This window comes from Sorex araneus, chromosome 6, assembly GCF_027595985.1.
Source record: "Sorex araneus isolate mSorAra2 chromosome 6, mSorAra2.pri, whole genome shotgun sequence".
Classification (NCBI taxonomy): Eukaryota; Metazoa; Chordata; class Mammalia; order Eulipotyphla; family Soricidae; genus Sorex; species Sorex araneus.
This window is the reverse complement of record NC_073307.1, coordinates 156,524,307-156,596,395: the sequence shown is the minus strand read 5'-3', so window position 1 is coordinate 156,596,395 and position 72,089 is coordinate 156,524,307. Positions and strand designations below refer to the sequence as shown.

The 72,089-nt window shown below is 39.7% G+C and overlaps 3 protein-coding genes and 1 non-coding gene across 4 annotated transcripts; 3 read left to right on the top strand and 1 right to left on the bottom strand.

Annotated features, from left to right (window-relative positions):
• The first annotated feature begins 18,550 nt into the window (after positions 1 to 18,550).
• On the top strand, positions 18,551 to 18,722 carry LOC129406395 (U1 spliceosomal RNA). The gene has a single exon (XR_008630988.1). It is a non-coding gene; the product is annotated as a U1 spliceosomal RNA (small nuclear RNA).
• Positions 18,723 to 19,361: 639 nt separating this feature from the next.
• On the top strand, positions 19,362 to 19,943 carry LOC129406033 (olfactory receptor 5A1-like). The gene has a single exon (XM_055143775.1). It carries the CDS (start codon positions 19,362 to 19,364, stop codon positions 19,941 to 19,943), a length of 582 nt encoding a protein of 193 aa, XP_054999750.1.
• Positions 19,944 to 50,038: 30,095 nt separating this feature from the next.
• LOC129406032 (olfactory receptor 5A1-like) lies at positions 50,039 to 51,004 on the bottom strand. The gene has a single exon (XM_055143774.1). It carries the CDS (start codon positions 51,002 to 51,004, stop codon positions 50,039 to 50,041), a length of 966 nt encoding a protein of 321 aa, XP_054999749.1.
• A 19,790-nt stretch (positions 51,005 to 70,794) lies between these two features.
• Positions 70,795 to 71,757, top strand: LOC101555856 (olfactory receptor 5A1-like). Its single transcript, XM_004620486.2, has one exon. It carries the CDS (start codon positions 70,795 to 70,797, stop codon positions 71,755 to 71,757), a length of 963 nt encoding a protein of 320 aa, XP_004620543.2.
• The last annotated feature ends 332 nt before the right edge of the window (positions 71,758 to 72,089 follow it).

The following is a 72,089-nucleotide window of genomic DNA, read 5'->3' as shown; positions in this document are numbered from 1 at the left end:
AACGAAGTGGAAACAGAGATCAACAAATGGGACTACATTAAACTGAAAAGCTTCTGCACCGCAAAAGATACAATGACCAGAATACAAAGACAATCTACAGAATGGGAAAGGATATTTACACAATACCCATCAGATAAGGGGTTGATATCAATGGCATATAAAGCACTGGTTCAACTCTACAAGAAGAAAACATCCAACCCCATCGGAAAATGGGGCAAAGAAATGAACAGAAACTTTACCAAGGAAGAAATACGAATGGTCAAAAGGCACATGAAAAAGTGCTCTACATCACTAATCATCAGAGAGATGCAGATCAAAACAACCACGAGATACCACCTCACACCACAGAGACTAGCACACATCCAAAAGAACAAAAGCAACCGCTGTTGGAGAGGATGTGGGGAGAAAGGGGCCATTCTACACTGCTGGTGGGAATGCCGACTGGTTCAGCCCTTCTGGAAAACAATATGGACGATTACCAAAAAATTAGATATTGAGCTCCCATTTGACCCAGCAATACCACTGCTGGGAATATTTCCCAGAGAGGCAAAAAAGTATAATCGAAACAACATCTGCACATGTATGTTCATCGCAGCACTGTTTACAATAGCCAGAATCTGGAAAAAACCCGAGTGCCCTAGAACATATAACTGGTTGAAGAAACTTTGGTACATCTATACAATGGAATACTATGCAGCTGTTAGAAAAAATGAGGTCATGAAGTTTGCATATAAGTGGATGAACATGGAAAGTATCATGCTAAGTGAAATGAGTCAGAAAGAGAGAGACAGACATAGAAAGATTGCACTCATCTGTGGAATATAGAATAACAGAGTAGGAGACTAACACCCAAGAATGGTAGAAATAAGTACCAGGAGGTTGGCTCCATGGCTTGGAGGCTGGCCTCATATTCTGGTTAGAGGGCAACTCAGAGAAGGGAACACCAAGTAAAATATGGTCGGAGGCCATGTGGTCAAAGGGTGATGCGTGCCGAATGTAGACTAGAGGCCGAACACAATGGCCATTCAACACCTTTATTGCAAACCACAACACCTAATTAGAGAGACAGAACAAAAGGGAATACCCTGCCACAGTGGCAGGGTGGGGTGGGGGGAGATGGGACTGGGGAGGTGGGAGGGATGCTGGGTTTACTGGTGGTGGAGAATGGGCACTGCTGAAGGGATGGGTTCTCAAACTTTGTATGAGGGAAACATGAGCACAAAAATGTATAAATCTGTACCTGTACCCTCATGGTGATTCACTAATTAAAAATAAATAAATTTTTTAAAAATTTAAAAAAATATTTAGAGCGTGACAATACATTTTAGCTTAAAATGTATTGGGGACTAGAAGTAGTCAGACCCATAAAAAGACAGGATATAGAACCAGAAAAAAGTTACTTGGGTGGGGTGGTGGGAAGGTGAGGATGGGTGGAGAAGGAGTGCTCCCACACGGTGCTCAGGAATTCTGGGTGTCCACTGGTCATTTCTGGCCCAAGAGCCAAGGATGCAATGCTGCTTTGGGTACTGTAGTGAAAGGGTACCTGAATTACCCCTAAAGTGTTTGGGTCCTCCAAGACCTCACCGGGTAGTACTCAGAGGTCTCCATGGAAGCTCAGTGCAAGGAATCGAACCCAGGTTGGTTTGAAAATAGTACAGAAGCCACTGTACTATCTCCTGAGCCCATGGTATCATGGTATTTTTTTTTTTTGGTTTTGGGATCATACCCGGCAATGCACAGGGGTTATTCCTGGCTCATGCACTCAGGAATTACTCCTGGCAGTGCTCAGGGGAACATATGGGATGCTGGGATTTGAACCCAGTTCGGTCGTGTGCAAAGCAAACGCCCTACCCGCTGTGCTATTGCTCCAGCCCCACCCCATGTTATTTTAGATTAATTATTCTTCTTAGGGACTGGAGTGATAGCACAGCGGTAGGGCATTTGCCATGCACACGGCTGACTCGGGTTTGATTCCTCGGTCCCTCTCTGAGAGCCTGGCAAGCTACCGAGACTATCCCATTCGTATGGCAGAGCCTGTCAAGCTACCTGTGGCATATTCGATGTGCCAAAAAAATAGTAACAACTAGTCTCACAATGGAGATGTTACTGGTGCTCGCTCAAGCAAATTGATGAACAATGGAACGACAGTGCTGCAGTGCATACTTAGAGTAGGGGAAAACAAAAAGCACCTTTTTCAAACTTAAGGTAGAACAAGAAGTAATGAGTTCTATTACACAGTTATAGTTGAGCAGTTTCACAAGATTCGGAGAGGTCATGAAGGTCCTTCATGTTCAATGCATTTTTAATAACTTGCCAGCTTCTAGAGAAAGCGATAAATTTCAATCATAGTAACAGTTATTGAACAGTAACATCTGTTCAAAGTAATCCTCTTCAAATTGTTCCTGATTAAAAAAAAAGCTCCTCAGATTATTTTGTACTTTCCAAGACTATGTAAATACCAGGTACAAAAACAGATGAAATAACTTAATAAAACAATGCATGTAAATGGGGTTACTCTTTCCTTCTTTCTTTTTCCCTTTCTTTCTTGCTCTTGTTTTTGATTCTTTGGGCCACAACTTTGAGTCATAAGTAACACCAACTTTTGAATCATCCACACAAAGCACATCACCATTATGCCCAAGGACATCCAGCTGGTATCTGAGGAGAAAAGGCATAAAGATTATGACGCTAAAATCTCAGGGCCGGGACAACTGGAGACGCTACTGGAGCCTGTTTGTGCAAATCGATGATTAACGAGATGACAGTTCTACAGTGCTACAGTGCTACATCTTAGCTTGGTCTGTTCTATACACCAGACAAACTAAATCATCTGTTATTTTAATACACAAACTTCCATCTGAGTGCCTATATTTGAGAACTACAAGGACCTTCATCAGTTTCAAGTGATGGTGTTTCTTTGCCTGGCAATGAAACTCTTTCCAGATCTGGTACTGTGTCATGGTGGTCAACAGCAGGACAGAAGTGGGTGGCAAGGCCAGTACCCCAAGCAGTATGACCCATCCCAAATACCTCCCTACCTCCCTCGATTCTTAATTAGTATTTCAATTAAACTCTTCTAATTCCTCCTCATTCAGCTTTGAGAGATTACTTCACTCTAAGAATCTATTCATTTCTTCTAAATTCTCCAGCTTAAAAGCATAAAGTTGTTCACAGTAACCTCATTATACATTGTAATTTTTCCCCTTTCAGCCCTTATGTGATTTATTTGAATGGTTTCTCTTTTTTTCTAAGGAGTATAGCTAAAGGTTTATCTATCTTGTTCATTTCTTCAAAGAGCCAGATCCTGTTTTCATTGATTCTTTGAAATGCTTTATTTAGTAGTTCTATGATATTGATTTCTGCTCAAGTTTTTATTACTTCCCTCCTTCTGCTACTTTTTTGATTTGCTTGTTGTTGAAGAGGTTTTCTCCAAATTTTGAGATTTTATTTTTTTTAGGTTGTTGATTTGGGCTTTTTCTTCTTTCTTAGGGTAGGCCTGCATTGCTATGGATTTTCCCCTTCATTGAACTTGTGTTGTATCTCATAGGTTCTGGTAGCTTGCGTCTTCATTCTCATTAGGTTCAAGGCATTTATTTCTTCTTTGATTCCTCATTGATCCAATTATTGTTTAGCAATGTTTTGTTCAATTTCCAAGCGTTAGAAGTTTTCCCATGTTCAACTATGGTTAATTTCTACTTTCATGCAGTGTGGTCTGAGAAGGTAGTTTGCAGAATTTCCTTGTGAATTTTTATATATTTGAGTTGTGCTCTAGTATGTGATCTATCCTGGATAATTTTCCATGAACATTAGAGAAGAATGTGGATTCTCATTTGGGGGATGGAGAGCCCTTTATGTGTCCAACAATCCAATTCTTTAAGCTATAAAAAACTAAAGCTCGCCGAGGGGCGAGTGCACTCGCGGGCTCTCTGGGAGGCTGTGTCTCACCCCCTATGTTCGGTGCTCTGGATTTGCGGTGTATGGGCTGGATCGGGAAGGCCTTTGGCCAAGGACGGGCAAAGGAAGAACGAGGACCAAGCTGGTTGCTGATTAGTTAGCATTTATTCAATCTTCCATCTTTCTCATCTCCTGCACTCCCAGCTCCATCTTCTCTCTGGATCAACTGCCGCCCCCCTCTCCATCTCTCTCCTCCCTTTTTCCTCTCTTGCCATTGCCCCTAGGCTACACTACACCCAGCCAGGTAGCAAAATCAACATAAGAAAGCCCTTCCTGAGGGCAGGGCATTCCAAAGCCCTTCCTGACTCTTAAGGTTTTTTTTCTTTTCCTTAGTCCAAACACTTATTAACATCTTAATACTAGTTATTTTTGTATGGACATAGCAAGAGATACATTGAGGTTTGCAAGGCAGCTCTCCTGGCAACATCTTGCCACAAGCTCAGACCACAGCACTCAGGCCAGATTAATCATTCCTCACCCTAGCAGGGTCCAAATCTAGTTAGCACTGTTTGGATCATGACAACATTTGTCCATGACCAAGCTCTTAACTTATAGTTAAGCATTAGGCACTTTGGCCAGGCCCATCTCGATGCCAGGGTAGCACACAACTCACCGCTTGCCCTGGGTCCGTCTCGTCCCTCGTCGGGACCCTGCTTTGGGGATGTTAGGAAGTTAAGGGCAACTGAGGCTTAGGTCAAGAGAACAGATGCCCTGGAGGAAAATATCATGTAGAGTCAAATGACTCCCAGTTTACAAAAGCATAACATTTGTTAAGTCTTCCTGTGTCCATACAAAAAGGACTTGCTCTGAATAAACTATGCAAAGGACTCAAGGAGAAGAGAAAAACATTATTTACAAGTCAACAGAACCTAAGAAAGAAGCTACAAATAAACACAGAGGAGTGGGAGCACTGTAACAGGAGTAACCCAATAAACCTAAACTACCTGAGGCTATGTTATCCTACAGTTTGCACAATTTCCTTGTGAATTTTTATATATTTGAGTTGTGCTCTAGTATGTGATCTATCCTGGATAAAGTTCCATGAACATTAGAGAAGAATGTGGATTCTCGTTTGGGGGATGGAGAGCCCTTTATGTGTCCAACAATCCAGTTCTTTAAGCTCATTTAGCGTTTTTTGTCTCTTTTCTGATACTCTGTCTTATTGATCTGTCTAGTGGGGAAAGTGGTGTGCTGAAGTCTCCCACTACTATTTTGTTTCTGTAAATGTGTTTGTTTAGGGTTGTGAGCAGAAGCTTTATGAGCTTTGCTGAGCCTTCATTTGGTGTTTAAATATTAATGACAGCATTTCTTGATCTATTGTTCCATTGACCAATAAGTAGTGTTCACCATGGTCTCTACTTACTTTTTATATTGAACGGAATTTGATCTGATATAAGTATGGCTGTATCAGCTTTTTTTCTTTCATCAACCTGTACGTTATTATTATTATTATTATTTTTTTTTGCTTTTTGGTTCACACCCAGTGATGCTCAGGGTTACTCCTGGCTCTGCACTCAGGAATTACTTCTGGCGGTGCTCAGAGGACCATATGGAATGCTGAGAATCGAACCCAGGTTGGTGTGTGCAAGGCAAACGTCCTAGCAGCTGTGCTATTGCTCCAGCCCCATGATTTTTTTTTAATTATTCACTTTAAGTCTATAATTATTCTGAGAGTTTAGGTGTGTTTCCAGTAGGCAGTAAATGAATATATTTTTCTCTCCTGATCCATCCAATTATTCCCAGTGTGTCTCTGAGAGGGCTGGAGCAGTAGCACAGTGGGTAGGGTGTTTGCCTTGCATGCAGCCAACCGGGGTTCGATTCCTCCATTCCTCTCAGAGAGCCTGGCAAGCTACCAAGAGTATCTTGCCCACAGGGCAGAGCCTGGCAAGCTACCCGTGGTGTATTCTATATGCCAAAAACAGTAACAATAAGTCTCACAATGAGAGACATTACTGGTGCCCGCTCGAGCAAATCTATGAGCAATGGGATGACAGTGACAGTGACAGTGATCCATCCAACTACTGTATTCCTTTTTAGGGGAGTTTAGTCCATTGAGATTAAGATACATTACTAGCAATAAGGACTGTGTTGCTCCTGTGTCTTTGTGTGTATGTGTGTGTGTGTGTGTGTGTGTGTGTGTGATCCAGTTGTATTTGGAAGAGTCTATTTTTTTCTTTAATAAGTGGTCTTTCAGTAATTCTTGGAGGATTGATTTTGTTGCTGCAAATACTGCCAGCTTCTGTTTGTCTGAAAAGTTTCTTATCCCTCCCTCAAATCTAAATGACAGATTAGTAGGGTAGTGGACTCTAGGCTGGAAGATTTTTTTTTCAGTTTATACTCTTTTTTTTCAAGAATATTTCATTCCACTCTTTCCTGGGTTTTAGGGATGTCAAATGGAAAGAGTGCTGCTATTCTCAAGTTTTTTTCCCTTTTATCTGAGATTTCTTCTCCTGCTGCTTCAAGTAGTCTTTTTCTTTTGATTTTACAGCTTGTAATACTATATGTCTAGGAGTTCTTTTGTTTCAGTCTTTTGTTTGGAATTCTTTGGACTTTTTGAATCTGTGTAGGGGCCTCTCTCAAAATATCAAGATATGAAGGAAAGTTCTGCTACTTTACCTTTGACCAGACTTCTTCTGCTTTACCTTTATCTTCTCCTGGTATTTTTATGATTCAAAGATTACTTCTTTTGCTATTATCTACCAAGAATCTTACATTCTCCTCCATTTATTTACTTTTCTCTTTTTTTTCACTTCATTATTGGTGATGGCTAATATATTGTCTTCAATATCACCAGAACTCTGTCTGTTGAATTCTGTTGCTATGACTAGCTATTGTATTTTTTAATTCCTTCAATTCCATTTGTATGGACTCTTTGATATCTTGAATCGGTTTATCTTTAATTTGGTTGAATTTTTCTTACAGTGACTGTCCTAGCTCCGTGGGCATTTTATGAAGCATTGATTTGAGGTCCTCAACAACGAGACTTGAGGGTTTATTTGAGCTCAGTGACTTGCCAGGAAATCTGTTCCTGTCTGTCAGAGAAGGGGAAATATTTTGACTATTGCTCCTCAAGATTTGTATGTTATATGATTTGAGTTTAATACACCAGAAATATGAAGACTTATCTAAATTTGTTATTTTTTGGTTATTTTTCAGCAAGCAGTACTGTTTATAATCTGTTATCTAATGATGTCTGTGTCCTTAGGATATTACTTGACTGGTCATGCAGTTCAGTGTGTTTGTATAGAAATGGATTTTTATATCCATTTGTACATAAAATTGACATAATTGATGAAATATATAATACCCCCAAGCCCTTGAAATTGGTGAAGATAAAAGGGGGGTGTTGTTGTCATGCTAATGTGTTAGTGTCTGTGCGATTTTGCTTGTGAGAGGGGTTTGGGAGGAACTTCCTAGGTTTGGGGAGGAACTTCCTACATCTGGGGGATTTTTTGACTTGAAAATTTTTTTTTATATCAGTGATTATTAGTTTTCCTTTATTCTGCCTTCATCAAATGAGTAAACACTATCTTTACCAACAGGAAATATTTAAACTTTTAGACATTTAATTTATAACATCTTCAGGCAAGAATTAAGTAAGTTTAGAGGCACATTTGTATAATATGCAGTACACAAAAGACTGCTCCAAGCATTCGTATAAATTTGGGTAGAGAATGTACATGTGAAAATTGAAATACTTTTCCTTGTCACTATTTTATATTCATTGTCTCCTAAACCTGCAGCCATGAGCTCCTCTTTTTATTATTTATTTATTTATTTATTTATTATTATTTTTTTTACTTTTTTTTCTTTTTTTTTTAATTTTAAATTTTTTATTGAGTCACCATGTGGAAAGTTACAAAGTTTTCAGGTTTAAATCTCAGTTATACAATGCTCGAATACCCATCCCTTCACCAGTGCACATATTCCACCACGAAGAATCCCAGTATAGCTCCACCCCGCACCCCCACACCCCTAACCCCCCCACGCCCCTAGCCCCCCCACCCTTAGCCCCCTCGCCTCTGTAACTAATAAATTTCACTTTACTTTCACTTTGATTGCATTCAATTTTTCATCAAAACTCACTATTATTGTTTGGAGAGTCTCTCCCCTAAAGTCAGACCTGCTGAAAAGGAAGCATTAGATAATTTGTTTTCCATTGCTGAGGATGAAGAGGTATGAGGTCGAGTGACCACACTTAGCGGCCTCTCCGTTTCGGGTTTCTGTATTTTAGTATTTTAGTAACTAAGTCCAGAGAGATATCTGTCAGAAGTTGCATCAGTGCCAACTTGTACTGCTCAGTTACATTATATTCCACATATGAGTGCAATCTTTCTATGTCTGTCTCTTTCTTTCTCGACTCATTTCACTCAACATGATACTTTCCATGTTGATCCATTTATATGCAAATTTCATGACTTCATGTTTTCTGACAGCTACATAGTATTCCATTGTGTAGATGAACCAGAGTTTCTTTAACCAGTCATCTGTTTTGGGGCACTCTGGTTTTTTCCAGATTCTGGCTATTGTAAACAGTGCTGCAATGAACATAGAAATACAGATGTCATCTCTACTATACCTTTTTGCCTCTCCGGGATATATTCCTAGGAGTGGTATTGCTGGGTCAAATGGAAGCTCAATTTCTAATTTTTTGAGAATTGTCCATATTGTTTTCCAAAAGGGCTGAACCAGTCGGCATTCCCACCAACAGTGAAGAAGAGTCCCTTTCTCCCCGCATCCACGCCAACACCGGTTGTTTTTGTTTTTGGGGATGTGGGCCAGTCTCTGTGGTGTGAGATGATATCTCATGGTTGTTTTGATCTGCATTTCCCTGATGATTAGTGATGTTGAACATTTTCTCATGTGCCTCTGAGCCATTCGGATTTCTTCTTTAGGAAAATTTCTGTTCATTTCATCACCCCATTTTTTTTTTTGCTTTTTGGGTCACACCCAGCGATGCTCAGGGGTTACTCCTGGCTTTGCACTCAGGAACTACTCCTGGCGGTGCTTGGGGGACCATATGGGATGCCGGGGATCGAACCCGGGTCGGCCACGTGCAAGGCAAACGCCCTAACCGCTGTGCTATCGCTCCGGCCCCACCCCATTTTTTGATCGGGTTGGCAGTTTTCTTCTTGTGGAGTTCAACCAGTGCATTGTATATCCTTGTTATCAACCCTTTATCGGATGGGTACTGCGTAAATATCCTTTCCCACTCTGTAGATTGTCTTTGTACTTTGGTCACTTTCTTTTGAGGTGCAGAAGCTTCTTAGTTTGAGATAGTCCCATTTATTTATCTCTGTTTTCACTTGCTTGGCCAGTGGTGTGTCAGCTTTAAAGATACCAGTGTCTTCAATTTCATGGAGGGTTTTGCTGACCTTGTCTTCAATGTACCTTAGGAATTCTGGTCTGATGTTGAGGTCTTTAATCCATTTTGATCTGACTTTTGTACATGGTAATAGGTGGAGGTCTAAGCCCATTTTTTTGCATGTAGCTGTCCAGTTTTGCCAGCACAATTTGTTAAACATGCTTTCCTTGCTCCACTTCACATTTCTTGCTTCCTTATTAAAGATCGGATGGTCATATATTTGGAGGGGTGTGTCAGAGTATTCAACCCTGTTCCATTGGTCTGCCACTCTGCCTTTCTTCCACTACCAAGATGTTTTAATGACTACCGCTTTGTAGTAGAGTTGGAAGTTGGGGAGGTTGCTTCCTCTCATTTTCTTTTTCCCAAGAATTGCTTTAGCTATTCCTGGGGGCTTATTTTTCCATATGAAGTTCAGGAGTACTTGCTCCATTTCCTTGAAGAATGACAAGGGTATCCCTATAGGGAATCGCATTGAATTTGTTCAATGCTTTGGGGAGTATTGCCATTTTGACAATATTAATTCTTCCAATCCATGAGCAGGGGATATTTTTCCATTTGCTCTGTCTTCTTTTGGAAACTATCATGTTAAGTGAAATGAGTCAGAAAGAGATAGACAGACATAGAAAGATTGCACTCATTTGTGTAATTACAGAAAGGGAGACTAACACCCAAGAACAGTAGCGATAAGCACCAGGAAGCTTGCTCCATGGCTTGGAAGTCAGCCTCTCATGCTGGGGGAAAAGGAAGTTCAGATAGATAAGGGACCACCAAGTAAAGGGTGCTTGGAGGGCCCGCTTGCAATGGGAAATGCGTTCTGAAAATAGACTATAGTCTGAACACGATGACCATTCAATACCTCTATTGCAAACCACAACACCCAAAAGGGGAAAGAGAGAAAAAGTATATGCCCTGCCACAGAAGTGGGATGGGGCAGGAGGGATGAAGTTGGGGGGAGGATGCACTGCGATCATTGATGGTAGAGAATGGGCACTGGTGGAGGGATGGGTGATGAGCACTGTATGACTGAAACATAACCACGAAAGTTTGTAAGTATGTAACTGCACCTCACGGGGATCCAATACAAAAAATAAAAAAAGTAAAGATAAAAAATAAAGATAAGAATATACAAAAAAAGTGAAAAAATAACTGTACTTATGTTTGGACAAGTTCTTGTAGATAGGTAAATTGGACATACATGATAGCCGTTCAGTGTCTGTATTGCAAACCATAATGCCTGAAAGGGGGGGAAGAGAGAGAGAGAGAGAGAGAGAGAGAAAGAAAGAGAGAGAGATAGAGTGAGACTGTCTGCTATGGGGTAGAGAGGAAAACTGGGGACATTGGTGGTGAGAAATGTGTACTAGTGAAGGGATGGATGCTGGAACATTATATTGACTGTAATCTAATTATGAACAATGATGTAACTGTATCTCACTGATTCAATATAAGTTTTTTTAAAAAATTATTTACTTTTAACCCTATTACTTTATGTTATTGATCTATTACTATAATACATATAAGGAAGTGACATAGAACCGCAGCACTGTCATCCCATTGTTCATTGATTTGCTTGAGCAGGCACCAGTAACGTCTCCATTGTGAGACTTGTTGTTAATGCTTTTGGCATATCGAATGCACCACGGGTAGCTTGCCAGGCTCTGCCCTGCAGGCAGGATACTCTCAGTAGCTTATGAGGCTATCCAAAAGAGACGGAAAAATGGAACCCAGGTAGGCCATGTGCAAGGCAAATGCCCTACCCACTCCAGTCCAAGGGAGTGACATGCTTTTAAAATTGATTTTTTAAATTTATTTTAGTTTAGATAGTTAAATAGTGCTAAAGTTTATGGTATCAATATTCTATGTTTCTATACCCCCTCCACATCTTAACAAAGTGCCATAACTCTCCACCACTGCCTCTATGTCTTCTGTAGCCTGTTCTTTTCTACCCTCAGTGTTAGTAATTGTTTTCATGTTTTGTTTTTTATTTCTGGACCACACCTAGCTATGCTCAGGGCTTACTCCTGGATCTTTATTCAAAGATCCTGAGCAATATGGGGGGCCATATTGGTGCTGGAGATTAAAGCTGATAGGTTGCAAAAAAAGAAAAGGCAAATGCCATGCCCACTGTACTATCTCTCAGGTCCCAGGTAATTGGTTTTATATCTGATTATTGTCTTTTCTCTTATTAAGACTTTTTGCATTTCACAATCGAGTGAGATGAAAAGTTAATCATGCAGCATGATATTCTGGTAAGTTTTTCAACCTAGACACAGAAATTATGTCTACTATTAATAGAAGACATATGGTACTACATAGGCTGAAAAGTGTTTCTTAATCATTATTAGATTTCATTCTATGGAAAGCAACTATGTGAAGTATCTGCTACTAATAAGCCCTTTTCATGAGTGATAAGACACTGGCTTAGAGAAGAAAGTTTGCTCAAGATCACACGCTTAGCAAGTAGAGGAGTCAGATTTCAGACACGTTGGCTGATACCGACTGTGTTGTTTTTTTTTACCATGATAAATAATAACATTTTAATAAATTTATTTAATTTTACCTATTACCTCAATTTTCTTAAGCATTTTAAATCAATGTATCTCTAATTTGAAGCTGTTGTGAAGATTGATATAGGTTAGGTAGTAGAAAAATACATTTATATATTTATTTTATATATTTACAGTCAAAGAAATTCATAAACAAGGCAATGTATGTATATCTTATAAATTGTCTTTTGCAACTTACTGTTATAGTTTGGGCAAATCTCTTGATATTGTTGGCTACAAATCTTCACCTGGGAATTCACAGTCTGACCTTTCCACACTCGAGGTCAAAGTCAGCCAGCATTTGTGCCGCTTGGCTAATGTTTGGTGTCATTAGAACGATGTCATCAGCGAAGCAGAGGTGGTGTAGTTGCTGACCATCTATCTTCACTCCCACTCCTTCCCTTCCAGTCATTGCATGATGTTCTTGAAGGTGGTCCTGAAGAGTTTCGCTGAAATGGTATCACCCTGCCAAACCCCTGTCTTTACGTCAATGATCACTTCCTTGTAGAATGGTGAGATCCTGGTGGTAAATCCATAATCCAGCTGTCAGAGAATCTTGATGTACTGAGTTTGAACGCCCTGTTTAGCTGTGGCTTCGATGACCACTTCAGACTCAACAGAATCAAAGGCCTTCTTTAAATTGATGAACATTAGACAGAGCAGCATCTTGAACTCTCGTGAAACTTGAGAGCTTGGTCATGTGTGGATATGGTCTATCGTGCTGAATCCTTTTCAGAACCTGGCTTGCTCACATGGTTGTCCTTCATCTAGTGTTCTGCCTATTCTATTCAGGATGACTCGAGTGAACAACTTGTAGACGACAGACAACAGGCAGATTGGGTGATAGTTGCCGATGTTATGGATGTCTCCCTTCTTGTAAAACAGAATAGTCCTGCTGGTTTTCAATTGGGATGGAACCTTGCATTCAGACAGGTAGCATGTGACGAGCCGAGCCAGTGTATTGATGAGTGCTGGTGGCAGATTCTTCAGGTGTTTGAGTCTGATCTTGTCTGGACCGGATTCTGTACTTGTCTTTATTGACAAAATGGCGTATTGGATATCGGAAGGGAGAACATTGAGAATGACATATCTATTCTCCGGAATTTGGTATGTGGGCAGGTGGATATGGTTGTCAAAGAGATCTGAGTAGAAGTCATGAATAGTCCTCTCCATTGCCCTTCTGGAAGATGTGATAGATCCATCAGGACATCGGAAGGCAGTCATCTTGGACTTGTAGTTGTTGAAGGACAGGCGAGCATTGTGAATACTTTTTCTGGCTTCTGCCACATCAGCCAACACTGCTGCTCTTCTTCTCCTTTTACCTATGTTTCATTAGAGCTTTTTTTGAAAGGGGGGTGAGCAATGGTACAGTGGATAATGCTGCATTTGGGCTACCAGACTTCAATTCCTGGCACCCCCTATGGTCGGAATAATCCCTGAGCAATGAGCCTGGAGTAAGACTGAGCATGACCAGGGATAGCCCCCCTCAAAAAACTTTTTTAAGGATATTGAGGATACATAAAGTATTTGGGGTCTAACTCCTTGAACGATTTTTGAAGCCTCACCACATTAACACGTTTAAGTAAAATTAGTAAAATGAGCATAAAAAATTCAGAAGGTAATGAAATAAAGAACTGGTTCTTCAAAGTTTCAAGTTCAGAATAAAAAGTATTACTAAAAACTATGAACATGTATAATTTGATGTATTATAAAAAAGACTATTATCTTCAAAGATAGCATTATCTTCATAGATTAGGGCTTATGATTATGCACAGAAGGTATGGAATTATTACATGGTGATTGACATTGTATGTCGGCTGTATGTCTAAAAACAATTATATTTGTTCAAGATTACATTTATTTTCTTACCTCTAAAACTATCTAAACAATGACCAGTCATATAATTAACTTATTTTAATTTTTATTAGAATAATTATATATATTGATCTATTAAATAAAAAATTAACTATTTACTCACATCAATTCTTCCAAGAAAGAATATTGGTTGACGTGTAAATAAAAAATGGAACCTTGCTAAAAACTAATAAAATTCTTATGAATGAGGAAAAAATATAAGCTTGTTTTTCCCAAAAAAAATTTTTTGGCAATTATTTAAAGTATATTTTAATAAAAATTTAATAATAAACTAGATATAGGAAAATATTGCATCCAAGACTATAAATTAAACATCCCAATAAGAGAAGACATATATGTATTATATATTTAGAACTACTTCATAAAACTTAGAAAATTTGAATCTCTGTCCAGCACTTGTTTCTCTGAAGCAACACTGCTACTGCCCATCACATTCACAATTAATTAATAATAATTCTACCTGAATTTGCTTAACTGCACTTTTAAAGAAGGATAGTTTGTGCTCATCAGAAAAATCATCAAATGAAATCAGATTTCATCCAAGACCGAGAGAGTCTACTGTCCCTGATGGTCATTCACTAAGATAGTTGTCTACCTGTCTCAAATATGTTGTATTGCACTACATTCTTCATGAATGTTCACACGATAAATGAAAAATGATGCCAAGACCATCTCACAGAGCTATTATTTGTGATGATTGATTTGGAGCAAGAGGCGGAGTTTAAGTCTGTCTGAACATAAAATAAGGATAAACTAAAATAAAAGTAAACAAGGCAATGTCCATTCTCTTAGCTAATTTGTCATTAAACTCTTTACCAGCTAGATGTTTGATATTGCACAAACCACTCACGTATCGTGTCTGCTGTGAGTTTTTCACTAGGAAGATAAAGGTAATGATGGGACTTTCTCCAAGTCCATTCCACCTTTACTGGGTTCAAGTTTGCTAAAGAAAATCTTTAGCCATGGTGTAATGATTGGACTGTGGGGATATGAATAATGGATCCAGAGGGGACAAGGAAAAATCACAGGTTTGTGATAAAGCCTCTATAGCAACCAGCACTCCAGAGAGCCAGTACCTGGAGAGTCTCCTCCATTTAATTGTCTTTTCTTTGTCCACTTCTGCTCTTATTAACACCATTTAGAGATACCCCAGCTACAGACACCTCTCTTGCTGTGAGTGGAGTTTGTTTCATGGCTAACCGCTTCCAGTTGAGAATTAATCAAACCCATTCTGGAAACCTTGGGGGGTACGATATAGACAATTTCAACCTTCAGCAAGAATTCTTTCTTCCTGGGTCAACTTAGTCAAGGTGAGAGTTCAAGATATAGAGAAAATAGTGGTCTATGGTTTCCTCATTAGACCTATGTGGAAAAAGGTTTATGGTTCTTAAATACATTCTTTACTACTTATCACCCATTCCTTCAATCTCTACTTGTTCTTATTCTACCTAAACTTTCTCAAGCTCTCTGACCAGGAGGGAATAGCACTTCTGGAATCTAAACCATCAGGCATAACTCTGAGCTGTGAACTGGATATTGATTTTCTCAAGCAATTTCCTGAGAATATAATTTTTGGACTGTGGTACTTGGTGGTATTTAATCTATGAGAATAATATGATCAACAAAGGTTAACAAGGAAATGCCTATAAAGCATAACATATTATCACAGCCAATCAAACTATGAGTTAAAACAATTACTGACTTTCAGAATTTCTTAAGATCTATTATGTTCATCCCTGGTCTCCAAATTTATCCATATGTAGGAAACTTTCCATTTTTTTCAATGAGTATCCTTCTTTAAAATAAAAATGTCAATTTTATAATATGTATGATATAATTTCTATATAACAAGAGATATTTGGCACTAAGTTAAGATATTAAACCTCAAAAGCAATAGCATAGACCACCTGATATACTTAAAATATATCTCCAATGTCATCTTTGGAGATTTTGAGTCTCAAGATATTACATTAGGTAATACAGAATAACAGAGAGAATCTCCTCAGCAACACACAGTGTTAATCTCCTGTCTGATTCACTTTTCTAAATTATATTGCTGTTCTTCATTCAATGGTATCCTGGCATTTTAAAACTTATTTTATCCTAAACAACTATGTAATAAGTATATCAGAATTGAAAAGGGTTTTAATTCATACAGTGGCGTATTTGGTGTACCAAAAACAGTAATAACAAGTCTCACAATGGAGATGTTACTGGTGTCAACTAGAGTAAAGCAATGAACAATAGAATGACAGTGATGACAGTGACAGTGATGGTAATAATATAGTGACTTGCTCTCCCAGATTCGTGGTCCCTGAGTGAATTAACCCCCATCACTAAGAATACTTCTCTTGACAACAAACATCCTTACCTCTTTAAAAATTTTTTTTACAGTTTCTTACTTTCCTTCTGTCAGTGATAACAGTTTCTAAAGTTCTTTCTCCAAATTCAGACTATTCTTGTGCTGACCAAAAGCATTATTACTTAAAGCCTTCAGAGAAAAGGTATTTCTGTTGCTTTGTCTATTTTTATGTTCAGATTGTGCTGCTAGCCTCATAGGCATTGCATAGATAAACACATTTTGAATAAACACTGCTCCTAAGCAAAAACTTTTCCTAAATAGAAAACCAGTGTCTCAAAATTTCAGACTTCAAAATCCCAAAGTGACTTTGAAGAGTGTGTTCTTGACTTGGGCTCAGCTGGTGAGGAGGTTCTTACACTCCGGGATACATGGGGTGTCAGCAACGCTGAGGAGACCTCCTTGTATTGCAGCGTTATATACTAAATGAGCTACTTTTGCTGTGGTTTGGTTTTAAAATTTAATTTTTTAAATGAATGATCTTGAGATACATAGTCACAAAGTTGTTCACGACTTATTTTCAATCATACAATATCCTAACACCTATCCTACACCAGTAAGTTTTTCCTACAACCAATATCTCCAGTTTCCTTCCTGTACCCAGCTCAACCTTGCAACCTACCTCGATGGCAACCCCTTCTCTTCCCTTCTTTCTATTCCCTCTCTCTTTTTTCCTTTTAGGCACTGGGATTTAAAATGCTGTTATTGAAAGGGTATCATGCACATCACATTACCTCCTTTTAGTACCCATCTCATGTCCAGAGTTATCATTTCCCAATAGCATTGTACTTTAATCAAAATAAAATTAGTAAAAATAAAAATAAAATCAGGAAAGAAACACAGTTATTTTTTTATCACTCTGGAGAAAGTGGTAAAGACCATGTTATTGAATTGGAGGTTTTTTTGTTCATAAGAAAACGTGCTCGCCTCCTTGCTTGCATCTCATTTCTTTTATAATAGAAAAGAATAATATATATTTTGAAGTATATATTATTGTAACACTGTAGCATTGTTATCTTCTTGTTCATTGATTTGCTCGAGCAGGCACCAGTAACATCTCCATTGTGAGACTTGTTGTTACTCTTTTTGGTATATCAAATATGCCATGGGTAGCTTGCCAGGCTCTGCCGTGCGGGCAGGATACTCTCGATTAGTATAATATAATTTTTAAAGTCAAGTAAGTTGGCATTCAGAAATGTTTAAACTTTGCACATGGATAATATGGCAGACTTGAGACTCTTTTCTTATGAGAATCTGTATTTTTCTATTCTATTTTAGCTTAAGGATGTTTGTGTAATAATTGTTTCCACATTGTCTCTTAAAGTGGAAAGTGACTCCACCTACATTTTTTGAAGTTTAAATCTGCTGAGTGAAGGTGTGTTTGCTTTGGTACAGATGGCCTAAGGACCGTCAGAGAAAATAACAACTTGTTTTACCAAATGAGGCTGTGGAAAACTTCTTTGTGTTATTTACCATTTGACTTGAAGATTTAGTGCTTATCTTTCCTGGATTGAGTTCACTGAAAAAGACAGAGAGGATTCAGTTCTGCTTTGGTTTTCAAATACCCTCTTGTATTGCCTCAGTGACATGAGATAAGTCACTGCTTTCTGTAGGAGAATCCTTACGCTTGGAATCATGAAGAGTCTCCAATAGTCTCAAGGATAATTAAACATACCACAAACTGTATGCAAAGGTGACAAGTGGTTGCAATTGTGTCTTGGCAGTCCTGGAGTTTACCAAAATATTAGAGAAGTAAACTAACTCAGAAAACTAACTCAAGTATAATCAAGAACCAGATGTTAGATAATTAAAGTGGAAAGTCTTTTGTTGAGGGGGACGTTTGGAGGTTTGTGCGGCGGCCACACCGGAAACTGCTCAGGGCTTACTCTTGGCTGTGAACTAGAGGATCCATCCCAGGCCAGACAAGTACCTTACTCACTATCTCTCCAGTCCCAATAACTCTTTATGATTTGAGGTAGAACAATATATGCCTGCAAGGAAGGTACAGTAAATCTCCCTCAACTTTGTCTTCTGTCGAAGGAGGGATCTTCCTAGAGTCAATGAACAGATCGGGTTACCTCCATTTCCAACCTTTCTACTTGGGTGTGACTTATCACATCAATTTTTGAGAGTGTTCCCATATCTCTCCAGGCCCAATGAACACAAAATTGTTGATTCACCATTGTTCACATCCTGGCTATAAATTAAATATTAATTGTTCTCAAGATAACTCCTATAGAGACATTTTCAAATACTGAGTTAGTTACTGTCAGGACAATGAGTGATTAGTTTTCACTCTAGAGGTAGGTACATGACAGTTTTATCTCAATTTGGTATATTTCCAAATCTCACATATTTGTAATTTTGAAACGGAAAACACAAAAAATTTCCAAACCTCATATATTTGTAATTTTGAAAGGGAAAATAGGAAATTAACACATCTTATGTTGGCATATAATTGCCTCGCAGAGGAGAGAAAATGGCTAAGTAGGTGTTAGGTGTTTTTCCCAGGGTGAGGCTTATCCATTATACCTTGGATGTGCTAATTTCTTCTATTTCCCCAACTGTGGGAAACTCAACTGCATAGTATTTGGTAAGTGGGGGAGTGCATTTGTGCTCTCCCTTAGTTTATATAAAAAAATTATGGAATATTGTTCTGATGAGAATGAACTACCTATTTTGCACACCTCCCATCCCCCGTCCAGCATAGAATGAAAGTATTTATGCAAAATGTTTGCTGGTAAAATTGTAATTAAACAAGAATGATTAACATAATATTTCTAGAAAAGAGAGGATTTTTTTTCAGTTGTCTGACTAAAAAAATAAAGAATACTTCTGTATGTGTCTGCTTTAAGAATAAAAACCATTTCCTCTCTTGTCTTTTTCTCAGGAGATGGTGCCAAGCGTGCCCATGGAAGGGCAGGGCAATCACACATCTGGTTTCATGTTTGTTCTCCTGGGAATCACAGCTGACAGAAACCTGCAGCTTATTCTCTTTCCAATCTTCTTAGCAACCTATCTTGTGACCCTCATTTCAAACCTGACTCTTATTATCCTCATCACGATGGACTCCCACTTGCATACACCTATGTATTTTTTTCTGAGTGTCCTTTCATTTATAGATGTTTGTTATTCTACTTCCATCAATCCCAGGATGCTTGCAGATTTCTTGAGTGATCAAAAAACAATTTCCCCAATGGCCTGTGCGACCCAGTATTTTGTGTTATCTTGGATGGGTCAGGCTGAGTTCTGCCTCCTGGCCACCATGGCCTATGACAGATACGTGGCCATTGGTAACCCCCTGCAGTACTCAACCATCATGGTGCCTGGGCTCTGTAGAATGATGGCTGCTGGGGCTCTTGGAACTGGTTTCTTCTGTGGCTTAGTTGAGACAATTTCTGCATTTAATCTGTACTACTGTGGGCCCAACTTCATTCAACATTTCTTTTGTAATGTTCCTGAGATTGTTGTCTTAGCTTGCTCCAGTCCCTTCATCAGCCAAATGATTCTTTTTTTTGTAGTGACATCTGTTGGGTTTGTTTCTTTGCTAATCATCCTGCTATCCTATGGTTACATTGCAGCTTCCATCCTGAAAAGATCCTCAGTCAAAGGTAGTCTCAAGGCCTTCAACACCTGTGCCTCCCACCTGGCAGTTGTCACCATCTTCTATGGCACAGCCCTGGCTGTGTATGGGAATCCTCCTTCTAGCCACTCTGATAAGCAGAACAAGATACTGTCAGTGTTCTACATTCTTATTATCCCCATGTTGAACCCTCTGATCTATAGTTTAAGGAACAAGGATATCAAAGCTGCATTAAAAAGGGGGATAAAAAAGTCAAGACATTAACCTCAGGAAGAATAATTCATAATGTTTTATTTATATGTCTTATATATAATAAAAAATTATTTGCCTAATAGGTTAGAAACCTAAAGAAAGAATGTATGTTTTTCTATGTATTGTTTCTTTTTAATGAAGATACAAGTATAAAAAATTGTTTATCAGTTGGAATCATGGAATGGAGAAAAGTGAAAATTTTGTTCCTGGGTCCCATTATGTTTATTTTGTAAATTATCTTTAGAATGAACGATTTTTATTTTACAGTATAATATTTTAAATTATCATGATTTAACATGGATGTGTAAACTGAAATAAATGTCTCTATTACAATGCACTCACCATGGTAAGATTGATCCCTTCCTCTTTATTCCTCATCTGGTTACCACCATTTTTGCTTAAGAGAACTAATTATTTTGTTGTGTTTTAAAATTCTTTCTTTGCTTTGCTCTTTATGTTGTATTGGGGAACTGTGATCTCCAAAATGTCTGGACATGATGCATACTGGAATCTGGCAAGAACCTGCTCTTGGGGCGAAGGAGGGCAGGCACCTCTAGAAGCAGATTCAACGATCACAGCTCAACTTTACAGCCAAATGCACACATCCTTATAGAGAGTCTTGGCTTACAGGAAGTCCAACCATATTAGAGCTTAACACTATTGGCCTATCACTTTTTCCTCTCTGCTTTGTCCCGGGTCTAATTCCCTTCAAGGCTGTCTGTTGCAGGTAGAATGACTTCCTTAAGGCATATGTGATGGTTTTCTGCATTTTAGGGCTGGAGCCATAGCACAGCAGGAGGGTGATCGCCTTTCATGTGGCCGACCCTGTTTTCGATTCCTCCGCCCCTCTCGGAGAGCCTGGCAGGCTACAGAGAGTATCTCGCCCGCACGACAGAGCCTGGCAAGCTACCCGTGGTGTATTGGATATGCCAAAAACAGTAACAATAAGTCTCACAATGAGAGAGGTTACTGGTACCCACTCGAACAAATCGATAAGCGACGTGATGACAGTGACAGTGACAGGCATTTGTGAGTAGGGGGTTGAGTGAGACTCAAGGCCTAACACAAGATGGAGGCACCATGTTTTGCTATCTCCGTGCAATTCCTCCCACTTGTGAAGTTTCGCCTCGGGGTCATTTTGCAAGGTTGAGGTTTTCCTGCTCCAGTGCCCATAGCCCTGCTCCTCAACGTTGCACATAGGACTGCAGCCATTTAGTAATTGCCTTTTGCCTTCTAACTCTTCTTATTCATCTTTCTTTATATATAGTAGTAGCAATAGTAGTAGTAGTAGTAGTAGTACTAGTAGTAGTAGTAGTAGTAGTAGTAGTTTGGATTTTGGGTCACACCTAGTGCTGCTTCTGTCTTTTTCTGCTCGGGGTCACTTGTGGTAGTTGATGGGCCATTTGTGGTGCTGGGGATCAAACCTCAGTTGGCTGCATTCCAAGCAAGCACTTTAACTACCCCTGATCTATGCAACCAGCCCTCTACTCGGTATAGTTACTTCAAGTGCCATCTATGTTATTCCGAAAAGAAAATATTTTATTTTTAAAAATATGTTTTGTTGTCAGCATCAAATTATCTAAGCAACTTCAAAGTCAGCTTTAAGGAAAGGAGAAAGGGAAAAGTATTTACTAGCCTTGTACTTCGCCAATCTTGATTTTATACCCCTGGCACCATAAATTGCCCCCGCCCCCCCCCAGAACAATCAAGAGCAATCCCTGAGCACAGAGTCAGGAGTAAACCCTGAGCGCTACTAAGTGTGACTGAAAAGAAAAAAATAAAGAAGTCAGCTTTGAATCCCTGTTCCCTGTTTAACTGTTTCCCACTTCTTGGCAACTATTTCAATAACATAAAACATTAAATAAAAAAGACACATGCAAAGCTGTGTTCATTGCAGCACTGTTTAAAATAGCCAAGATCTGAAAACCTTCCAAATGACCAAAGGCTTTAGAGTATGTAAAGGCTTTTTGCTATGTACTTACAATGGGATACAATGGGATACTACTCAGCTGAATGTAAAGTGAAACCTGATCTCTTTTTTCTTGTTATCTTTGCTGTTTCATTTACTTACTAATTTATAATTTTTTAGTTGAATTACGGTTAGATACAAAGTTACGAGGTTGTTCATGTTTAGGTTTCAGTTATACAATGTTCCAACACCCATCCTTTCACCAGAATACATTTCCCACCACCCAACCTTATCTTTTGAAACAGTGTGGATGGATTTATAAGTTGTTATAAAATGAAGTAAGTCAGAGAAGAAGGATAAATGTCAGATGATCTTACACATATGTGGTATTTAAATTAAGAAATAAGGAAATAGACAGTCGCCAATGAAAACAAACACTTGTATTTTGACAATAGTCCAGAAGTTACTACGTGGGGAGTACGTGGGAGGAGAAAGAAATGGAAATATAGAAATGATGTAATGTCGGTTGTAGGGATTCTTTGACTCCTTGGTAGTGTGAAAATGCAGCAACTTTGTACACTAAAAGCACTATTGTAACCATGTTTTATCAACAATAACCATATATTAAAATAAATAAAAATATACTTTATATTGGCTAGAGCAATAGCACAATGGGTAGGGCGTTTTCCTTGCACATGGCCAACCCGGGTTCAATTCCCAGTATCCCATATGGCTGTAAAAAACACGCAACCCGGAGATTCTTCTTGAAGCCATTTATTCAGAGACCTTCTCATGCATTGGGAAGGAGGGGAACCGGGAAAGAGGAGAAACAAAGAGGAGGAAGGAGGGACAAACGAGGAGGAGCCTCTAGCTAGGTGGCTTCCACCCTTATATACCTCTCGCTGCTTGTTTCCGCCCAAGTGTCTGCAGCTGATAGTTACACCTTGTGGGCGTGAAAGGACATCCTATTTCCTTATTAGGAGTTGTTTTCAAAGCACGGTGCAATTAACAAGAAACAGGTGTTGTTTACGAAAATAGAATGCTAGGCACAAAAGGTTCAATAGCAATAGCAGAACACCTATTCTCTAGGACAGATACTTTTTCAGCAGGACCCATCAATGATGAAATCCCATGGTTGTGTTTCACCTCTCCTTGTCCAACATATGAGCATTCATAATATTAATCGTTTTGTATGGGCATAGCAAGAGATGCATTAAACTTTTAGAATTGCTCTCCTGGGGGCATCTCAATCTCAGACTACAGTGCCCAGGCCAGATTAGTCTTTCCTATCCCTAGCAGGGTCCTAGTCTCGTCATTACTTTAAGATCATGACAGCACTTGTTCATGATCAGACTCTTAACTTATAGTTAAGAATGAGGCAATTTGGCCAGGCCCATCTCGATGCCAGGGTAGCACATAACTTACCGCTTGCCCTGGGTCCGTCTCGTCCCCCGTTGGGACCTTGCCTTTTAGAGGGCTAGGAACTGAGGGCAACCAAGGCTACAGTCAAGAAAGCAGATGCCCGCCCTGCGCACCCCGTCTCCCGAACCGGCTTGTAACTGCGCACGTCCATCAGGTACGAGGACCATCCCTCGGCCACGCCCTCCCTTTCCCCCACTTCCCGCTGCCGTCTGCGTCCCCCGAGTTTCTGAAGTCACTCCCTGCTCGCCCTGCGCACCCCGTCTCCCGAACCGGCTTGTAACTGCGCACGTCCATCAGGTACAAGGACCATCCCTCGGCCACGCCCTCCCGTCCCCCCCATCAACAGGAAGACACTGGGGGCGTGGCCTGTGTCTTAGTGGGCGTGGTCTAAAGTGGGCGTGGCTTCCTCTCAGAGCGGCCAACGCTAACCTGGCCGCGGTTATTCTTTGCTACCTCAGCTCAATCGGTACTGTGTATTCCCTTGAAAACTCACTTTTGCGATCTCAAACACTTACGCAAAATAGCCATTAGCTTAGGCTGACAGTATAAAAGCTATCAGTGAATAAGGGAAGTTTAGCACAATCAGAGCCCCTTCTTCCCACAAAAAGGAAGAGGAATAAATAACTACAAGGTTCCAACTCTACACTTCCGTGACAATATGAAGAAGCAGCGAAAATCCCCCCCCGCGAAGAGAGGGGGAAGAAGAGATACCAGAAACCTCAACAGGGGCTTCTCACATCTACGACCTCTCAGATAAACAATTCAGAGAGGAAATCTGGAGGAGAGTCGACCTACTCCAAGCAAATATGGAACAGACATCCAATAAATTAAGGGAGGAGATGAATGAAGCGCTGGAACGGTCTACCAAGAAAATCCAGGAAGAAATGAGAGCAGAAATGAGAGCAAAAATTTCAAACCTTCGAACGGAAGTCTCACAAATAAAGGAATCGGTAGATGAAATAAAAATCTCACTAGATGCCCTCAACAGTAGAATGACTACAGCCGAAGACAGAATCAGTGATCTGGAAGATGAGCTGCAGAAAGCTTATAGACAGCAACAAATCATGGTCAAAGACCTCAAAATGGCTATAGAGCGAATCAGAGCCCTGGGGGATGACTTCAAGAGGAACAACATAAGAATCATTGGAGTACCAGAACCGCAGGGAAGCAACCCCAATGAAAAAAACACAGTCAAAGATATCATTGCTAAGAAATTCCCAGAGCTGGAGAAGGCAGGCATCCAGATACAAGGAGTCCGAAGAGTACCAGCAAAAAGAGACCCGAATAAAAAGACCCCAAGGCATATCATAGTCAGAATGACGGATACCATGGATAGAGACAAAATTCTGCAAGCAGCAAGGGCAAGGAAGGAAATCACATACAAAGGAGCACCCCTCCGATCTGTCAGAAGAAACCCTCCGAGCCCGAAGACAATGGTGGGACATAGTGAAAAAACTCAACGAAATGAATGCCTCACCAAGAATACTTTATCCAGCTAAACTCTCACTCAAACTCGAAGGAACCATACACTATTTCTCGGATAAACAACAGCTCAGGAACTTCATAGACTCAAAACCAATCTTGAAAGAAGGTCTAAAGGGGCTACTGTAAGACAAGGAAGAGCCCCATAAGAACAACAAATCCCACAGAAAGATGACACAAAACCACATCACAATAATCTCTCTCAATGTCAATGGCCTAAATGCACCTATCAAGAGACACAGAGTGGCAAAATGGATCCGGAAATTAAACCCAACATTCTGTTGCCTGCAAGAAACACACCTGAACAAACAGAGTAAACATAGACTCAAAGTCAAAGGATGGAAAACAATCCTCCAAGCAAACAACCCCCTTAAAAAAGCTGGAGTGGCCATCCTGGTATCTGACAACATAGATTTCAGGATGAAAAAGATCAAAAGGGACAGCGAAGGTCATTTTCTGTTTATCAAGGGATATGTACAACAGGAAGAAATCACACTCTTAAACGTATATGCTCCTAACAAACGACCGGCTAAATATTTAAAACGACTCCTAACAGACTTCAAAGAGGACATCACTAACAGCACAATTGTAGTCGGAGACTTCAATACGGCCTTATCGCATCTAGATAGATCCACAAGAACAAAACTCAACAAGGAAACACTGACTCTGAATGAAGAAATTGAAGAGAGAGGCCTAATAGACCTATACAGGGCCTTACACCCCAAAAAGAAAGAATACACATTCTTTTCCAGTGCACATGGAACATTTTCAAAAATAGACCATGTACTGGGCCCCAGAACATACCTCAATAGAATCGGAAAAATAGAAATTGTATCAACCATCTTTTCAGACCACGATGCGCTGAAGATAGAAGCTAACCACCCACAAATACGGAAAATCAAATCAAACACCTGGAAATTAAACAATTCCATGTTGAACAATGAGTGGGTCAAGAAGGAAATCAAGGAAGAAATCAAAAGATACTTAGAAACAAATGAGAATGAAGACACGAGCTACCAAAACCTATGGGACGCCGCTAAAGCCGTGTTAAGGGGAAAATTTATAGCTCTCCAAGCATTCCTCAGGAAGGAAGAAAGGACCCACATAGATAGCTTGACTTCACGACTCAAGACCCTAGAAAAGGACCAGAAAAAGGACTCCAAACCAGACCGAAGGAAAAAAATAATAAAAATTAGAGCAGAAATTAATGACATCGAAACCAAAAAAACAATCCGAAAGATCAATGAAACAAAGAGTTGGTTCTTTGAGAAAATAAATAAGATTGATAAACCGCTAGCAAGACTCACAAAGAAAGAAAGAGAGAAAACTCTAATAAATCGAATCAGAAATGAAAAGGGGGACATCATAACAGAAACCAGTGAGATTCAAAAGATCATTAGAGACTACTTTGAAGGTCTTTACACCACAAAAAAGGAGAACCTAAAAGAAATGGATGGATTCCTTGATTCCTACAATCTCCCAACACTGAAGAAAGAAGACCTGGAATACCTGAATAGACCCATCAATGTTAAGGAAATTGAAACGGTAATCAAAAACCTCCCCAAAAACAAAAGCCCAGGCCCAGATGGTTTCACTGGCGAATTCTTCCAAACATTTAAAGAAGACCTATTGCCTGTTTTCCTCAAACTTTTCCAGGAAATTGAAAAAACAGGAACTCTCCCAAACAGTTTCTATGAAGCACATATCTCCCTAATACCAAAAGCAAACAAAGACACCACTAAGAAAGAAAATTACAGACCAATTTCCCTGATGAACACCGATGCGAAGATCCTCAACAAAATACTAGCAAATAGGATCCAACAACTCATCAAAAAGATCATACAACACGTCCAAGTGGGATTCATCCCAGGGATGCAAGGATGGTTTAACATTCGGAAATCAATCTACATAATCCAGCATATCAACAAAAGTAAAGATAAAAACCATATGATCATATCAATAGATGCAGAGAAAGAATTTGACAAGATCCAACATCCTTTCATGATGAAAACCCTCGCCAAAATGGGGTTTGGAGGAACTTTCCTCAAGATAGTCGAAGCCATCTATCACAAGCCTACAGCAAGCATTATCCTCAACGGGGAAAAACTAAGGGCCTTTCCTCTGAGATCAGGCACAAGACAAGGATGCCCACTCTCACCACTCCTCTTCAATATAGTACTGGAAGTACTTGCGATAGCTATTAGACAAGAAAAAGAGATTAAGGGCATCCAGATAGGAAGGGAAGAAATCAAACTCTCACTATTTGCAGACGACATGATACTATATCTAGAGAAGCCTAAAACCTCTACTAAGAAACTCTTAGAAACAATAGACTTATACAGTAAAGTTGCAGGCTACAAAATCAATACCCAAAAATCCATGGCCTTCATATATGCAAACAATGAGGCAGAGGAAAGGGACATGAAAAAAGCAATCCCATTCACAATCGTGCCCCAGAAAATCAAGTACCTCGGAATCAGCTTAACCAAGGAAGTAAAAGACCTTTACAAAGAAAACTACAAAACGCTACTCCATGAAATCAAAGAGGACATGAGGAAATGGAAACATATACCCTGCTCGTGGATAGGGAGAATCAATGTTGTCAAAATGGCAATACTCCCTAAAGCATTATACAGATTTAATGCGATCCCTATAAATATACCCATGACACTCTTCAAAGAAATGGATCAAGCAATCCTAAAATTCATATGGAATAACAAACGTCCAAGGATAGCTAAAACAATTCTTGGGAAAAAGATGATGGGAGGCATCACCCTCCCCAACCTCAAACTTTACTACAAAGCAATAACAATTAAAACAGCATGGTCCTGGAACAAAGGCAGAGCCGTAGACCAATGGAACAGGGTGGAATATCCCTACACACAACCCCAAATGTATGACCATCTAATCTTTGATAAGGGAGCAAGAGATGTGAAGTGGAGCAAGGAAAGCCTCTTTAACAAATGGTGCTGGCACAACTGGACAACCACATGCAAAAAAATGGGTTTAGACCTTGACCTGACACCATGCACAAAAGTCAGATCAAAATGGATTAAAGACCTCAACATTAGACCACAAACCATAAGGTACATTGAAGACAAGGTCGGCGAAACCCTCCACGATATTGAAGATAAAGGTATCTTCAAAGGTGACACGGAACTAAGCAATCTAGTAAAAACAGAGATCAACAAATGGGACTACATTAAACTAAAAAGCTTCTGCACCGCAAGAGATACATTGACCAGAATCCAAAGACTATCCACAGAATGGGAAAGGATATTTACACAATACCCATCAGATAAGGGGTTGATATCAAGGGTATATAAAGCACTGGTTGAACTCTACAAGAAGAAAACATCCAACCCCATCAAAAAATGGGGCGAAGAAATGAACAGAAACTTTACCAAGGAAGAAATACGAATGGCCAAAAGGCACATGAAAAAAGTGCTCTGCATCACTAATCATCAGAGAGATGCAGATCAAAACAACCATGAGATACCACCTCACACCACAGAGACTAGCACACATCCAAAAGAACAAAAGCAACCGCTGTTGGAGAGGATGTGGGGAGAAAGGGACCCTTCTTCACTGCTGGTGGGAATGCCGACTGGTTCAGCCCTTCTGGAAAACAATTTGGACGACTCTCAAAAAATTAGATATTGAATTCCCATTTGACCCAGCAATACCACTGCTGGGAATATATCCCAGAGAGGCAAAAAAGTACAATCGAAACAACATCTGCACATGTATGTTCATCGCAGCACTGTTTACAATAGCCAGAATCTGGAAAAAACCCGAATGCCCCAGAAGGGATGACTGGTTGAGGAAACTTTGGTACATCTATACAATGGAATACTATGCAGCTGTTAGAAAAAAGGAGGTCAAGAATTTTGTAGTTAAGTGGATGGGCATGAAAAGTTTCATGCTGAGTGAAATGAGTCAGAAAGAGAGAGACATAGAAAGACATAGAAAGATTGCACTCATCTATGGTATATAGAATAACAGAGTGGGAGACTAACACCCAAGAACTGTAGAAATAAGCACCAGGAGGTTGACTCCATGGCTTCGAGGCTGGCCTCACGTTCCGGGGAAAGGTCAACTCAGAGAAGCGATCACCAACTACATTGTAGTCGAAGGCCATGTGGGGGAAGGGAGTTGCGGGCTGAATGAGGGCTAGAGACTGAGCACAGCGGCCACTCAACACCTTTATTGCAAACCACAACAGCTAATTAGAGAGAGAGAACAGAAGGGAATGCCCTGCCACAGTGGCAGGGTAGGGTGGGGGGGAGATGGGAGTGGGGAGGGTGGGAGGGACGCCGGGTTTACGGGTGGTGGAGAATGGGCACTGGTGAAGGGATGGGTTCCCGAACTTTGCATGAGGGAAGTATAAGCACAAAAGTGTATAAATCTGTAACTGTACCCTCACGGTGATTCTCTAATTAAAAATAAATAAATTATAAAAAAAAAGAACCACATTATCTATTGTATGTTCCAATAATTGAACAATTAGCATTCAACAAGTAAATTAAAATTAAATTATACTCTCCTAAAAAAAAATAAAAATAAAAATAAAAATAAAAAAAATAAAAAAAAATAAAAAGATTAGTTTATAGTCAGTAGAAGCAAATTTCCCATGGAGCTTAAGCCAAAGAATCCTCTTTCATGCAGATCCTTTCAGGATCCTGCTTCTGGTTTCTTATTTGTTATTTATATTCTATTGTTCTTGGAGAGTCTAAAGTTACTCAGATCTGTACAAATTCAGGGGTAAACAAAATTTGAATATAACTCTACTTCTCAGCTATCTGCTCACTTTTCAAGCAAGATAATCCTGTGATTCATGCTTGAGCATGAAGTAGAGAAATGTGTTTAAGATCTGGCTAATCCTATTGATTTCCAAAAATTGAAGATTTACTTGGAAACTAGGACAGTTAGTGCTAGAACTAGGTCAGTTGGTCATCTGAATTTCAGCTAGACAGTGGTTTAGAAACAAGAATGAGCAAAACTAAGTCTATAGCATCATGATCACCAAACAGAAAGTTGCTGCCATTCTGCTTTCCTTTGGTTCTCATTTTTTCTTCCATGGAAGTAAATATGAAAAATTTTAAATTATTCTATCATAAATAAAACTAATATCAAAATAAAAAACTATACATACAATAAAAATAAAAAAAAGAAAGCAGATGCCCGGGAATTAATAATATTCAAAGCAAATTAAATCCCAATTGCAAAGGCATATTAATAAATGTCTTTCTTTGTCCATACAAAAAGGACTTGCTCTGAATAAGCTATGCAAAGGACTCAAGAAGAAGAGAAAGACATTATTTACAAGTCAACAGAACACTAAGAAAGAAGCTACAAATAAACACAGAGGAATGGGAGCACTGTGACGGGAGTAACCCAATAAACCTAAACTACCTAAAGCTATGTAATCCTACAAATAACCATATATTAAAATAAATAAAAATATACTTGTATATTGGCTAGAGCAATAGCACAATGGGTAGGGCGTTTTCCTTGCACATGGCCAACCCGGGTTCAATTCCCAGTATCCCATATAGTCCCCCAAGCATCACCAAGAGTAATTCCTGAGTGCAGAGCCAGAAGTAACCCCTGAGAATTGAAGATATATATATATATATATATATATATATATATTTGCATAATTAAACGAATGTGGATAAACTCTGTCATAAGGCAGAGGTTCAGATAGATGTGAAATGTGTAATAATAAGAACTTCATAGAATGTCCATATTTTCTTTTTAATTATCAATGGTTTATTCCTATTTCAATGAAATCATTTGAAAATTGGATATATGAAACTTAAAGCAATTTTTAACCCATGCGTCATAAACATTGAAAGAAATGGTGTGAGAAGAATGGTTGGAAAAGGAGAAATAAAAGAATTTATCTGGTTCTCTTACTGGAGACCAGGTTTTCTCTGCATGACTCTCATACTTCTTTTTGAGAAAAAAGAGATGGAAGAGGGAATGGAAAAAAGAAGAGGCAATTTAAAATTCAACTGGGATATTCTCAGAGGTTAGGAAGATCCAGAGTCATTTTCTTGGCACAATTGAACATGGAGTACACTTCATGGAAGTTTCCCTGGGACATGCAAGGCTTCAGAAATGATCCCTGTCATGTGTGCAGGGAGGTTGTTTTGAGTACCATATATGTAAATTAATCAGGGAGTCCAGAGTCTTAAATTTACCATGAAGTGGAGGAATCACCAAGAAGACTCAGAGTCCAGTTAAGAAAATTGGTGGAGCATTTATAAAGAGATCTTTTTACATAAAACCAAGCTTCCAGAAGAAAGCAACACAGAGTCTCTTGCCCCCGAGCCTGGCTGTCTTCACTAGGGTCCCTTGAGGATGTGGGTTGAGTTTCCTTTCCGCCCAGAGTAGAACTCTTGCAGTCGAAGACCTCCAGAACCCAGGCACAGCCATGCTCAAGGCCACTCTCCACATGTTCGGACGAGCCCCACGCATGAGGGAACCGGCAGAGGAACCCAGGTGTGTGGGACACGGGACTGAGACCACCAAGCCTGCTCTGATTGGGACTGGGCCTCTTCTGCCCAGATCCCCCATTTTCCAGTAGCTAGGCGGTCACACCCAGAAGCTGCCCCTGGAGCCGTGTAATCCCATCAATGGCCAACATCCAGAAACTATGAAACCAAGCTCCAGGAATGACATCTTATAGCCTAGTTCTCCCTCTCGGAAATCCTGGCAAGCTACCGAGAGTTTCCTGCCTACATCAGGGAACCAGGCAAGTTCCCCGTGGCATATTCGTATGCCAAATCCAGTAACAATAATAGGTCTCATTTTCCTGACTCTGAAATAGCCTCCAATGAGGCATCGTTGGGAAGGACGAGTAAAGAGAGACTTCTAAAATCTCAAGGCTGGGACAAATGGAGACATTACTGAGACCGCTCAAGAAAATTGATGATCAACGGGATGGTGATTATGATGATGATCTTTTTACATACAGTTTAAGAACTAATGCAATGTTCACATTTATGTAACATTTTGACTTTGCAGAGCACACTTATAAGTTTTATTTTGTAACATTACTCAGTAAATATGCAAGTGAGTAATTATATTTATGTGATAGTATTGGAGGCACATTGAGAGCAGCCACATTTTTCCCAGAATAGCAATGCAATATCCAGAGTCTCAGAAAATATTATTTGAAGAATAGATATTATTTTCTTTTTAATTTTATTTTTTATTGAATCACTGTGAGATAGTTACAAAATTTTCATATTTGATCCACCACCAACCCCCCTATACCCCCTCCCACTCCCCCCCCTGCCTGTATGTCAGACATTTTTCACTTTACTCTTTCCTTACTATGATTACATTCAATTTTCAACAGGAACCTCACTATAATTATTTGGAGGTTTTCCTCGAACAGTCAGACATGTTGGATGGCATCAATAGATTGTATTATTTTCATTTTTAAGAGAAGGTTGCATGGCCGCTAATGCGGCCGCGCGGTTTGGAGCTGTCCCATTCCCGCATCCTGGAGCCATGTTAGTTGCTGCTCATTGTCGCCAGGGCTCCATCTGGAGAAGGCGTACCGGCTGTGCCTCCCTCATCTGGCTCCCCGGTGCTGCTGGCCCAGTCTGGGGGTCCGGAGCAGTCCCCGGCCCCGTTGTTTACCGGAATGCCCAGCTCCTTCTCTGTTGAATGTCATAGATATTATTTTCACTGCCATATATGTGATCGCCAATACTTTTTTAAAAAAATCTACATTCTATAATTTTGGTGCTAGATAATTAAAACTGCTTTAATGTTTTGTACTGTACTACATTTCATACACATGTTCTTATATATAGTTGCTTAAAAATAACATTTTTAAATGAAGCAAAAATAGATTTTATTTAAAGAAATTTAGAGAAGTGTGAGGAAAGAGAAAGATAGATAATATGCTCAAGAGAAAACATGGGTTTTTCCAGACGGGAAAATAGTCAAGTACCTAATTTTGCATAGTAAAATAAATATTATGACACACCAGATAAAATGGTTTTAAAATGTCATAAAATGGTCATAAAATGTGTCACTGGTTTTCAGATAAAATGTGTCAGTTATTTTATTTGGATTCTGCATACAGGATATAGAATTTATGCTTTTCAAATAGTTGTTATATATTGTAACTGAATTTTCTAAAGTGTCTCAGTGTTGAGTATATAGACATTTAATCTCCACTTATTGAGTTTGCTTAGAATATTTTTAATCTCTTTTATCCAATTGAGACTGAAGAAGATAATAATGAATGTTGATGAAGATATGGAAGAAAAGGAGCTCATTAGCTTGGAAAGAATGTAAGCTGGTCAACAATCATACTGTATGGAAGGTCCTCTAAATGCACAACTAGCATAATATCCAGACATTTCACTTCTAGGAATGACCCAAAGCATATAAAACACTAATTTAAAAGGACATTTGCCCCTCCTTGTGCAGCGGTGCAATTTATAGTAGCTAAGTCATGTAAACAACCAAAGTGTTTGATAGATAATAGATCATTGGATGAATGTGTTGCATTATAAATAGCCAACGGGATACCCTATTGTTTATAAAGATAACACCTTGCCATTAGTGACAGCCTGGATAGATCTCAATGTGCATATGCTCTGCCAATTAAATCAGACAGAGAAAGACAAACACCTTATGATTTTACTCATATGTGGACTATAAAAGGAGAAATAAGGCAAAGCAACACAAACTTTTCCAATGTTCTTCAAAGTGGGAGATAGTTCTGTCTCTTGTGGGGGTTGCCGCAATGGTTGGTGTGTAGTAGTAGCCTAAGATCCAATGGGCGGGGCGGGGGTTGCAATTTCTGTTTGTTTTCTTAAAGAAGATAGAGTTCTGGGATTGCAAAGTAATCTTATTTTTCTGAAAAAAAGGTATGGTAGCCAAATAAGTTTGGGAACAAGTGCATTTACATACTTGTCTCAACAAATGCTAGGTCTTTAAATAAAATGGTCATTCCTAGAGGATAAGGTGATGTAGGTGGGTACCTGAAGTTGATTGGATAGTGGTGGATGTTCACTAGAACTTTGTTGGTGGCCATGAAATGATTTATATATTTATTGAAGCATAAAGTTGTGCATCTAAGCTCATAGTATTTCACCTAAAAACAAAACAGAAGTAATTTTGGATGAAAACAAAATCATTTTATCTTTTCTCATGTACACATAGGGCTGGAGCGATAGCACAGCAGTAGGGCATTCACCTTTCACGCAGCCAACCCATGTTCGATTCCTCCTCCCCTCTCAGAGAGCCCGGCAAGCTACCGAGAGTATCGCGCCCGCACGGCAGAGCCTGGCAAGGTACCCGTGCGTACTGGATATGCCAAAAACAGTAACAATAAGTCTCACATTGAGAGACATTACTGGTGCTCGCTCGAACAAATCGATGAACAACAGGATGACAGTGACGTGTACACATATATATGTGCATTATATGCATTTCTCAAATATCAGAATACTGTAATAAAGCCATATAAAATACTGTAATAAAATATAAAATACTGTAATAAAGCCATATAAAATAAAATACATATAAAATAACAGTGTCGGCTAATTTCATTTTGCTTTTGGCTCACATCACAGCTCCGCACTCAGGGGGACCACTCCTGGTAGCTATTAGAGGACGATATGAAATGCTGTGGTTTGAATTCCAGCCAGTCGCATGCAAGGCAAGCACCCTGCATCTATACTATTTTCTAAACCTATGAACTGCCTTTTTTTTTTTTCTTTTTGGGTCACACCTGGCAATGCACAGGGGTTACTCCTGGCTCTGCACTTAGGAATTAGGAATTACCCCTGGAGGTGCTCAGGGGCCTATATGGGATGCTGGGAATCGAACTGGGGTTGGCCGCGTGCAAGGCAAACACCCTACCCTCTGTGCTATTGCTCCAGCCCCCAAATTGCCTTTTTTGTAATTTTAAATTTTTTATTGAGGTTCTGTGATTTACAGTACACATTGGTTGTTTATTGGTTGCTCATTGGTTGTTTCTCATACATATCATTCCAACAGCACACTCATCACCAATGCACCCACCTCCTTCCCTCAAAGACCCCAGTGCCTCTCCTCTTTACTCCTCCCCCCAAATCAGTTATAAGAATCATTTCTCCAGTTATATTGTCTTTAGTCCTTTGATTTTATTTTATTATTGAACCCTAGTGAGATACATTTGATACATTGAGATACATTGATATACAATGAGATACATTGATTACATTTAGTATTTGACACCAATCCCACCACCATTACACCTTCCCACCACCATATTCATGTTTTCATTCCGAACCCCAACCCTAGCCACAAAACAAAACGAAAATAATTTATGTTGTATTGTTTATTGGGCTGGAACAATAGCACACCGGTTGGGCGTTCGCCTTTCACGAGGCCGCCCCATGTTCGATTCCTCCACCCCGATAGGAGAGCCCGGCAAGCTACCGAGAGTATGGAGCCCGCACGGCAAAGCCTGGCAAGCTACCCGTGCGTATTGGATATGCCAAACATAGTAACAATAAGTCTCTCAATGAGAGACGTTACTGGTGCCCACTCGAACAAATCAATGAGCAACGGGATTTTGTAGTTTTGTAGTAGTAGTTGTATTGTTTATTATGAATAAAATGCTGAAAATTATTCAAAAGTGTTTCTTTAGAGGAAGTTGTGTGAAGATTATTGTATTTCACCCAGAGGCCATTAAGCTCTTCTATAAGAGATTACTAACATGTTGTTAAAGGTTAAGCCTTGTGTGCATGTATATATATATATGTATATATATATGTATATGTATATATGTGAAAATATATTTACCTCTAATTTACATTTTGCGTTCTACTTTAAATCCTATCAAATATGGTGCGCTATTCTTGGAATATTAGCTCTGTGAGGTATGAGATATCACGTGGCCGCAGGAATAGTTTCACTCATGGGTGAGGCTCAGCCTGAGCATGTGTGGAGAGCGGCTCTGAGCTTGGTGGTGGTTGAGTTCTGGAGGTTTTCGGCTGCTATGGCTGGCTCTATTGGGGCAGAGAGGGGCTTCACCTGCTCCCCTCCGGTTTGCCCCAAGTAAAACGGCCTGGCACAGGGTCCAGTGGCATGACTGTGGCATGTCATTTTATGTTCTCTTCCAAGAGATTGATAATGAGTCTCTGGATCATGGTTGTTGGTGAGATTATATGGCACCAGCCAGAGGAGGCTTGTGGGAGTGATTGCCAAGTTGTTGGAAACAGGGAGATGTAGGGGGAGGCTCTGTTGAACCTGGAGTTTTCAGACTTCACTTTCTCTTTTCTTGAGTTTATGAATGTTTACTAGGACTGAAGCGATGCACAGCGGGTAGGGCATTTGCCTTGCATGCGGCAGATCCAGGTTCGATTCTTCTGTCCCTCTCAGAGAGCCTGGCAAGCTACTGAGAGTATCCCGCCCGCAGGGCAGAGCCTGGCAAGCTCCCCATGGTGTATTCGATATGCCAAAAACAGTAACAAGAAGTCTCACAATGGAGACATTACTGGTGCCCGCTCAAGCAAATCAATGAACAATGGGACAACAGTGCTACAATGCTATAGTGAGATACAAGCTTGCAAAATTGTTCATGATTGGGTTTTAGTCATACTAAGTTCTAATACCTGTCCTTTCACCAGTGCATATTTCCAACCACCAGTGTACTCAGTGCAGGCAAGATACTCTCAGTATTGCCAGGCTCTCCGAGAGGGACGGAAGCTTTTAGGGCGGCCTCCAATCGTCCTTAGAGGTGTTACCATGGTTTACACCAAATTTGAACCCTATAAAATATGGTGTGGGAATAATAGGTATTAAGTGTTTTATGGTGTGTTCTGCTTACCTGGCTTTGTGGGGCTTCAATCGTGCGTGAGGTTTGGCCCAAGTGTTCGGAGAGCAACCTGGAGCGTGGCAGTGGCTGGGTAGTGGATGTAGTGGGGGGTCGGCCAGTGAAGTATTAATCTGGCTTGGGTAGGGTGGGGCGTCTGGGTTGGACCCCTCCTTCAGATGCCAGAGATGTGGGTAGCATGCACGGCAGAGCCTAGCAAGCTACCCGTCTCGTATTCGATACGCAAACAACAGTAACAACAATTGGCCTCATTCACCTGTCACCAAAAGAGCCCCAAATATAGCAGCGTTAAGAAAAATGAGCAAAGAGAGGCTGAAAAAAATTGGGGGACTAACTAGACTGCCAAAATGAAGAAAGACTAAAATGATTGTCTGTACTTTCAACGCACAGACACTGGCATCAGAAGCATCCATCGAGGACCTGATGGTGCAAGCGCAGAAGATCAAGTCGTACTTACGACATCATTGGTCTGACTGAAATGAGGAGACATCAATAACATCACACCATTTTCAACACTGGAGAAGAATTGTTCCTCGGAACATGTGACAACAGAGGCGTTGGTGGCACTGGTGTCCTTGTCAACACGAACTTGGCCATGAGCATCAATTGATTCGAATGCATAACAACCCAATTGGACGATTATGCTTGAATATATGTGGCTCACTGCAGGCAGTTTCTATCTTCGTCATCTACGCACCAATTTCCAACTACGATGAAGAAGAAATTGAGAGGTTCTACATGGAACTGGAGGAGTTCTATAAAGAAGACCACACCTACTACAAGATCATTGTTGGTGATTTTAATGCCAAGATAGGTCCAAGAAGGTCACCCGAAGAACTCCACATTGGGACACATGGCCTAGAATGGAACGATCAGGGTGAGAAACTGTCTGAATTCATCACATCGACCAAGACCATCCATGGTAACTCACAGTTCCAGAAGGCTACCCGTCTCGAATCTATACGCTGGACATGGGAGTCTCCCAGTGGACAGTTCCACAAAGAAATTGACCACATCATATTCAATCGAAGGTTTTGCCTGACCGATGTCGCTGTTGTCCCAAAATTCCGAATGGGATAGGACCACCATCTCCTTCATGCAAAATTCTACTTCACAGAGCAGAGAGAAAAGTCTGCAAAATTTAAGTCTAAGAAGGCAACTCTGTTGGGGCTGGACTGAGCTATCAGGGCGAGCCCATGTATACTGTACCGTACTACGGACATGAACATAGGGACCCATGAAAATGGGCGAGATTTCTCCTGTGTCCTGACTGGTTTGGATGAAGATGAACATTTTCCCCCTTTTCAAGCTGTCTTTAGAAAAATAATTTCAGTATATTTAAAAGAGCAGTTTTTCCTTCTCTCACAGAAGCCTGGCTGGTCTTTGACATGCAAATAATGTTAGCAAGGCCTGACCTTTGAGATTGTAAAATGCAGGCTTGGGCCCAGCTTTGTCTTTGGGATGCAGATTTCAGGTGCCTGCCCAGTTTGTATTTGAAGTGGCAAGCACAGCCTACTCTTTGGGATGTAAATCCAGATGCCTGAAGAAGGTTTCAGTTTTGGTTTTGTATCCAGGTGCCTGTAGAAGGTTTCAGTTTTGGTTTTGTCTCTTTTCCTTCTCAGTTCTGTATTCTTTTCCCGAGGCTATAGGCCTACCCATACAAGGAAACAATATGTTTCCATTGTCTCTGTGTTCTCCCTGTAACATTTTTTGATGCCTTTGGTGATGTCACTATATTCCGTCCTTTAGAGCTACCATGATCAATAAAAGAAGGTCCATGAGGCCCTCTGCCTTTGCTAAGAGCCAGAGCGAGCCTTAGTCCTCCAATCAAGGCATTTCTTCCGTGTTCCTATCTCAGCGCCTCCGATTGCACGAACAATCACGCAACACAAATCCCAGAATGACCACCAACTGGGAGCTCTTTGGCACTATTGCAACAACGTGGGAAGATGCTGTCCTTGACAGCATCGACGAGGAATACGATCGACTGGTTCAGCACCTCCATGACTGTGCAAAAAATGCCCAGAGTGAGAAAGCCACAAACAGATGCCTGTCTTCGGAAACTCTCAAGCTCACTTGTCAACGTGGTTTGGCGCGAGCCTCAGGCAACCACAAGCTAATGTCCAAGCTCACAAAGCTGTGCAGAGATGCGATAAAGGAAGACCTCAAAGAGAGAAGAGCAGCAGTGTTGGCCGATGTGGCAGAAGCTGGGAAAAGTATTCGCAACGCTCACCTGTCCTTTGCCAACTACAAAACCAAAATGACTGCCCTCCGATGTCCTGATGGATCTATCACATCCTCCAGAAAGGCAATGGAGAAAATTATTCACAACTTCTACTCAAATCTCTGATAGCCATGTCCACCTGCCCACATACCAAATTCCGCAGGATGGATATGTCGTTCCCAATGTTCTCCCTTCTGAAATCCGACATGCCATTTCTTTGGTAAAGACTCGAACAGCACCTAGTCTGGACAAGGTCAGACCCGAACACCTGAAGAATCTGCCGCTAGTTCTCATCAATACACTGGCTCGGCTCTTCACACGCTACCTGTCTGAATGCAAGGTTCCATCTCAGTGGAAAACCAGTAGGACCGTTCTATTGTACAAGAAGGGAGACACCCACGACATCGGCAACCATTGCCCAATCTGCCTGCTGTCTGTCGTCTACAAGTTGTTCACTAGTGTCATCCTGAATAGAACAGGCAGAACACTAGATGAAGGACAACCATGCCTGGTTCCGAAGTGGATTCAGCATGATAGACCATATCCACACAGTAATCAAACTCATTGAAGTTTCATGAGAGTTCAAGATGCCTCTCTGTCTAACCTTCATCGACTTAAAAAGGCCTTCGATTCTGTCGAGACTGGGGCGGTCATCGAAGCCCTGGCCAAACAGGGCATTCAAACTCAGTATATCAAAATCCTCCGCGAGCTGTATTGTGGATTCACTACCAGGATCTCACCATTCTACAAGGAAGTGATCATTGATGTAAAGAGAGGGGTGCAGTAGGGTGATACCATCTCACCGAAACTCTTCAGTGTCACCCTCGAGAACATCATGCGACAACTGGAATGGGAAGGAATGGGAGTGAAGATAGACGGTCTTCAATTACAACACCTCAGCTTCGCTGATGACATCGTTCTCATAACACCAAACATTAGCCAAGAGGCACAAATGCTGGCCAACTTTGACCACGAGTGTGGAAAGGTCGGATTGCAGCTGAATCTCAACAAGACGATGTTCATGAAAATCGAACTTGTCCCTGAAGCTTCATTTGCTATCAGTGGAACAAATATCTCAATATGCAGCAGCTATGTATGTGTTCCTGGGTCGAGAAATCAACATGAGGAATGACTTGGTGCCAGAACTGCGCAGGAGGAAAAGTGCAGCGTGGAATGCATTCAAGAGCGTCGAAGAAGTGGTTAAGAGAACGAAGAACCGCTGACTCCAGGCACATCTTTTTGATTCCACCATTCTTCCTGCACTTGTATATGCCTCAGAGACCTGGGCCCTACGCAAACAGGATGAAAATGCTATTAGGGTATCCCAAAGTGGAATCGAAAGAGCTATGCTGGTAATATCATGTCTCACTCAAGTGAGAGAAGGAATCCAGAATTCTGACCTGGGTCGACGGTCAAAAATCAGGGATGCTGTCTTATTTGCCAAGGCATCAAAAATCAGATGGGCGAGTCATGTAATGCGATTCAGAGATGCCTGCTGGACTAGAGCCTTTACCGACTGGATTCCACGAGACGTCAAAAGACCTCGTGGTCGCCCACCAATTAGATGGTCAGATTTAAATCTCGGCGGAGGGTGGGGCCGGTACCCCCCACCCCGATATCTCCCACATATCCTAGAGCAGCCAGCTGGTACCTCCATTTTGTGCTCAAAAAGTGGTGATTGCCATGCTGTGCCTGGAACAGAAGGGTTGAGAGAGAGAAACCCTTCCCCCTGGTGCCACATGGGGCAGTGGCTCAGTTCACAGTCTAGAGGCATTTCTGTGAGCCGCTGGTGTACAAAGTAGTTCAGTTGGCCTCCGGGATCATGCTCATGCAGCAGTCGAAAGCTAGACATCTGTATTTTTATTTTGAGAAAGTGTCCTTTTAGCTCTCTTCCCTGTTTGTGTGTGTGTATGTGTGTGTGTGCGTGTCCGTATTTTTCAGTAGACTTTTGTTGTAAAAATTATAATGCTTTTTAAAACCTTGTGTAGTTGCTCTTTGTGAGATATGTGATGAGTGAATATTTTCTCCCAATCCATGAGTTACCTTTTTGTTTTAGTCCACAGGTTATCTTTTAGGCATGTTTCCTTTATAATGAAGGAGCTTCTGAATTTGAAACAGTTCTATTTATTTTTGCTTCTGTTTGCTTGATTAATGCTTGAGTCACTGAAGAAATTTTATATTGAGTTCTTCTTATGTTTTCCTCAGTGTAACTTATGGATTTGGGTCTAATATTGAGGTCTTTTTCATGTTGAATTAATTTTTGTATATGACAAAACATACGGATTAAAATTTTATTCTTTTGATTCCATGTTGCTAACTTTATTGCTTAAAGCCTTTTAAGTATCCAAACATTATTTCTTAAAAAGGTCTTTTAGATATCCATAACTCACATGGCCTGTCTTAAGGTTCTCAATTACAAACCTGACAATCTACTTTTATTCCAGTATCACATAATCTTAAATACTCATCTTTGTATTATAATTTAAAGTTGGAGAGATAAAAGCTCCCATCTTATTTATCCATGTATTTTTTTGGCCATCCTGATAGGGTTTCTTTGTTATTATTATTATTATTTTTTGGTAGCTACAGTCAGAGCTCTAAGCTTAGAGATTACTCCTCGTGGTGTTCTGGGGACTGTATACAGTGTTTTATTATCAAACCTCCATCCTCTGCCTTCCCACTTGTACTATCTATTTATTTAACCACTATTCTGCAAATTTGATTTCTCAAAATAAATTTTAAAAAAAATTTTTATTGAGTCACCATGTGGAAAGTTACAAATTTTTCAGTTTTAAGTCTCAGTTATACAATGTTCGAACACCCATCCCTTCACCAGTGCACATATTCCACCACCAAGAATCACAGTATAGCTCCACCCCACACCCCCACACCCCTAGCCCCCCACACCCCTAGCCCCCCCTTAGACCCCCCCGCCTGTGTAACTGATAGATTTCGCTTTACTTTCACTTTGATTACATTAAATATTTCAACAAAACTCACTATTTTTGTTTGGAGTTTCTCCCCACTAAAGTCAGACCTGCTGAAAAGGAAGCATTTGATAATTTGTTTCCCGTTGCTGAGAATGAAGAGATATGAGGTCGGGTGGTTGCACTAGCAGCCACACTGTTTTGGATTTCTGTATTTTAGTATTTTGGTAACTAAGTCCAGAGAAATATCTGCCAGAAATTGCATCACTGCAAACTTGTACTTCTCAGCTATTTTATATTCCACATATGAGTGCAATCTTTCTATGTCTGTCTTTTTCTTTCTGACTCATTTCACTCAACATGATACTTTCCATGTTGATCCACTTATATGCAAATTTCATGACTTCATGTTTTCTGACAGCTACATAGTATTCCATTGTGTAGATGTACCAGAGTTTCTTTAACCAGTCATCTGTTTTGGGAACTCTGGTTTTTTTCAGATTCTGGCTATTGTAAACAGTGCTGCAATGAACATAGAAATGCAGATGTCATCCCTACTATACCTTTTTACCTCTCCGGGATATATTCCTAGGAGTGGTATTGCTGGGTCAAATGGAAGCTCAATTTCTAATTTTTTGAGAATCTTCCATATTGTTTTCCAAAAGGGCTGAACCAGTCGGCATTCCCACCAGCAGTGAAGGAGAGTCCCTTTCTCCCCACATCCATGCCAACACCGGTTGCTTTTGTTTTTTGGGATGTGGGCCAGTCTCTGTGGTGTGAGATGATATCTCATTGTTGTTTTGATCTGCATCTCCCTGATGATTAGTGATGTTGAACATTTTCTCATGTGCCTCTCAGCCATTCAGATTTCTTCTTTGGGGAAGTTTCTGTTCATTTCATCACCCCATTTTTTGATCGGGTTGGCAGTTTTCTTCTTGTGGAGTTCAACCAGTGCATTGTATATCCTTGAGATCAACCTGTTATCGGATGGGTACTGTGTAAATATCCTTTCCAATTCTGTAGATTGTCTTTGTACTTTGGTCAATGTTTCTCTTGAGGTGCAGAAGCTTCTTATTTTGAGATAGTCCCATTTATTTATCTCTGTTTTCACTTGCTTGGCCAGTGGCGTGTCAGCTTTGAAGATACCAGTGTCTTCAATTTCGTGGAGGGTTTTGCCGACCTTATCTTCAATGTACCTTAGGAATTCTGGTCTGATGTTGAGGTCTTTAATCCATTTTGATCTGACTTTTTTACATGGTAATAGGTGGAGGTCTAAGCCCATTTTTTTTTTTTGCATGTAGCTGTCCAGTTTTGCCAGCACAATTTGTTATCATGCTTTCCTTGTTCCCTTATCAAAGACTAGGTGATCATATATTTGGGGGTGTGTGTCAGAGTATTCAACCCTGTTCCATTGGTCTGCCGGTCTGCCTTTCTTCCACTACCAAGATGTTTTAATGACTACCGCTTTGTAGTAGAGTTTGAAGTTGGGGAGATTGCTTCCTCCCATTTTCTTTTTCCCAAGAATTGCTTTAGTTATTCGTGGAAGCTTATTGTTCCATATGAAGTTCAGGAGTACTTGCTCCATTTCATTGAAGAATGACAAGGGTATCCCTATAGGGATCACATTGAATTTGTACAATGCTTTGGGGAGTATTGCCATTTTGACAATATTAATTCTTCCAATCCATGAGCAGGGGATATTTTTCCATTTCCTCGTGTCTTCTTTTATTTCCTAAAGTAGCATTTTGTAGTTTTCATTATACAAATCCTTTACCTCCTTATTTAGGCTGATTCCGATGTACTTGATTTTTTGAGGCACAATTGTGAAAGAGATTGCTTTTATCATGTTGCTTTCTTCTCTCTCATGATTTGCATATAAGAAAGCCATGGACTTTTGGGTATTGATTCTATAGCCTGCAACTTTACTATACGAGTCTATTGTTTCTAGGAGTTTCTTGGTAGAGGTTTTAGGGTTTTCTAAGTATAATTTCATACCATCAGCGAATAGTGAGAGCTTGATTTCTTCCTTTCCTACCTGAATGCCCTTAATATCTTTTTCTTGCCTAATCGCTATTGCAAGTACATCCAGTACTATATTGAACAGTGCTTGTCTCGTCCCTGTTCTCAGAGGGAAGGCTCTTAGTTTTTCCCCATTGAGGACAATGCTTGCCATAGGCTTGTGATAAATGGCTTTGACTATATTGAAGAAGGTCCCTTCTATACCCATTTTGGCGAGAGTTTTCATCATAAACGTGTGCTGGATCTTGTCAAATGCTTTCTCTGAATTTATGATATGGTTATATGATTTTTATCTTTTCTTTTTTTGATATGATGGATTATGTTGATTGATTACCGAATGTTAAGCCATCCTTGCATCCCCGGGATGAATCCCACTTGGTCGTGGTGTATGATCTTTTTGATGAGTTGTTGAATTCTGTTTGCTAATATTTTGTTGAGAATCTTCACATCTGTGTTCATCAGGGATATTGGCCTGTAGTTTTCTTTTTTGTGTGTGTGTGGTGTCTTTCTTTGCTTCTGGTATTAGGGAGATGTGAGCCTCATAGAAACTGTTTAGAAGGGTTTCTGTTTCTTCAATTTCCTGGAAAAGCTTGAGAAGAACTGGCAATAGGTCCTCTTTAAATGTTTGGAAGAAATCGCTAGTGAATTCGTCTGGACCTGGGCTTTTGTTTTTGGGAAGGCTTTTGATTACCGTTTCAATTTCCTTGATGTTAATAGGACTATTCAGATACTCCAGGTCTTCTTGGTTCAGCCTTGGGAGATTATAGGAGTCGAGGAATTTATCCATTTCTTCTAGGTTCTCTTGTTTCGTGGCATACAGATTTTCAAAGTAAGTCTCTGATGATCTTTTGAATTTCTTTGATTTCTGTTGTGATGTCCCCCTTTTCATTTCTGATTTGGCTTAGAAGGGTTCTCTCCCTCTTTCTCTGTGAGTGTTGTTAGTGGTTTATCAATATTATGTATTTTCTCGAAGAACCAGCTCTTGGTTTCATTGATCTTTCGAATTGTCTTTTGAGTTTCCATGTCGTTAATTTCTGCTCTAAGTTTTATTATCTCTTTCCTTCTGCCTGGTTTGGGCTCCTTTTGTTGGTCCTTTTCTAAGGTCTTGAGCTGTGAAGTCAAGTTATTTATGCGGGCCCTTTCTTCCTTCCTGAGATATGCTTGCAAAGCTATAAATTTTCCCCTTAAAACCGCTTTAGCTGTGTCCCACAGGTTCTGGTAGCTCGTGTCTTCATTCTCATTTGTTTCCAGGTACCATTTGATTTCCTCCTTGATTTCCTTCCTGACCCACTCATTGTTCAACATCGTGTTCCAAGTGTTTGATTTAGTTTTCTGCATCTGTCCATGATTAACTTCTATTTTCAGTGCATCATGGTCTGATAAGATAGCTGGAACAATGTCTATTTTGTTGATTCTGTTGAGGTATGTTGCGTGGCCCAGAGCATGGTCTATTCTGGAAAATGTTCCATGTGCACTGGGAAAAAAATGTGTATTCCCCTTTTTTTGGATATAGAGCCCTATATAGATCTATTAGCCCTCTCTCTTCTATTTCTTCCTTCAAATCCAGTATTTCCTTGGTGAGTTTTAATCTTCTTGATCTGTCCAGAGGTGATAGGGCGGTGTTGAAGTCTCCAACTACTATTGTGTTGCCCACAATGTCCTTCTTAAGGTCTGTTAGCAGCTGTTGTAGGTATTTAGCTGGTCCCTCATTGGGTTCGTACACATTTAAGAGTGTGATTTCTTCCTGCTGTACATATCCCTTGATTAATAAAAAGTGGCCTTCACTATCCCTTCTAATCTTTTTCAACCTGAAGTCTATGTTGTCTGATACTAGTCTGATACTAGTAAAGCCACCCCAGCTTTTTTGAGGCAGTTATTTGCTTGCAGGATTATTTTCCATCCTTTGACTTTGAGTCTGTGTTTGTTCTGGCTATTCAGATGTGTTTCTTGCAGGCAGCAGAAAGTTGGGTTCAGTCTCTGAATCCATTTTGCCAGTCTGTGTCTCTTAATTGGTGAATTAAGACCAATTCAGCAAGATTATTGTCATGGGGTTTTGTGCCATCTTTCTGTAAGTGTTTGTTGTGCTTGTAGGGGTTTTTCTTGTCTTATAATAGCCCCTTTAGACCTTCTTTTAGGTTTGGTTTAGAGTCTATGAAGTTCCTGAGTTGTTGTTTATCCCCAAAATAGTGTATAATGCCTTCCAGTTTGAATGAGAGTTTGGCCGGATAAAGTATTCTTGGGAAGCATTCATTTCATTGAGTTTTTTCACTATATTCCACCACTCTCTTCGAGCTTGAATGGTTTCCTCCAAGAGGTCTTCTGTGAATCTAAGCGGTGCTCCTTTGAATGGGATTTCCTTTTTCAACCTTTCTGCTTGCAATATTGTGTCTCTATCTATTATGTCCATCATCATAACTATGATATGTCTTGGAGTTTTTCTGTTATGGTCTCTTTTAGCTGGCCCCCTTCTGACTCTTTGAATCTGGATGTCTGCATTGTCCAGCCTTGGAACTTTTCAGCAATGATTTGTTTGACTGTGTCTTTTTCGTTGGGGTTGGTTCCCTGTCCTTCTGGTACTCTGATGATTCTAATGTTGTTCCTCTTGAAATCATCCCCTAGGACTCTGATTCTCCCTAGAGCTATTTTGAGGTCTCTCCCCATTGATTGTTGTTGCCTGTAGGCTGCCTGCAGCTGATCTTCAAGCTCACTGATTCTGTCTTCTGCTACAGTCATTCTATTGTTGAGGGCACCCACTGAGTTTTTTATTTCATCTACCGAATCCTTTATTTGTGACATTTCCTTCTGTAGGTTTTTTATTTCTGTTCTTATTTCTTCCCGTAATTTCTCGGCTGTCTGTTGTATCATTTCTGTCAGGTCCTCCTTTAATGTAACGAATACCTTGTCAATCTTTCCATTGAGTTCATTGAACATCTTGAGGATTTCACTTCTGAATTCTTTATCGGAGAGCTCCAGTTTGTTAGAAAGATCTACTGAGGCATCTGGACTCTTTTCTTCGTCCTCTCCTTGTGGCGGGGAGTTGCACTGTTTCTTCATATTATTGTGGTGGTATGGAAGAGGGACCTTCAAGTTCACCTCTGGTTGTGAAAAAGGATTCTGAATGGGCTTGGTCAGTGGTGATCAATTTCTTCTGTACCCCCTCTAGAACATGTCCCTCTCTGATGTTCCTCTATTCTTTATGGGACGCTTCAAGCAATGCTTTTTGAGAGTGGGGTCCTTTAGCTTTGGCTTGAATAGCTGCTTATATTCATTGGTAGTTTTCAAACATGGAATTAGCTAGCAACCTATTTAGGAAATATTTTAAGGACCGCTAAGATGATTATCAGGGATATAGGTGATGAATATTGAGAAGTACCAAATAAATGCTTGATATTTGAAAAAAAAAAAAACAAGTGCGGCCACATAAGCGGCTACCAGTACAGAAGGAGGCCACGCCCACTTTGTTGAAGCCATGTCAACTTTGTTGAGGTCACGCCCACTTTTGTTGAGGCCACGCCCACTTACACAATGTGGCTGGGTGACCTCAGGGAGTGAGCAGACCGGCGTGCCAGCGCTGGAGGGTGGCGAGGGGCTAGGTGGGCGTTGCTCAGGCAGGGTGGAGTCAGGGTCCGAAGGAAGATGGCTCAGGTAAAGGGGGGAGTGGGGAGGTGCAGGCAAAGATGAGATGGCACCCATTCAGTCCACTAACCTGCAAAAGGGAGCAGACTGGCGTGCCGGCCTCAAAATAAATTTTAATATTATATCATCCATATCCTTAAAAATGCCATGGGAATTTTTGTCAGGACTACACTGTTGTGGGGAGTTTGATAGGATAGCCATTTTAGCAGTAAAAGTTATTAAATTGTGTAGAGAGTGTGTTTCCAGTTCTTTGTGTCCTCTATTTATTTTCTAAAATATGTTTTTATTTAATTCACCCTGATTTGCAGTTACAGCAAATGATGGGGTTTCATGCATACAACATTCTAACACCACACACCCCCATCAGAGTTTTGGTAGTTAATCCTCCAAGAAGGTGATAAGGAATTAGCTAGCGGTTGCTCCCTGTCCTCACAGAATGACAGGAAGGATAACTGTGAGTAGCAGGTAATTTGATGAGTAGACCTATCGCATGGCCATCAAGAGACCACGTGCTTCAGGTTTTGAGGTATGGGTCAGGTCTTCTCTCTTTGTAAGTCTTCCTAAAAGCTTGTGCATTGTATTTATTTTTTAAAATATTGTGCTTTTTGGGGCTGGAGTGATAGCACAGTGGTAGGGAGTTTGCCTTGCACGCAGTCGACCCGGGTTTGATTCCTCTGTCCCTCTCAGGAGCCCAGCAAGCTACCGAGAGTATCTCGCCCACAAAGCAGAACCCCGGCAAGCTTCCAGGCAGTATTCTATGTGCCAAAAACAGTAACAACAAATCTCACAATGGAGACGTTACTGGTGCCCACTCGAGCAAATCGATGAGCAATGGGATGACAGTGACAGTGATTCTGCTTAGGGTGTTTTCCTTGAACGCGGCCAACCTGGGTTTGATTCCTCCGTCCCTCTCAGAGAGCCCAGCAAGCTACCGAGAATATCCACCCATGGCGTATTCCATATGCCAAAAACAGTAACAAGTCTCACAATGGAGATGTTACTGGTGCCTGCTCGAGCAAATTGATGAACAATGGGATGACAGTGCTATAGTGCTACAGTGCTCTGTTTTATTAGTTCCTACTTCTGCTTTCTTTTGGTTCCCTTTATTGGTCTTTTACTAGTTGCCTAAACAGTGTTGTTATATTATTTTTCTGTGTCCTTTCTCTAATGTAGTTTCCATGAGGCATAATTCGCCAGAAGTAAAATCATCAAAGAAAAAAAATTTATTTACAATTATATGATTTGCTGTAGGAAAAATTCTAAAGTATGATATCAAATCATAAAAATGTGACCTAATAATTTCAAACTTGATTATGGTTAAAAATCTTTTATATTACATACTCTGGAAATATAATTAGCCAATTGAAAAATAGTACAAAATATTTAAAAGATAATATGTGGTAATCATTTAAAAGACATGATTAAGTATAGCATGTATGCAAACACATTCTGCAAATGAGTTCCAATATGGTTCTACTTTTCTCAAGAAATATATTTTATGTAGTCTTTCTCTATCACACACACAAACAAGTGCTCAATCACATATAGGCACACAGTCTACAAAATAACTGGAGAAGAAAAGGTGACTGCTCAGAAAGAGAGGGACAGACATAGAAGGACTGCACTCATTTGTGGAGGATAGAAAACCATCACTTAAGGCTAACACCCAAGGACAGTAGGTACAATGGCCAGGAAGATGGACCCATAGCTGGAAGCCTGCTTAATGAGCAGAGGGGAAAAGGCAGATGGAATAGAGAAAGGATCACTAAGAAAATGATGGCTGGAGGAAGCAGTTGGGATGGAAGATACATGCCGAGAGTAGATAATGGAACAAACACGGTGACCTCTTAGTGTCTGTGTTGCAAGCCATAATGCCCAAAGTAAAGAGAGAGTATGGGGAATATTATCTGCCACGGAGACAGGGGAAGGGTGGGAAAGAGGAGGTATACCGGGGATATTGGTGGTGGGGAATGTGCACTGGTGGAAGGATGGGTGTTTGATCATTGGGAGATTGTAATCCAAACATGAAAGCTTGTTACTATCTCACGGTGATTCAATAAAATTTTAAAAAAAGAAAAAAGAAAAGGTGAGTGTTGGTTTTAATATGAGCAGGTAGCAAAGCAAGACCACTGCATTTCCTTTATGAAATGCAGAGAATATTGTCATCATGGAGGCTGTAGAGACAATATAAGTCTGAAATTTTAAAAAAGTCTGAAATTCTGAATAATAAAGGAAAACAACATAATATAAGAAATTTTAAAAGAAATAGTATGGCCATTAACACCATTGCTTAGACTGGGACAGATCTGATCACTGTGTCATCTATGCTAGGATCTCAAACATCCATGTTTTCCAAAGGAAAATTGCTAGTTGAACTTTGTCAACAAGTGAAGGAACCTTGACTTGTGTGTTCCTTCATAGATTTAGGGAGTTACCAACTTATCTGGGCACATAAGTTATGAATCACAGATGTATATTTAAATGGAAATAAAATTATTTTTATTTGAAACAGAAAGCTCAAGAAAATTAAAATATAGTGCTGACTGGGAAATTTTCAAAATGCTCTGTTGTCTGTATTTGTTTGTTTTCCACTGTTTTCTCATTAAGGAAGCATACCCAACTTTTATCTCACTGAGGAAAATGTCTAGCCCTCTTTAACATCCTTTTGAATGCCTGTTTGATCTCTTTGTTCCTCAGACTATAGATAAGAGGGTTTAGCATGGGGGTGATGATAACATAGAAGACTGACATTACTTTGTCCTGTTGTTCAGAGTGATCAGAATGAGGACGCATGTAAACAAAGAAGACTGGGACATAGTAGAGTGTTACAACTGCCAAGTGGGAGGCACAGGTATTGAAGGCCTTGAAGCTGCCCTTGATGGTTGACATTTTCAGGATAGACACTGTGATGAAACCATAAGATAACAGAATAACAAGGAAAGAACCAAAGCCAACAAACAAAATTGCCCAAAAAAGAATCATCTGGGTGATGAAGGGACTAGAGCAAGACAAGACAATAACCTCAGATATATTACAGAAGAAATGTTGAATGATGTTTGGCCCACAGTAGTACATATGAAAGGCAGGAATTGTCTCAAGCAAACTACAGATGAAACCAGTTCCAAGGGCCCCTGCCATCATTTTCTGACAGAGCCCAGGCGCCATGATGGTTGAGTACTGCAGGGGGTTACCAATGGCCACGTATCTGTCATAGGCCATGGCGGCCAGGAGGCAACACTCAGTCTGACCCATCCAAGCTGCAAAAAAATATTGGGTAGCACAGGCAATAAAGGAAATTGTTTTATCATCCTTGAAGAAGTCTGAAAGCATCCTGGGGCTGATGGTAGAAGAATAACAGACGTCTATAGACGACAAGATACTGAGAAAAAAGTACATGGGCGTATGCAGGTGAGAGTCCATCCTGATAAGTATAATAAGACTCAGGTTCCAGAATAAGGTCACCAGATAGACTCCTAGGAAGACCGGAAAGAGAATGAGCTGCAGCTCTTTTTCATCTGTGATTCCCAGAAAAACAAACATGACCACTGATGATGTGTAATTTCTATCTACTTTCATAGAAGCGCTGAATTCCATCTGCTGAATAAAACAAAAAACAGATGAAAGAACAAAATTACTCTGCTCCAAAACACAAAAGTGAATATTTTTTTGCCAGAAATGCATCTGACTAGAAGTACAGTTTTGAATCATCATTTTGAGCTTATCTCTGTATTTCATATAAAGTCATACATGGACCCTCTAGACTCTCCTCAGAGAAAATGGCAATATATACAAATGGTTTCACTGAATTCTCTTTTCAAGCTGTAACCTTTCATAGTTTCCAATTATAAATCAGGAGCACTGAATTCCTAGAGATTAGTGACCTAGATTTGTGAACGGGTGAGGATTCTAAAAACAATGTTAATGGGAACTAAAAAACATTCCAATATCAAAGATTGGAAAACAGTATAGAGGATTCTTACAAAACACTAAGTCAAGAGCTTCTATATGACCCAGAAATAGCATGAATTTAAAAAACAAGCACCTATGTTTTAGCACCTATGTTCATTGTAGTACTAAGTACAATAGCTAGCATATTATGTAAGCAACCAAAATGTCTATTAACATATGTAGCCCTGTAGCACTGTCATCCTGTTGTTCATCTATTTGCTCGAGAAGATACCAGTAATGTCTCCATTGTGGGACTTGTTGTTAGTGTTTTTGGCATATTGAATACACCACGGGTAGCTTGCCAGGCTCTTCCATGTGGGCAGGATACTCTCGGTAGCTTACTGGGCTCTCTGAGAGGGATGGAGGAATCATACCCGGATCTGCCGCATGCAAGGCAAATGCCCTAAACCTGGCATATATACACAATGGGACACTATGCACTTGTAATACGAAATCTTACATTTTGCTGTAGATGAAAGGAGGTAAAAACAGAAAAGATCATTATCAAAATGCAAGTAATAAATCCAAGAGAATGATGGCAAATGGTCAAAACACCTAAAATTATCACTAAACACAAAAAATATTTAATGATAGGATGGAACAGGAAACAACCTTTCCTGTTTATAAGCAACACACTCAAACTCTCACAATAAATACAAGTTCCGAGTGAAAAGTTGGAAAACAATCAGATGTGCAGATGGTAATCTAAAAAAAAGTATAGCCAAGTCAAACTTTATCAAATATCATTATCATCCAGACTAAAAAAGTGGATAAGAGATAGGATGGGTATTGTGTATTGGGTAAGAGAGCAATAGATCCAGAAGAATGAACTCTTATTAACATTTATGTCCCAAGTGAGGGGGGGTAGCTAAGGTCACAAAGACACTGTTGATACAAATGGGAAATACATTGAAATACGATAATAAGTGGATACCTTAATATCCCACTCTAAACCCTGGGAAAAAATATACAACTAAGAAAGCCAGAGCCTTTAAGTGAGAAATTAGAAGAGTTGGGGTTCCTAGACAATTACAGGACCCTTCATCTCAAAAGACTGAATGCACACTCTTTTAGAGTTAACTTGGAGCATTCATCAGGATACACTGAACATTTTCCAAATGCCCCACACGGTGGGACACAACTCAAGAATCCAAAAAGTCATGAAAAATTGATATCAGACCAAGCATATTCTTAGACCACAGTTACCATGAAAGTAAAAATAAACCTGAAAGAAAAATATGTAAAAACTCAAACATTTGAAAATTAGGCAATATATTGTCAAACATTAGGTCAAAGAGGATATCAAATAAAAATAAAAGACTTCTCAAGATAAATGTAATGAAGCCACAAACTACTAGACCCTAAGTGACAGACAAAAAAAGCACCAAGTTTACACCAATAGAGGCTGACATAAGAACATATTCAAATAGATGATATAACTTTAAATTAGGGGAAAGCTAAGAAAAAGGACATGATACTATAATATAAATAAAGAATATAAATGTTGAGAAAACAATATAAAGGCACATGAAGCTGGAGTTGTCTTTCAAAATAATGAAAAATAAAAACAATTTAAAAATACATGCACACCCGTGTCATTGCTGTACTTACTGCAATAGCCAAGGTATAGAAATAACACAAATGCTCAAATACAGATTAAAAATCAAGAAGTTGTTGGATATATATGCAATAGAATATTATGCAGAAATCAGGTATAGTAGCAAGGGAATATAGGGCAGATATTAATAACAACCCTTGGACTTTAACTACAGAACTGAGATTATTAAGAACTGGTGTGAAGGTGGGGGCAGATGGCAAATTGAGAAGGAAGAAGAGGACTAGAAGTAAAATAAGATGGTGGATTTTTGTCACTTTGTTGGAGGCATAGTAACTGGATACCAAACTCATGAATATTAAAACTATTGCAATCATGTTACCTATTATGAAAATAATAGGTAAAACAAATGTAAAATTAAAAAATTCTCTTTATGAGGTGCAAGAGATGTGAAGTGGAGCAAGGAAAGTCTCTTTAACAAATGGTGCTGGCACAACTGGACAACCACATGCAAAAAAATGGGCTTAGAACTCGATCTGTCACCATGCACAAAAGTCAGATCAAAATGGATTAAAGACCTCAACATCAGACCACAAACCATAAGGTACATTGAAGACAAGGTAGGCAAAACCCTCCAGGATATTGAAGATAAAGGTATCTTCAAAGATGACACGGAACTAAGCAATCTAGTAAAAACAGAGATCAACAAATGGGACTACATTAAACTAAAAAGCTTCTGCACCGCAAGAGATACAGTGACCAGAATACAAAGACTATCCACAGAATGGGAAAGGATATTTACACAATACCCATCAGATAAGGGGTTGATATCAAGGGTATATAAAGCACTGGTTGAACTCTACAAGAAGAAAACATCCAACCCCATCAAAAAATGGGGCGAAGAAATGAACAGAAACTTTACCAAGGAAGAGATACGAATGACCAAAAGACACATGAAAAAGTGCTCTACATCACTAATCGTCAGAGAGATGCAGATCAAAACAACCATGAGATACCACCTCACACCACAGAGGCTAGCACACATCCAAAAGAACAAAAGCAACCGCTGTTGGAGAGGATGTGGGGAGAAAGGGACCCTTCTACACTGCTGGTGGGAATGCCGGCTAGTTCAGCCCTTTTGGAAAACAGTATGGACGACTCTCAAAAAACTTGAGGTTGAGCTCCCATTTGACCCAGCAATACCACTGCTGGGAATATATCCCAGAAAAGCTAAAAAGTATAGTCGAAGTGACATATGCACTTATATGTTCACCGCAGCACTGTTTACAATAGGCAGAATCTGGAAAAAACCCGAGTGCCCTAGAACAGATGACTGGTTGAAGAAACTCTGGTACATATATACAATGGAATACTATGCAGCTGTCAGAAAAAATGAGGTCATGACGTTTGCATATAAGTGGATCTACATGGAAAGTATCATGCTAAGTGAAATGAGTCAGAAAGAGAGAGACAGACATAGAAAGATTGCACTCATCTGTGGAATATAGAATAATAGACTATAAGACGAACACCCAAGAATAGTAGAAATAAGTACCAGGAGGTTGTCACCATGGCTTGGAGGCTGTTCTCTCATTCTGGGCAACTCAGAGAAGGGAACAGCAAGTAAAATGTGGTTGTTGGTCATGTGGGGGAAAGATGATGCGGGCCAAATATAGACTAGAGACTGAACGCAATGGCCACTCAACACCTTTATTGCAAACCACAACACCTAACCAGAGAGAGAGAACAAAAGGGAATTCCCTGCCACAGTGGCAGGGTGGGGTGGGGGGAGACGGGACTGGGAAGGGGGGGTGGGATGTTGGGTTTACTGGTGGTGGAGAATGGGCACTGGTGAAGGGATGGGTTATCAAACTTTGTAAGGGAGAAACATGAGCACAAAAATGTATAAATCTGTAACTGTAAAAAAAAAAAATGAAATTAAGAAGTACATTGTCCTTATATTTTTCATTTTTTAATAAATTATATATCACGAAAAAAACAAAATTCTCTTTATGACATTAACTAATATAACAGATTATATTATAAGTCACATAAAAAACAAATACAAATTATCTCTCTTATATGTGGAACCTTACTCAAAAAAGCCTATAGAAACATAAACTTGTGGTTCAAGAGATAGAAGAGGAGATACTGTAAAATTGTGCCTACCTGAGTAAATCATTTGTGTTTCCAGTCAGAAGTTAAATAAAATCAGGAACAATAAGAATAAACAACACAATTACTAATATTTTTTATTCATTTGAGAGTTTCTGAGAATAAATCTCAGTCATAATCACAAGGGGGAAATTTAAGTTTGTGAGGCAAAGCACATTAAATTATTCTATGGTGATTTTTTCAAAATATACATTTGAAATGATTTATTGTATACTTAAACTTTTACCATGTTACCATTTAATTGTGCAGCTCAGCTTAAATCTCTGTCAAATAAGTGTTGACTACTAGTTTCATGGATTAATTAGACATAACAATGAATGATAGCTATAGATGTAGATAGGAATTTCAGGGCTGCTTTAGTACTATAAGTTAATTTGGGGAAATTCCAGAGACACCATTGACCCTATAAAGAGTCAGGCATCATTGTTCCAGGCAGATGTGGATTTAGTTTTCTGTACAGTAAAGTCACCTGTGGCCATCCAGGTACAAATCACACAAATCATTTTCTCTTTAGATTGAGGAGGTTAGGGAACCATATCAACTTCCAGGGGCTGCTTGTCACTTGTGCAAATGACCAGAAGCACAGTGAAGATGACACAGATCACTCAAGAGACTCCTTTGCTGAGTCTTTGAAGCCTGTTTAAGTCAATGAAAGGTGCTTTATTTGACAGCATTTATTTTTGAAATAAATTTGCATTGCATATTTCATCATACAGGTTTTTATCAATGGAATTAAAATGATCTATTTTAGACTTTTTCCACTCTGGCCTCTCACATTCTCTCTCTCACTCTCTCGCTCTCTTTACACACACACACTGTATGTCTGTTTCACTTCATATTTCTTGAATATAATTTTTACTTGAAATATAATATTTCACTATAAAATTTGGGATCAGAATGATAGTATGGTGTTTTGGGCTCTTGTCTTGCATGTGACCAACCCTGGTTCAATCCCCAGTATCCCATATGCCCCCTCAAGCACTGCCAGGAAGGATTACCAAGAGCAGGACCAGGAGTAATACCTGAGCATCAATGAGTGTGATCCCCAAACAAAATAAAATTTTTACTATAAAATTAAATCAAATTAACTTGTTTAACTTACATTCTGGAAACACAGACACAGAAGCAGACAGCTGCAAAATAGTTAACATAACTCATAACAACCAGACAAGGATAAGAGTTATAAGGGTAAGAAGGGTAAGACTATCTTTACCCAGGATATGTCATAATGTGTTAAAATTTGAAAAAAACAGGAAAAATTTATTAATATATTCACTTTCTTTGAATAATTGTTTACACACCATCATCTCCTAAGAAATTTTGGAGAAGGAAAAATGATCAATATCAATATTCACAAGAGATTTCACCACATAGATCTAACAAATTAAAACCCTTTCCAGTCCTGATAGACTTAGCATGTGTTGAGTTCTGGAATTTCTGCAGTGTACAACATCCACTTATAAAATCCAAAATGTTGCTAAGTGAAGAACAGCAACACAATATTGAAAAGTTCAAAAAGACAATAAAACCAACAATACTTGTTCCTGGAGGGGACCATCTCTGTTGACTTTGCCACATAGTCTATGTTTTGAGATTCCAGAATCTCCAAGGATGACAATGGAAAGGTACTTGAACTATTTCAAAAGATCTATCACAATCCTTATGACTTTTTTCGCACCCTGATTTAGTGGCCTTGTATATTTTCCTCAAATTTGGAAAATTATACTTTTTGGTTTAATTCTCTAATAATTTCTGCAATACATCAGGTTTTATAGATACTGATCCCAGTTGACTCTAGCTGATCATATTATTTTATTTTATAAGTAAAAAAAGAGAAGTTAGCAGCATTTAAGATCACATCCTTGGAGTCAGAGCAAGAGTATAAGGAATAGAGCATTTTCTTTGCATGTGGCTGATCTGCATTCAATCCAGGAATCCTGTATGGTCCTCTGAGCATCGTTAGGAATAATTTTTAAAGGGAGAGAGAGGAGTAACCACTGAACATTGCCCGATATGGCCCCAAACAAAACACAACACACACACACACACACACACACACACACACAGATAATGTCTTTAAGATTGTATTCCTGGATTCTTAACATTCATCCTGACTAGATAAGAAATTATTCTAATTTTGAGGCTTGACAAGTCTGAATTTGATAAACTTGAATTTGATAATTCAGAAAAGAATAAATGGAATCAGAGGAAGAACAAGTAGAGATTACGATACAGGTGGGGACAGAGAGAGAGATAGAGAAATAGAGAGAATAGTTAAAGTCAGTATTTGAGGACCATCAAATTTTTTCTAAATAGAAAACCAGAAACCACTATTCTCTTTAAAACCAGATTTCTCACCTTGACTAAAATCCCACGGAGGACAGAATTCTTGTTAAATGTTAAAATGGTGTATTTGGTTCTCCCTCAGTTTTCCAGGATGGACCCTCTGGAAACTGTTAGCCAAGAGACAGACACGCCATGCACAAGAGAGATGTCCACTATAGAGAATCTCTAACTTGCGTTCATAAGGACAGAGACAAACGAAGAAAAGGCAATTAAATAGAAACAATTCTCCAGGTACTTGCTCTCAGGAGTCATGGTTGTCATGGAGATTTTGTAATATCTAACCTGCTCACGTTTTTCTGTCCCCTCTGAATTCATTATTCACATCCCTGTAGATCTATCATAATTTCATAGCTAAGACTGTACTTTAGCGAATTTCGATCCATTAAAGTTGAAATGGATTTTAGGAAGAGTTCCCTCATTACGTCTAATTTCCTGGTGCGAAACCCAAACAAAAGTATTGAAGTGGTTTTTTTCAAGGTGACATAGCCAGCTGGCCAATGGTTACATGTCTTCATAACATTAAATTAGCTATGGGAGGGGCAGAGCCTAGCAAGATACACGTGGCATATATGATATGCCAACAACAGTAACAACAATCGGCCTCATTCACCTGACACTGAAAGAGCCCCCAATACAGCAGTGTTAAGAAAGATGAGCAAGGAGAGGCTGAAAAAAATCTCAGGGACGAGATAACTGCCAAAATGAAATGACTAAAATGATTGTCTGTACTTTCAACTCACATACGCTGGCATCAGAAGCGTCCATCGAGGACCTGATGGTGCAAGTGCAGAAGATCATTGGTCTGACTGAACCGAAAGACATCAATCACATCACACCATTTTCAACACTAGAGAAGAATTGTTCCTCAGAACATGTGATAACAGAGGCATTGGTGGTGTTGGTGTCCTTGTCAACATGAACTTGGCCATTAGCATTGATTCATTCAAATGCCTAACAACCTGAATCGGACGATTACACTTGAATAGATGTGGCTCACTGCCGGCAGTTTCTATCTTCGTCGTCTATGCACCAACATCCAAATACAATGAAGAAGAAATTGAGAGGTTCTACATGGAACTGGAGAAGTTCTATAAAGAAGACCACACCTTCTACAAGATCATTGTTAGTGATTTTAATGCCAAGATAGGTCCAAGAAGGTCGCCCGAAGAACTCCACATTGGGACACATGGCCTAGAATGGAAAGATCAGGGTGAGAGACTGTCTGAATTCATCATGTCAACCAAGACCATCCATGGTAACTCACAGTTCCAGAAGGCCAAATCTAAACGCTGGACATGGGAGTCTCTGGGTGGACAGTTCCACAATCAAATTGACCACATCATATTTAATCGAAGGTTTTGCCTGACTGATGTCACTGTTGTCCCAAAATTCCAAATGGGATCGGACCACCATCTCCTTTGTGCAAAATTCTACTTCACAGAGAGGAGAGAAAGGTCTGCAAAATTTAAGTCTAAGAATGCAACTCCCAGAATGACCACCAACTGGGAGCTCTAAGGCACTATTGCAGCAATGTGGGAAGATGAGGAATACGATCGACTGGTTCAGCACCTCCATGACTGTGCAAAAAATGCCCAGAGTGAGAAAGCCACAAACAGATGCCTGTCTTCGGAAACTCTTGAGCTCATTTGCCAACGTGGTTTGGCGTGAGCCTTAGGCAACCACAAGCTAATGTCTGAGCTCGCAAAGCTGTGCAGAGATGCGATAAAGGAAGACCTCAAAGAGAGAGGAGAAGCAGTGTTGGCCGATGTGGCAGAAGCTGGGAAAAGTATTCGCAATGCTCACCTGTCCTTTGCCAACTACAAGAACAAGATGACTGCCCTCCGATGTCCTGATGGATCTATCACATCTTCCAGAAAGGCAATGGAGAAAATTATTCACAACTTCTACTCAGATCTTTTTGACAGCCATGTCAACCTGCCCACATACCAAATTCCGCAGGATGGATATGTCATTTCCAAAGTTCTCCCTTCTGAAATCCGACACATCATTTCGTTGGTAAAGACTCAAACAGCACTGGTCTGGAAAAGGTCAGACCCGAACACCTGAAGAATCTGCTGCCAGTACTCATCAATACACTGGCTCGGCTCTTTACACACTACCTGTCTGAATGCAAGGTTCCATCTCAATGGAAAATCAGTATGATCATTTTGTCGTACAAGACACAGCATCAGCAACTATCATCCAATCTGCCTGCTGTCTGTCGTCTACAAGTTGTTCACTCGTGTCATCCTGAATAGAATAGGCAGAACACTAGATGAAGGACAACCATGTGAGCAAGCCAGGTTCCAAAGGGGATTCAGCAAGATAGACCATATACACACAATGATCAAACTCATTGAAGTTTCGCAAGAATTCAAGATGCCACTCTGTCTAATGTTCATCAACTTAAAGAAGGCCTTCAATTCTGTTGAGACTGAAGTGGTCATCGAAGCCCTAGCCAAACAGGGTGTTCAAACTCAGTATATCAGGATCCTCCGTGAGCTGTATTGTGAATTCACCATCAGGATCTCACCATTCTACAAGGAAGTGATCATTGATGTACAGAGAGGGGTGCGGCAGGGTGATACCATTTCACCCTCGAGAACATCATGTGACACCTGGAATGGGAAGGAATGGGAGTGAAGATAGATGGTCGGCAACTACACCACCTCCACTTCGCTGATGACATAGTTCTCATAACGCCAAACATTAGCCAAGCGGCACAAATGCTGGCCGACTTCAACCATGAGTGTGGAAATGTCGGATTGCAGCTGAATCTCAACAAGACGATGCTCATGAAAAACGAAGTAGTCCCTGACGCTCCATTTTCTCCAATGGAACGAACATCTCCGAATGCAGCAGCTATGTGTACCTGGGTCGAGAAATCAGCATGAGGAACAACTTGGTACCAGAATTGCGCAGGAGGAAGAGAGCAGCGTGGAAGGCCTTCAAAAGCATTGAAGAAGTGGTTAAAAGAACGAAGAACTTCCGACTCCAGGCACATCTCTTCAATTCCACCATTCTTCCTGCACTAACATATGCCTCAGAGACCTGGGCCCTACGCAAACAGAATGAGAACGCTATTCGGGTATCTCAAAGAGGAATTAAAAGAGCTATGCTAGGAGTATCACATCTCACTCAAGTGAGAGAAAGAATCCGGAGTTCTGACCTCCGTCGACGGTCAAGAATCAGGGACACTGTCATGTTTGCCAAGGCATCAAAAATCAGATGTGCCGGTCATGTAATGTGATTCAGAGACGAACGCTGGACTAGAGCTGTTACCGACTGGATTCCACGGGACATCAAAAGACTGCGTGGCCACCCACCAACTAGATGGTCAGATTTCTTCCTCAAATCCCTGAATGAATGATTTGAGGCTCTTCCTGTTCCTGGAGCGAGCAGATATCATTGGGCTACACTGGCACGTGACAGGGAGTGATACAAGTGTCCTCAGTAACCCTCCATGCCTCGACCTCCCCGCTCTGTTTACCTCTATGGCAAGCACTTTCTCTCTCCCTCTGTCTCCACCCCCTCTCTTTCTTTCTCTCTCACATTTTGGGCATTATGGTTTGCAATATAGATATTGAAAGGTTATCATGAATATCCCTTACCTACTTTCAACACTCAGTCTTGCCCAGAGTGATCATTTCTAACAATTGTTGTCATACTGGTCCCTTCTCTATCCTAACTGTCCTTTGCTCCCACACACTTGTGGCAAGCTTCCAACATCCCCTTGGGCCATTTTTCCTGTTCTCATACTATTTTTTTATCACAAATGAGTGCAGTCTTTCTAAATTTTTCCCTCTCCATGTAACTCATTTTACTCAGTATGATAGTCTCTATGCCCGCCCATTAATAAGAAAATTTTATTACTTCATTTTTCCTAACAGCTGCTGTCACTAATGGCATGGTGTTATCGTTATAAACCTTAGGAATATTCCCTTGTGTAGATGGGCCATAGTTTCTTTATACAGTCGTCTGTTCTCAGGCACTTGGGTTGTTTCCAGATACTGACGATTGTGAATAGTGCTTCAACGAACATAGAAGTGCAGATGGCAATTATGCTGTGTGCTTTTAGGCCCCCAGGGTATATATTTCCAGAAGTGATATTCCTGGGTCAAACAAGAATAATTTCTTGTTGTTTTCCAATAAGGCTGTACCAGTTGGCATTCCCACCAACCATGAGTAATAATTAAAGACAGAACTAAAGATCAATGGAACAGAGTTGAATATCCTCAGTTTTTGAAGGGCTGTTCATATTGTTTCCTAGAAAGGTTGTACCCTTTCATTCCCACCAACACTGAAAGAGCGTCCCTTTTTCCCCACACCCATGCCAGCACTGCTTGCTTTTGCTCTTTTGAATGTGTGCCAGTCTCTGTGTTATGAGATGATATCTCATTGTTGTTTTGATTTGCATCTCCCTGATAACTAGCAATGTGGAGCATTTTTTCATGTGCCTTTTGGCCATTTGTATTTCTTTTTTGAGGAAACTACTGTTCATTTCTCCTCCCCATTTTTTGATGGGGTTGAAGGTTTCTTTCTTGTGCAATTCTACTAGTGTCTTGTATATCCTGGATATTAATCCCTTCTCAGATGGGTATTGGGTAAATATTCTTTCCCATTCTGTGGGCTCTTTCTGTATTTTGGTCACTGTTTCTTTTGAAGTGCAGAAGCTTCTTAGTTTAATGTAGTCCCATTTGTTTATATTTGTTTCCAATTACTTGGTCAGTTGTGTCTCATTTTGAAGCTGCCTTTAGCTTCAATGCCATGGAGAGTTTTGCCTGTGTTCTTTTTCCATGTACTTTATGAATTCAAGCATGATATTCAGGTCTTTAATCCTTTTTGACCTGACTTTTTTGCATGGCATTAGATAGTGGTCTGAACTAATATTTTTTTGTACACACAAAACACTTGTTTAAGAGGCTTTCCTTAACAGTATGGACGATTCTCAGAAAACTAGAGGTTGAGCTCCCATTTGACCCAGCAATACCACTGCTGGGAATATATCCCAGAGACGCAAAAAAGTACAATCGAAACAACATCTGCACATGTATGTTCATCGCAGCACTGTTTACAATAGCCAGAATCTGGAAAAAACCCGAATGCCCCAAAACGGATGACTGGTTGAGGAAACTTTGGTACATCTATACAATGGAATACTATGCAGCTGTTAGAAAAAAGGAAGTCAAGAATTTTGTAGTTAAGTGGATGGGCATGAAAAGTTTCATGCTGAGTGAAATGAGTCAGAAAGAGAGAGACAGACATAGAAAGACTGCACTCATCTATGGTATATAGAATATCAGAGTGGGAGACTAATACCCAAGAACCGTAGAAATAAGTACCAGGAGGTTGACCCCATGGATTCGCGGCTGGCCTCACGTTCCGGGGAAAGGGCAACTCAGAGAAGCGATCACCAACTACATTGTAGTTGAAGGCCATGTGGGGGAAGGGAGTTGCGGGCTGAATGAGGGCTAGAGACTGAGCACAGCGGCCACTGAACACCTTTATTGCAAACCACAACAGCTAATTAGAGAGAGAGAACAGAAGGGAATGCCCTGCCACAGTGGCAGGGTGGGGTGGGGAGGAGATGGGAGTGGGGAGGGTGGGAGGGACGCCGGGTTTACGGGTGGTGGAGAATGGGCACCACTGGTGAAGGGATGGGTTCTCGAACTTTGTATGAGGGAAGTATAAGCACAAAAGTGTATAAATCTGTAACTGTACCCTCACGGTGATTCTCTAATTAAAAATAAATAAATTATAAAAAAAAAGAGGCTTTCCTTGCTCCATTTCATATATCTTGCTCTTTCATCAAAGATTAGGTGATCATATATTTAACTATCAATTGTGTAACAAACCAAAAACTAATAGGCAAATATTTTGTGGGTTACACAAATTATCATTACTATATATAGGAGACATCTGCACAACTTATAAAAACCAAGAATTCAAAATCACCAGGAAGAGTCATAGAAAATGCTGATCACCTGCAGATAAAAGAATGGTTCAGAAAATATATATTAAAAATATTGTATGAAAATTTGGAAACTTACATGTTCTAAAAAATCAAAACAAGTAAGTAAATTATGATCTAGTCAGTTGGTCTCTACTGTAGTGTACAAGGAGGAAAGTAATACATCCAATGTGCTTGTGAGGTTTTAGCAATTCACATATTCAGTGATTCAAGACTCATTTTATTATATTTAGGCAACTCCATTGCTATGCACTCTCCTCATTCTCCACTGGCAAAATAGTGAGGCAATTCAAGCATCTTTTTTTCTCTTTAGCACTGGGTCTAGGTTTTTAAGGACTTGAGGGGTGCCAGGGACATCAGGGTAAGGTCCTTTCTTTAGCTCTCTGTATAAGAGCATCTCCTGAAATATCTGTCACAGAATCATGTTGTCATCTGTAAAATCACAAATGATTTGCTGCAAAACTACATCTATTCACATTTTCAAGACTTGTTGCTAGGTCTAATGACTCCTTGTAAGAAGTATTCTTAGTTAAACAGGAATTTTTCTATCACTCCATTTCTCAACTGTAGCCCAGGAAATTTTATCCAAGGACACAACTACCTTTTGTTTAAAGTCAGTTGGTGATTACAGACATCTATTGAACTCTATCTGTAAGCTTCTATTCTGAAAGCTCACATGAGGTTTTTTGGTTTTTTTTTTTAATACAACATTTTGTTATTTTTTTTTAATTTTACTGAATCACCATGAGATAGTTACAAGCTTTAATATTTGCTTTACATTAACACAATGATCAAACACCCATCCCTCCTCCAATGCACATTCCCCACCACCAATATCCCCGGTATACCCCACCTTCCCCACCCTCCCCCTACCTCCATGGCAGACAATATTCCCCATACTCTCTCTCTACTTTTGGGCATTATAGCTTGCAACACAGACACTGAAAGGTCATTGTGTTTGGTCCATTATCTACTTTCAGCACGTATCTCCCATCCTGATTGATTCCTCCAGCCATCACTTTTTTTTTAATTCCTTATCTCTGCTGTCACGGTAGAGCCTGGCAAGCTCCCATGGCTTATTTGATATTCCAAAACCAGTAACAATAACAGGTCTCATTCCCCTGACCCTGAAAGAGCATCCAATCATTGAGAAAAATGAGGAAGGAGAGGCTGATAAGATCTCAGGGCTGGGACAAATGGAGATGTTACTGGCGCCCGCTTGAGTAAACAGAGGAACACCGGCATGGCAGTGATACAGTGACCTCTGCTTCAAATTCCTTTTGTTGTTGCCTCATTTCTCTGAGGTTTGAGAAATTAACATAGTGGTTACAGAAGGAAAAGAGTGGTGGAATAAGAAATAGTGAATACTGTTCTAAATATATTTCAAAACTGCCTTTATCTTAATTGTGAGTTGAGGAAAATATTAATAAGAATCTCAGTGATCCCTGGAACCAGATAGCACTTAGTATAACTGCTAACACCTCTCGGTGTAACTCGGAGCACAGAGTCTGGTATAAGACCTGAGCATAGTACTGCTGATTATGACCCCCAACATTCACCCCCAAAAAAAGGTTTCAAGGAATTAATAAAAGACCAACATAGACCAACACATTTTCAAAAATTAATAGATCTTGTTTTCTACTACATCACAACTAGATGCTGAATTTTCGTTATCTAACTCTTCTATCTTACAACAGAATTTACAATATAGAAAATTTCAATTTTCTATCTACAACAGAATTTGTAGAATCCAGAGACAGAAAAGTGAAACCTTTAGGATCATCGAACAAAGGCTTAGTTCCTTCTTGTCTTGGACTGCAAAGCAATATGTTTTTCTGCTTGTAAAATTTGAAAAAAGAAGAAAATGAAGTGAATGGAAGGAGATTCAAGGATTCCTCTTGGTTGTTTGGGGACTTTCTTTTCAAAGTTTGATGCTCTTTCTCCAGTTCTCCCTCTTTTTCTCATTTTTTTTGTCCTTCATGTGACCACTTTCTTCTTGTCCTACCTGGAGGATGAAAAAGGTGCTTTTTGTTTTCCTATACTGTAAATCTCTATAATTTATCTGAACATTATTTGTCCATTAATTGACAACCAAAAGCAAAATAACTGGTCCAAAACTAGAAGATAGATATTTGATACCTCTATATTTCTGCAAGAAGTCTGATTTATTCTACTGGTGGTTTGCATTTCATGGTGCCTTTACCAGGAAGGTATTACAGATGATTAATCCATCCGATGCTTTGCTGAAATAATTTATTTTGTGAGTAAGTTTGGACATGATCACTTACTTCAGCTCCATGTTCCTTCCAAGATAGAAGGAGGATTCCTTCATGTAATAATGTCTCAAAAGATTATAACCTGAAGAAAGATTTTTCAGTCTAAGCAAGGAACTAATTAGCTGAGCTGGTCTTCTATACCCAAAGGGAGGTTATTGACAAATTACACAATTTTAATTGCTCTTTCTTGATTGGGGTTTGTCCCCATATTAGTTCTTGGTTATGACAGGACAGGATCAAAAGCATTTAAGTTCTTTCTGTTCCATGTCTGGATGGCTCCTGAAAAAAAGGTTGTAAGGATAAAAATTTGCTTTAAAATGGTGATATGCTCATCTCATCACAGAGATCTGTTGAGTGGGATACAGTAAGAAGATAGAGTGATTATCATATCGGTAATTTCTGAATATCTGGGTGCAACCCAAAGTAAAAGGAGTTGAGACCAAGGAGAGGAAGCCTTATTGGAATTCTTGAGGTGAGTTATCAGAGCTTGCTGCAAGGAACAATAACAACCTAGAAATCAGAAGTAAAAATCAATGATGTACAAATAGTTCACTGTCTTTCTTTGAGGGGTAACAAAGAAATGTAAGCCATTGTAGTTTGTTTAGGGGACAAAGATAAATCTATTGAAGGGTAATCAAAATATTAAGATCATGACAATACATTTTAGCTTAAAATGTATTGGGGACTAGAAGTACTCGAACTCATAAAGAGACAGAATATAGAACCAGAAAAAAAGTTACTTGGACAGGGTGGTGGGATGGTGAGGATGGGTGGAGAGGGAGTGTTCCCACATGGTGCTCGGGAATTCTGGGTCTCCACTGGCAATTCTTGGCCCAAGAGCCAAGGATACGATGCTGCTTGGGCACTGTAGTGCAAGGATGCCTGAGTCACCCCTAAAGTGTTGGAGTCCTCCAAGACCTCACCTGGTAGTACTCAGAGGTCTCCATGGAAGCTCAGTGCCGGGAATCAAACCCAGGTTGGTTTGGTTATAGTACAATAATCACCTTACTATCTCCTGAACCCATGTTATTTTAGATTAATTATTCTTCTTATGAGTTCTATTACACAGTTATATTTGAGCAGTTTCACAAGATTCCGAGAGGTCATGAAGATCCTTCACATTCAATGCATTTTTATAACTTCCCAGCTTCTAGAGGATGCGAGAAGCTTCAATAATAGTAACAATTACTAAACAGGAGCATCTGTTAAAAGTAACCCTGTTCAAATTGTTCCTGATAAACAAAGCTCTTCAGATTATTTTGGACTTTCCAAGATTGACTATGTAAACAGCAGGTAGAAAGCGTATGAAATAACTCAATGAAAGGATGCATGTAAATGGGATTGCCTAGGACTGATCCTGGGTCAGTCGTGTACAAGGTAAGTGTTGTATCTGCTGTTCTCTCTCTCCTACCCTGAGGTCACTCTTCCATATTCTCTTTCCTTATTTTTCTGTCTTTTTTGTTTTCCATTTCCCAGGTATCATCACATTAAAGTAAGCATGAAGAAGAAAATCTTATTTTGTCAAGAATAATGTTTCATAACAAACCTGAATAAAGTAAACTATGATTTTATTTTCCAGAAGGAGAAGAAAACCTATGAGTTCTTTATATATTAGAGATATATATTAAAACTAAGGTTTACTCAAAAATAGTAGAATCTGGGGTGACAGATAAATAATGTGTAATTAAGTGTGCTCTAAAATTAGCAGCAGCATCACTGGTTTTGCATAAACCTGTGCAATGGGGTTTGCTGTGGTCATTATAATCATATATCTGTGGCCACCAGTGTAGAGTAGTCACCATTCTTGAGGTCAGCCAGTAAACTGCACAGGTTTTAATTCCTTCCCATTTCTCCTTCCTTAAAAAGATTTTTTTTTTGCTTTTTGGGTCACACCCAGCGATGCTCAGGGGTTACTCCTGGCTTTGCACTCAGGAATTACTCCTGGCGGTGCTTGGGGGACCATATGGGATGCCGGGGATCGAACCCAGGTTGGCCACGTGCAAGGCAAATGCCCAACCAGCTGTGCTATCGCTCTGGCCCCCCTAAAAAGATATTTTGATGCAGGTTTTTCCATTTAGTTTGCAAGCATTAATTATTGCCATTTCTCCATTTCCTGAAATAATACAAATGGTAAAATGAATGTCCAGTTTCAGTCATTGACCTCTCTATTTGTACATAAATGCCTGTGAAATAGTCTCTGTCATGATAGAGATCCTTAGTGAGAAAACCTAGCCAAAAATATTCAGAGAAATCCTCAAATCTCTAAATTTGAGGATCCGAACTCGTGACTGACTACTCACAAAGCATCTATTATTTCTTGGACCACTCATCCTTTACTGTATTATAATTTTGTGGGTATATTTTGTATCATGATTCTAAAGTATGGATTACTTTTATAACCCAAAACACCAAGTATTGTTTAGTATCTTTTATAGGAGCCTAGAAACACAGTTCATGCAATGATTAATGCAATTTTTAGCAGTTCAACATAGATTCTTACAATGTGACTCTAATTCCAGTCATAGATTCTTATAATGTGGCTCTGAAATTAGTGTCACTTGCCTATCTTTGGGGACCAGTTCTACCTTTCATAGAATTGTGGCCTTAGGTTACTGATTGCAATGACCTATAGTGTTCTTACAGTTAAACAGGAAAAAGAAGTGCCCATATTTCATAAGAATATTGAAAAGAATGATTAATAAAATATATGATCTTTATAAATAAAATGAATCATTTAATCATGATATCCACAGAATCTGGAACAAAGTGCACACTTGATAAATTATTTTGTTTATCTAATTCTATGACTTACACTGAGGCAAATTTAGGTACAGGAATTGAGCAAATCACTTAGTCTGCTATTTTAGAAATAATACCAATAATAAACAAAAGTAACAAAGATGTTAAGAAAAATACCATTTGCAAGGCTGTTCTGGGAAAGTGTCCCTATGTTCGAAGAAAGCAGTGATATTCATAAAATGTATACATTTTTCTAATGGCCAAGGCTACGGAGAGGAGAATAAATATAAAGATGCAGCAATAAGAAAGAGAAAGCACAAGATTCAGAGAGTAAATATCTTGGGTCAGCATTTTCCCAGGAGAGATCTACTGACCCCTGGTAACAAAAGTCTGTGTCTTATGGGTGCATGTCTGAGAGGTAGGAGAAAAAGACCATGTGTGAGACTGGATTAGAGACAACACACATATCCCTGAGAACTGTAACTCTGGGGTGACTCTCTCAGGTGGAGAATTGAAAAAGAAAACAGAGTCAAGGAATGAAATAGTGATAGACGTACCTTTGTTAGCTTTTAGAAGAAAATAAGACCATCTTACCTGATAGCTTTGTTTTATATTTTTAATCATTGCTGAGATAAAATTGCTAAATGTTAGTATGTAAATTAATATAGCTTACAATGTACTAACTTGGTATATCATATATTGAAATATACTTACTAATATATTATTACCTAACACCTGTATTATCAAATACATATATTATGTCACATAATTATCATTCATTTCTTTCCTTGGGGGTCACACCTAGCTTTGCTTAGAGTTTACTGGTTTACTCCTGGCTATGTACTTAGGCATCACTTCTGGCAGACTAGAGCATTGTAGATGGTAATAACAGGTATTTGTAGTTCACAGGCAAAGTTTATTTGATATCAAAATGCTTCTGCTGTGAAGTCTCCGAGACTTCTACTTTTTTCCCTAGAGACCACGCCCAAACTTCATGTTAGAGCTTTTTCTGCATTTAATATTTTCTATAATTTTATATCTAGTTTACTGAGTAAGATTTGTTGGTGTTGGGAGTTGTTCTAATGGTAATCTAGACAAAGTAACATCTATAACATGTTGAAGAACATAAAGTGCCTGTGGGGAAAAAATACTTTTAGTTACTTACCGTTTGTTTTATAATGCCTTCCCTGGGCAGTCTGGAAAGAGTAAAGAACTCCCAGAAATCCTGCCTCAGTGTTCTAATTCCCATGCCCTTTGTTTAAGCATCTTAACAGCTCTATGAGTTCAGTCACTATTCTTTGGAGAAATTGGGTGTTCCCAGATTGCATGTTGGGACCACGGATAGCATTAAGGTTGGACAGAGAACTCAATAAAGCCACGCACAAAAATTGCAGTTTTCTGGAAATAGGACCTAGAGATTCCAACAGACTTTCAAAGTATCATTAACTAAATGACTTGAAGAATCACTGTTCTAGAAACCAGGACATTAACTCAAGGGAGTAAAGTGAACTCTGGATGGATTCCTAAAGCTCGTGGTTGCCCAAACACTGCAGGGATGAATCCTGAATAAGCAGTGTGTGTTCATCTAAAACACATCTCTCCCAAAATACTCTGTTTCAGGGAGTTTTATTCCTAAGTGTCACTGAATTAAGCAAACCATGACACAATTAGAAAAAAGAGAGAACAATGGCTCTTTCAACTGTGGTTTATCAAACACCCAGGAGCTTTTCAATTTCAGTTACATTAGTTAAATCACATTTATTTTCAAACTGCTTCTCATTGTGTGACTATTTCTCATCACTGTATTGCATTATTCTCGTACATATCTCAAGGCCTTCTGAAAGATGAAAGGCAGTTAAGAATTTTCTGCTCTCCCTCATATTGGTTAAGTAAAGTTCTCTAAGAGATATTATGAGCAACTATTGCAGGTTTTTATTTTAATTAAAAGACTTTGCATGCTTTGGGTACTTCTTCAAGCACCAAGTTAATTTTAGAGTCAAGGCTGAGTAAAATAATTCTAGATTATGTAGATAATATAAGATTATCTACCAGGCAGGATTTTGCTGATTAATCCTTAAAATTTTATATATCTATAAATTTGAAATGGAAGAACATGCAATTAAAGATTTTTGAGGGGATTATATTAAAGATTATTTAATTATTATCTTTATCTCAAAGGAGACAGTAAAAAATTTGCCAAAAGAATTGGTCGGTTGAAATTCATGTTTATGTACAAAATACAGAGATGACCTGAACTGTGATGATATAAGATTGAATTGAGTCAGCTTTATTACTGAAAAATAAATGAAGAGTTTTATTTTTGCATTTTGAGAGTGCAGTCATTTTGTCTTTTTATCTTTTGTTTTTTTAGAAGATGGAGCCAAACATCTCTATGGAAGAGGAGAGAAATCATTCCTCAGTGGTCATGTTTGTTCTCCTGGGACTCACAGATGACAAAGAGCTGCAGCTTGTTCTCTTTCCCGTTTTCCTCGGGATCTACCTGGTGACGCTATTCTGGAACCTGAGTCTGATCATCCTCATCAGGATGGACTCCCACCTGCACACACCCATGTACTTTTTCCTCAGTTGTCTTGCATCCATAGACATCTGCTTTACTGCTTCCATCAGCCCCAGGATGCTCTCAGATTTCCTCAAAGAGGAAAAAACAATTTCCTTCATTGCCTGCGCTACCCAGTATTTTGTGGCAGCTTGGATGGGTCAGGCTGAGTACTGCCTCTTGGCCGCCATGGCCTATGACAGATATGTGGCCATTGGTAACCCCCTGCAGTACTCAGCCATCATGGCGCCTGGGCTCTGTCAGAAGATGGTGGCTGGAGCCCTCTTTAGTGGTTTTCTTTGTAGCTTCCTTGAAACGGTCCCTTGTTTTAACTTGTATTTCTGCAAGTCCAATATCATCCAACATTTCTTCTGTAACATATCTGAGATTATCATCTTGTCTTGCTCTAATCCCTTTGTCACCCAAATGATTCTTTTCCTTGCGGCTGTGTTTGTTGGGTTTGGGTCTTTGCTCATTATCCTGCTATCCTATGGTTTTATTGCAGCTTCCATTCTGAAAATATCCTCAGTCAAAGGCAGTCTCAAGGCCTTCAACACCTGTGCCTCCCACCTGGCAGTTGTCACCCTCTTCTATGGCACAGCCCTGGCTGTGTACATGCATCCAAGTTCTGGTCACTCTGAGAATAAGGACAAGGTTCTCTCAGTGTTTTATATTATCATTATTCCCATGTTAAACCCTCTTATCTATAGTCTGAGAAACAAGGAAATCAAAGAGGCCCTCAAAAGAATGATAAAGAAGGCTACACACCTTTCTCAGTAAAAATATTTGGGCTGGCACGTCAGTTTTATAGTGGCTAGCATAGCTGTTCCCCCAAAGTATATTTGGTAATGCTAACTAAACTTAAACATTGTAAAATCATAAATAAGCAAAATAGCTCAAGTACTATTTGCATATTTATTATTATATGCATGGTGATTTTTATCATATTCTTGAGGTTTTAAAGTAGCCATGTAACACTGTCCTCCCATTGTTCATCAATTGGTCAAGCGGGCATCAATAATATTTCCATTTGAGACTTGTTGTTACTGTTTTTGGCATATTGAATATGCCATGGTGGCTTGCCAGGCTCTGCTGTGTGGACGGGATACTCT

Excerpts from the sequence above, each read along its gene's own strand:
- LOC129406033 (XM_055143775.1), top strand. The coding sequence starts at position 19,362 with ATGGCCTATGACAGATACGTGGCCATTGGTAACCCCCTGCAGTACTCA.
- LOC129406032 (XM_055143774.1), bottom strand. The coding sequence starts at position 51,004 with ATGGAATTCAGCGCTTCTATGAAAGTAGATAGAAATTACACATCATCA.
- LOC101555856 (XM_004620486.2), top strand. The coding sequence starts at position 70,795 with ATGGAGCCAAACATCTCTATGGAAGAGGAGAGAAATCATTCCTCAGTG.